Genomic DNA, 72,089 nt, shown 5'->3' with positions numbered 1-72,089 from the left:
AATAGTGTACAGTGCATTAGTTTGGCATACATAAGTTGTGTAGAGTGCATCAGGTTGGCATATACATGTATAGTGTACAGTGCATCAGGTTGGCATACATGAGTTGCGTAGTGTACGTCAGGTTGGTATACGCGAGTTGTATAGAGTGCACCAGGTTGGCTTTCGTGAGTTGTGTAGCATGCATCAGATTGGCATATATGAGTTGTGTAGAATGCATCAGTTTGGTATACGTGAATAGTGTAGAATGCATCAGGTCAGCATACGTGAGTTGTGTAGAGTGCACCAGGTTGGCATACGTGAGTTGTGTAGAGTGGATCAGGTTGGCATACATGAGTTGTGTAGTATATGTCAGATTGGTATACGTGAGTTGTCTAGAGTGCATCAGGTTGGCATATACATGTATAGTGTACAGTGCATCAGGTTGGCATATACATGTATAGTGTACAGTGCATCAGGTTGGCATACGTGAGTTGTGTAGAGTGCATCAGGTTGGCATATACATGTATAGTGTACAGTGCATCAGGTTGGCATATACTTGTATAGTGTACAGTGCATCAGGTTGGCATACGTGAGTTGTGTAGAGTGCATCAGGTTGGCATACATGAGTTGCATAGTCTTATCCCCTGTAAGACACTTGGCACTTCTTTTGCTACCTTACTTTCTTTGTGGTTTAAGGGAACTCATGAGGGAAATGTTGCCCTAGTACAATACGAGCACCTTCAGTTCCGGAAGTAATGGGGCCCGCTACTTCCTGACTTCCAAAGATTGATCACTACCTCCTGGAACTGCAGTTACGTACCGGTCTGTCCTGCACATCATGATAGCACATAAGCATTCTACATTGCCATCTGTATGATGTGCATGGCCAGCTTCTTGTACCACAGCTTAGCTTTTTACATGGCACTGTAGGGCTGGAGGACTTGATCAGAGAGATCCCCCCATGTTCTTGCTGTTCCCCAGCGCACAGACAGGTTTGATGACCTGTGTAGAGGAACCTCGTACAGCGGTGGGGGTGCTGTCATCACCATGTTTGGTGGTCAAGAAAAGGATATCCCTCTTGTCCTTGTACTTGACCACTAGCATGCTGTTGCTATATTGGGCTCTGCTCTCACCCTTTATGAGCAGCAGCCAAATTAGCGTCTTAGGGAGGCTTTTCTGATTTTTGCAGACAGTACCACATGCATAGGCAGATTATAATGAGGGCAATCTGGGCTATCGCCTGGGGCCCGAGGCTAAGGAGGGGCCCGCAGCCAAATTGTCGGCGGCGGTGCATATCTTCGAGCAGGGAGCTGTGCTGCCGGCAATGCTGAGTGGCGGTGCAGTTCCAGGGGAGCTCCTGACGCCTCTGACGCGTGCGTGATGACATCTTCAGGCTCCAGTACCCGGGGCTCAACTTCTTCTTGTGACTGGGACGTACATGCGCGATGACATCATGCTGGTGCCGGACTGACTGCTGGAGGAACAGGAGCGAGGCGAGTATGTTTATTTTCTTTTTTTTATTAATATGTGTATGGGATGTGTGCCTATATATATGGGCTATGTGAAGGCTCATTTTGTATATAGGCAGCTATGTGGGACTCATACTGTATATAAGGGGGCTATATGGGGGTTCATATGGTATACAGGCAGCTATGTGGGGGCTCATATTGCATATAGGCAGCTATATAGGGTCTCATACTGTATTTAGTCAGCTATGTGCGGGCTCATACTGTATATGGGGTGCTGTATGGGGGCTTATATTGTATAAAGGCAGCTATGTGTGGGCTCTTACTGTATACAGTAGGCTATATGGGGGCTCATACTGTATATAGTCAGCTACATGGGGCTCATACTGTATATAGGGGGCTATATGGGGGTTCATACTGTATATAGTCAGCTATGTGCAGGCTCAAACTGTATATAGGGGGCTCATATTGCATATAGGCAGCGATGTGTGGGCTCATATTGTATATAGGAGGCTATATGGGGGCTCATACTGTATATAGGAGGGTATGTGCAGACTCATACTGTATATAGGGGGCTATATGGGGGCTCATACTGTATATAGGAGGGTATATGGGGCCTCATACTGTATATAGTCACCTATATGTGGACTCATACTGTATATAGGAGGCTATGTGGGGGCTCATACAGTATATAGGCAGCTATGTCAGCTACGTGCGGGCTCATACTGTATATAGGAGGCTATATAGGGGCTCATAATGTGTATAGGCAGCTATATGCGGGCTCATACTACATATAGGAGGCTATATGGGTTCTCATACTGTATATATTCAGCTATGTGGGGGCTCATACTGTATATAGGAGGCTATATGGGGGCTCATACTGTATATAGGCAGCTATGTGCGGGATCATACTGTATATAGGAGGCTATTTGCAGGCTCATATTGTATATAGGAGGCTATGTGGGGGTTCATACTGTATATAGGACACTATGTGGCGGGCTCATACTATATATAGGTAGCTATGTGCGGGCTCATACTGTATATAGGAGGTTATATGGGGCTCATACTGTATATAATGATCTATGTGCGGGCTCATACTGTATATAGGAGGCTACAGTGCTGGCCAAAAGTATTGGCACCCCTGCAATTCTGTCAGATAATACTCAGTTTCTTCCTGAAAATTATTGCAATCACAAATTCTTTGGTATTATTCTCTTCATTTAATTTGTCTTCAATGAAAAAAACACAAAAAGAATTGTCCTAAAGCCAAATTGGATATAATTCCACACCAAACCTAAAAAAGGGGGTGGACAAAAGTATTGGCACCCTTTGAAAAATCATGTGATGCTTCTCTAATTCGTGTAATTAACAGCACCTGTAACTTACCTGTGGCACCTAACAGGTGTTGGCAATAACTAAATCACACTTGCAGCCAGTTAACATGGATTAAAGTTGACTCAACCTCTGTCCTGTGTCCTTGTGTGTACCACATTGAGCATGGAGAAAAGAAAGAAGACCAAAGAACTGTCTGAGGACTTGAGAAACCAAATTGTGAGGAAGCATGAGCAATCTCAAGGCTACAAGTCCATCTCCAAAGACCTGAATGTTCCTGTGTCTTCCGTGCGCAGTGTCATCAAGAAGTTTAAAGCCCATGGCACTGTGGCTAACCTCCCTAGATGTGGACGGAAAAGAAAAATTGACGAGAGATTTCAACGTAAGATTGTGCGGATGGTGGATAAAGAACCTCGACTAACATCCAAACAAGTTCAAGCTGCCCTGCAGTCCGAGGGTACAACAGTGTCAAGCCGTACTATCCGTCGACGTCTGAATGAAAAGGGACTATATGGTAGGATACCCAGGAAGACTCCACTTCTTACCCCGAGACATAAAAAAGCCAGGCTGGAGTTTGCCAAAACTTACCTGAGAAAGCCTAAAACGTTTTGGAAGAATGTTCTCTGGTCAGATGAGACAAAAGTAGAGCTTTTTGGGAATAAGCATCAACATAGAGTGTACAGGAAAAAAAAGAGGCATTCAAAGAAAAGAACACGGTCCCTACAGTCAAACATGGCAGAGGTTCCACTTGGAATACTGTGCTCAGTTATGGGCCCCAATATATAGAAAGGATATAAATGAGCTTGAAAAGGTACAAAGGAGGGCAACAAAATTAATAAAGGGAATGGAGGGACTGCAATACCCAGAGAGGTTGGCAAAACTAGAACTATTCAGCCTGGAAAAGAGAAGGTTGAGGGGGGACATAATAAATGTGTACAAATATGTTAGGGGACAGTATAGAGATCTTGCCCGGGATTTGTTCAAAAGGAGGGATATTACGGTAACAAGAGGGCATTCACTAAGACTGGAAGAGAAAAGGTTTCAGCACCAGCATAGGAAGGGGTTCTTTACGGTAAGAGCAGTGAGAATATGGAATTCACTGAGTGAGGAGACGGTAATGTCAGATTCACTACACCAGTTCAAGCGGGGACTGGATGCATTTCTAGATACCAGGCAGATTTCAGCATATACTTAAAAATAAAATAAAATAGTAGGTTGATACAGGGATTTATTCTGGCTGCTGGTTTCAGAGTCGGGAGGGAATTTTTCCTCAGGTGAAGATTGGCCAAATCATTTGGGGTTTTTGCCCTCCTCTGGATCAACTTTAGCAATTACAGAACTAACAGGTCGAACTTGATGGACGCAAGTCTTTATTCAGCCTTACAAACTATGTTACTATGTTACTATGATGTTTTGGGGTTGCTTTGCTGCCTCTGGCACTGGACTGCTTGACCGTGTGCATGGCATTATGAAGTCTGAAGACTACCAACAAATTTTGCAGCATAATGTAGGGCCCAGTGTGAGAAAGCTGGGTCTCGCTCAGAGGTCATTAGTCTTCCAGCAGGACAATGACCCAAAGCACACATCCAAAAGCACTATAAAATGGTTTGAGAGAAAGCACTGGAGACTTCTAAGGTGGCCAGCAATGAGTCCAGACCTGAATCCCATAGAACACCTGTGGAGAGATCTCAAAATGGCAGTTTGGAGAAGGCACCCGTCAAATATCAGGGACCTGGAGCAGTTTGTCAAAGAAGAATGGTCTACAATTCCAGCAGAGCATTGTAAGAAACTCATTGATGGTTACCGGAAGCAGTTGTTCGCAGTTATTTTGGCTAAAGGTTGTGCAACCAAGTATTAGGCTGAGGGTGCCAATACTTTTGTCCGTCCCTTTTTTGGAGTTTTGTGTGAAATGATCAATGATTTGATTTTTGCTTCATTCTCTTTTGTGTTTTTTCCTTGCAAGCAAATTAAATGAAGAGAATAATACCAAAGAATTTGTGATTCCAATCATTTTCAGGAAGAAACTGAGTATTACCTGACAGAATTGCAGGGGTGCCAATACTTTTGGCCAGCACTGTATATGGGGACTCATACTGTATCTAGGAAGCTATGTGCGGGCTAATACTGTATATAAGAGGCTATATGAGGGCTCATACTGTATATAGGAGGCTATATGGGGGCTCATACTGTATATAGGTGGGTATATGGGGGCTCATATTGTATGTAGGGGCTATGTGGGGGCATATTGCCTGGGCCTGTGAGCTGTTATCCTCATTGCAGTATGGCTTATAGTCTCCTTTTCTTGTCCTAATTGAAGGAATTCCCTGATGAATCCCTGAATGACCAAAAGAGGGGGGATATTTGTTATGGTTTACAAGTATAAGGGTCCCATAGGTTGTTGCATGTGGGGCTCATACTGTATATAGGGGGATGTCAGCATATTTATTTCTGCTCAATATTAAGCCATACAATTAATATAAAAAAATAATTATAATGAATATGTTAATATTAATACTGAACAGAATAAAATTCAGCCTATTGGTGCAGACTCCACAACAGTCACAGTCTCTCATATGGCCCCTTGGGAAAATTAATCTCCCAAATCTGCTCTATTATGTATAGCGCTATAGTGTTACTCACATGACCTGTCACATGATCTATGAAAAAGGGATTATGTAACATGTCACGTGATACATCGAATACCTGGGCAATCGGGGAGGGGCTCTGTCTTCTCTTAATCCACCCCTGATCGCAGAGAGAGACTTGAAAACTGGGATGCTGGTATAAAAGTTATCTACGTTGAGGTGATAACCTTGATCCAGCAGTGAGTGCACCAAATTCCACACAATTTTCCCAATCACTCCCATAACAGTGGGGCGTTCATGGGGTTGAATGCGGCTGTCCTTCCCTTCATAAACTCTAAACCTGTGGGTGTATCCAGAGGTATTCTCGCACAGCCTGTAGAGTTCAATTCCATACCTGGCCCTCTTACTGGGCAGTTATTGCCAGAATTTGAGCCTCCCCTTGAAATGTATTAGGGACTCCTCCACGCAGATGTCCCTTTGGGGAGCGTAGACCACAGCAAACTTGTTGCTGATTTGATGAATCACTGCCCAAACTTTGAATAGTCGGTCAAAGTTGGGGTTATCTCAGGGAGGACATTGTGCATTATCATTGTAATGCAAAAATTTGTGGATTTCCTTTTCATTTACGGGTCATAGCCATGTGGAACATCAACACTCCAACATTGCTGAAGTTCTGGCTTCTTCAGTAACCCCATGTGAAGGACAAGGCCCCAAAACATCATCATTTGTACTGCGTCTACAGGGGTCCAGTTAGAAAATTATGAAGGCCGATTTTGTGCAGGGCATAAAAATTTGTTTTAACCACCATGAGGTTTACAAAATCCTCAGAGAAAAAGACTTTGGAAAAAGTCTATTTCTGTGAGGCCGGTGTTATCAAATTTGATTCCTAACTGCACCATAAAATCAGGAATCTGTGGCTCATAATCTTTGGGGGTGAAGTCTATACGGGGTCAGTAACGGTGGGTGCTGGTTCATTTTCTCTCCTGGGGTGTCTGTGTGGCAGTTCAGTATCACTTGTGGAAGAGGAGGAGGAGAAAAAATAAAGGAAGGTGGCATCCTTTCCCTCACTATCAGTGTCGGAGGTAAGGAAGGCGTAAGCCTCCTCCACTAAATACCATGATTGGGACGAGCGGGACATTTTTTCACTTATGTGGTGTTAGTGTGTGTACCAAATTTTATTCAGGTGTGTGTGTGTGTGTGTGTGTGTGTGTGTGTGTGTGTGTGAGTGTTTGGTGTAAATTACTGAGCGCCCGCAACTATCTGACACTAACCCTGACTATATTCAGCAAAAATACTGTAGTGAACGTCGATTACTACAGTATATTTTTACTGTCCCTAATCAAGTCCTACCAACTAATTTATAACAAAGAGAAAAATGGAGCCTTAAATTGCTTAGAATAATTATTCAAATTTTATTGCATATTAAAATTAAAATCAGTTACAGAAAACACCCATATGACATTTATGCACAAAAATGTGATCAACACAGACCTCAGGCTGTGAGTGGCCAGTGGCGTCAATTACAATATGTTTTAATAAATAGTGAATATGCCACAAGGACATTCCTATACACAGTACATGCTGATAGTGTCTAGTGAGTCCAGAAATTATGCCCTGAACCAAAGGAAAAGGTATAATACCTAGTACATCTTAGTAACTATCGATGGGCTAAAGGTAAAATATATATTAAATAGTTGAACTCATAAACATACCCAGCAGTTAAGGATGGACGCCAATGGGACTATCAGCCTAGTGAGAGGATACCCCACGTCCCCTACGCACGTTTCGCTTTATAAGTGACCGCTTCATCATGGAGGAATTCCCCCTCTGTGGGGGTACTCTGCACCCGTCTGTCGGAGTACTCTGCCAAAAAGCATCTGTGTTTGTACTGTGCATGTGTCACTGTGGGAGTACTGTGCCAAAAAGCCAGTGTGTGTACTCTGCACCAGTCTCTGTGGGAGTACTCTGAGAAAAGCCTCTGTGTGTACTCTGCATGCACCTCTGTGGGGGTACTCTGTAAAAAAAGCCTCTGTGTGTACTCTGCACCTGTATCTGTGGGTGTACTCTGCAAAATAGGCTTATTAGAGGTACTCAAAACAGCCTCTTTGTTTTGTTTTTTTTTGTCTCATTTTAATTTGGGGAGGCAAATAGAATGGCAAATAGAAAGAACAAACTGCAGTGGAGTCTAACAATGGCTGGGTGTGGTTGGTATACTTCTCTATTCAGTCAAAGGTACGGACAAGTCCTGTGGGATCCACGCCTGGTTCATTTTAATGAATGTGAGTTTGCCCACGTTGGTAGTGGACAGGTGGATGTGTCTGTGTGTGATCACACCCCCTGCCATGCTAAACACACAGACAGTACACTTGCCACAGGGCAGGACAGCACCTCCAAGGCATAAAGGGCAAGCTCAGACCATGTGTCCAATTGTGGAGACCCAGAAGTTAAATGGGGCAGACCCATCATTCAGGACGTGGAGACATACTCTTCCACAATGTTGTTGCTCATGGATTCAATCCCTTGAGCTTGTGTTCTGTAGTTACTCTCTGTCGGGCCTCAGGACACACACCTTTTCTCTGGGTGTTTGGGTTCTGTTTTCTTCAGCCTGTCTAGCTTAACAGATGTGTTTTCATTCGTCCACCTATCACATTTTGGGTGCAGCTTTATATTTTGTCCCCCAGCGGGTGTTTCCTGCTGGTGATAGATTCATTTAGATGTTGTGACATTCTATTAATGTTTGGAGCCAGTCTGTGAGCTTTCAGTTAAGGATTTTAAACTTGCTGTTTCTTTGCTCTACTCTGCACATCTCTTTTGTTTATCTTTAGTAAGTAGGCAGTGTATTTGTTAACAGTACTTGCTTTATTCTTTGTTTGGTATTTCGTTACTTACTTTACTAACTCTGAGATCTTTCCATTGCTCAGAACACTTCTCCTTATGTAGTTAATTCACACTCTGCTCTGCCCTCTGGTTCATTAGGAGGAACATGAAGCAACTCGACGGCCATTTAGGAAGTTTTGGTCCGAGTTGCCATTTCCTAGTTCTGTGGTTAGAGCTATCTCTGTACCCGCAGGCACCACTAGGGATTGCAGTGTTAGGATATCTAGTCTGTACTGGAACCGGCAGGGTCAGTCACATTTTTTTAGTGTATAACCTATTAATCTCGAGTGAGTTGCTACACAGGCATAACAGAAACGCTGGCTCCTGCTAATACGGTCCGTATCAAAAGGTGGTGCTGGATTTTGTGGCGTGTTGAGGAAGGTTTTCCACATTTCGGCCATGCTAACCCTTCCTTCTGAGGTGGTGCCGTTACCCCAGCTACGTTGGCGACTTCCTCTTCCTACTCTGCCTTGTGCTTCCACAGAGCCTCCGCTGTCAGGTGGGGGTGCTGTCAGTAGTGCGTATACCAGCGTGCGCTAGGATTTCTGCATTTTCCGATTACGCTTCAGTGATGGAAGTAAGGATGGCACGTTGTGCTTGTAGCGGGGATCCAGTAGGGTGACCGCCCAGTAATCAGCACTTGTAACAATCCGGGCAACTCTGCGATTGTTACGCAGGCACAGCAGCATGTATTTGCTCATGTGTGCCAGTCAGCCCAGAGGCAAAGGCAAGCTGTCTTGGGTGGGAGCTATATCGTCTGAGTCCTTGGTATCTCCACAGGCACGCTCCAGTGATGTTCGTGAGCTGCTTTGAGTGCCACCCTGTTGTGAACATGGTTCCTCCTCCAAAACTGTCCCGTGGCTGGACAGTTGTGTACCTGGCCGCTGTTGGTACAGGAACCCACCCTCCGAGGCATGTGTGGATGACTGGCCTGATAATGGTGTGAATAGTCACTTTTCTTCTTCTTCCTGTGCCACCTCATCCATCATCACCTGAAGCGTTTTTTCAAGCAGTCATGGAAGTGGGATAGTAACGCTGATGATGACATCATCAGCGCTGGCCATGTTGGTGGAGCACTCAAAGCAGCGCAATACGGCATCCACATCCCACACGGAGCCCCACTCATTGGTCGTAAAGTGGTGTTGTTCCACAGAGCAACTTGCCTGTGCGTGCTGCAACTGAAACTCCAGTATTGCCTGCTGCTGCTCGCACAGTCTCTCCAGCATATGCAAAGTGGAGTTACACCTTGTGGATTCATTGAATATGAGGCGTCGAGAAAGAAGGCAGCAGCTCTGACCTCCTGCGAAAGAAGGTATAGGTGAAACTAGTAGGGGGAGCTATATGTGTGTTTTTTAGTTTCTTTAGTGGAACTTGTAGGAAGGAAAAATTATATATTAAAAGAGTGCTACATAGATCTATGGACTGCAGCCATGATCTATTAGTGAAAATACATGTATATAGTAAAGCTTAAAGAATTGTAGCTGACACAAGAGGAACTCCAATACTAGGAGACCACCCTACACACTGGAGGAATACAAGTCCACTATAGTAATTTTAAATTGTATTGACCACTTCTTATGGAACAATTAATAAGTTATTTTTTAGCATATCCCTTAAATAGGGTCCTTTTACCCTTTGGGTAATATGTTGTTTAGAATTTTTCGTCCCAAAGGGGTGCTAGCACCTTAATGTGTTATTAGTGAATTTAGTTGAGCCCTGGAAAGCAGAAGTGATGCTGCAGCGCAGACAGGCGAGCAGCAGTGGGGTGAAAACGCCGAAACCGAACACAAGCAGCCCACACTTTCTGCAGCAGCTCTGACATCTTGGGGTAATTTTTCAGGAAGCTCTGCACCACCAAATTCAGCACAATCTTTTAAGCTGTGGGCACTTCCTCAGCCATCACAACCATGTTGAGTATGCCACGTGACCCGGCCTGGATAACTGGGTGGCGCTGCCATTCTGTGACCAACGTAGGGACAGGACGCGGCTCGAGTGAGCGACAGTGTTAGGTTCTGTGGTGGTACTCTGCAAAACAGTCTCTGTGGGGGTAATCTGCAAAACAGCCTCTGTTGGGGTACATGATTCAAACACCCAGTGTAATAATGTGCTGGACACTCGCTCTCTGTATTCAGGCCATGTAAAATTCTGCACTTTTTTGCGGTGTAAAGAATGAGGAGAGTATCAAATAGGGGACGTGACCCTGGCACTGCTAGTGGTGGTGGTGTAGCTGCTGCAGGGAGAGTATGTGGTCGATCCGTGCCTGCATGCAGGCAACAGGACGTTATGCGTAATTTAGGCCGAGTACTGCTGGACGAATGGTGAGGCCAGAACAAATAGATGCGGTTTTAGACTGGTTGGCTGAGAGTGCCTCCAGTTCCTTTGCTTTGTCTTTCACCCGGTCCCCTGCTGAAAGCGCAGAGTTTTCACCTGCGGCCCATGGGCATGTCTTCCACCTTAGCCCCTTGCCAAGCAGCCTGAGCCCCAAGTTTTACAGCAGTCACTTCTGCTTTTTGATTGAGTGCACTGATGCCCAACCACTTGTTCTGTTTGAGGATAAGTACGTAAGAAGGCCTTGAGGTGGACCTCCAGCTCAATACCAAGATCCAACTTAGAGCTTTTTAACTACAGCAGCTTTAGCATACGCTATTGGATCTGGAACTCTTTTGTTATTAGAAAAATACAAAACATTACAATAAAAATTTTAAATATAACTGGAAAAACTAAGTACTAAGGCTGTGTGCCCACGATGCGTTTTTCAAGCGTTTATGCTGCGGAATTTCCGCAGCATAAACGCTTCAAAAACGCTTGGTAATCCGTCCCCCATGGTCCCCAATGACAAGCCGCACTTTCAATGCCTATGCTGCGTTTTTTTCCGCAGCGTTTATGCTGCGCTAAAAAATCCGCAGCATGTCCATTAATTTTGCGGAAGCACGGCGTAATCGCCGCCATTGACTTGCATTCAGACGCATATCATCCGTGTCAGTACATTTGTACTCACGGATTATATGTGTTTCAATGTGCGGATGGTACCCAAGTCTAGAGGAGAGGAGACTCTCATCCAGACCTGGGTACCATAGAAACTGTAAAAGAAAAAGAATTTAAAATAAAAAATAAAGTTTATACTCACCTTCCTATGTCTTCCCGGTGTTTTGTCTGCTCCGTCCAGTGTCTTGCAATGTTCGCGTTGTTGTGAAGGACCTGCCATGACGTCACTGAGTCATGTGACCCATCACATGGCTCAATGACGTCACCGCAGGTCCTTCACACCACCGCAAGCAGTGCAAGACACTGGACGGAGCAGACAAAACACTGGGAAGACATCGGAAGGTGAGTATAAACTTTATTTTTTTTTTTTTTCACCATTCTTATTCTTTTTTTTAACTAACTTGGTCACACTACTATAAATCCTTGCCGGTTGCATGAATTTATATAGTGTGACCAAGTTGTCAAGCACTTTCCAAGTGATGCTAAAATCGCTTGGAAAAGCGCTTGATAACCCGCATGCAGAAATGCATGCAAAGACGCTTCACAAATGCTTCTACCTGGCGGGAAATCCGCACGTAAAAACCGCATGCGTTTTTTCCAGCCAGGGAGAAGCGTAAAAATATGCAGCATTTCTGCATCGTGGGCACATAGCCTAAAACCGTAAACCAAAAGGAAAAAGTCCAGCATTAAAATCCCAGCAAAGCAACCCCAGCAAAAAGCAACTATAAACTGAAAAACGAGACTTCATTCTTTCTTCGTTCTTCCTTTCTCTGTCTGGAAGTTTTGATCTTTCTTGTCTTTCTCTTTATTTCCTCTTGTCTTTTTGCTCTTCTGCCCCCCGATTACCTCATTCCAAGGAGAGAAAAAGCCATCAATAAAGAGCAATGTACTCAAAACTCACCAACACACCACTACACATCACTTCAAATCCCACACTGTTCACACCACACTCTTTACTAACCCTACAAAATATAAAACAAAAATTCAAAAAATTCTGACCTATTTCCCAAAATAAACATGCAGGCTCACTTGGCCATAATATAAACCCTTATCCTAAACACAAGCTATATATTTATATATATATATTTTTTTATGAATTTTTGTGGAATTTTTTCTAATTTTACTTTACACAACAAAACACACCAAAGCAAAAACCCTACACTTCAACTAAACCCACTCTACAAAAATTGTTCTATGGCATGTCCAGCTTTTCATCATGTCCTCTTCTTGGCTTCCTTATCACAATTTCCATTTTAGTGTTCCGAAAAATGTATTTTTGAAACCCTTCTCACCCTCCACCCCTAACTAAACCCACACAATACTTATTATCAGATGAACTAATCTTATACAAAACACATTAACAATTCTTTACAAAACATTTACCCAGACCCAAGTTTAGCGCCTGTAAGCCCTATGTCCGAACTGAGATCTGTAAAACAAAACTCTAGTGAAAAGCAACAGCCCACCACCAGGTAACTGAAGATGATGAGGCTCCTACCTTAATTATCTTAACACTTACCTATCCAACTACCCCTTTCTAATTGACCATCTGTCCCTATTTCACTACCTACCTCACCCTGTCTATCCCTACTGTTATGGTAAATATTTATACTTCGCTTTGATTATTATTTAGACAATTCATATATCTTTGATCATTTTGCATTTTAGTATTAGCTTTATAAGTGTTATTCATAAAAAGCAATAACACAGGGAATTGTCTCTGATATAGAGCTGTCTTTCTGTTAAGCTTTGTTTTGTTAAAAGAATGCATAGGAAAATTCTGGATAGAGCAAGTATTCAAGGACAACCTTGTTATTCCAAATTAAAATACTTTCTTTACTCAATTAAAATATCTGCTCTGTTAGGTAACATAAAGCCTGTAAAGCCACCCCCCTTTTCATATCTATGGGGTTGTAATAAAGATTTCTAACTGAGAGTCAGGCAAGCCCATACACTGACAATGGCTGTGTGCTCTTGTCTCTGATCGATCGACTCCCTGATTTGATCAAAACTGGCAAATGAGTGAAACCTTTTCAGTTTCTCCTAAAACATTCGATATAGGTTTCCACATCACTACCTATCCTTCGTCTATTTATATTATTTATCTAACTCTCCCTAAAATATCCCTATCTATCTTTACTTATCTACCTGACCCTATCTACCTGCCTATCTATCCGTACCCACTTAGCTAAACCTATCTATGCCCTAGGGTACATTAAAAGCGAAACCCCTCCAAAGAAGAGAAGCACTCCTTGCACCCAGTCTCTCAAACTCCAGAGAACGCACCTTCCCCAGGTCACCAAGAATGTTCCTAACCACCTCTTCCAGGGGAAGAACTTTTTGCTGCATAGATACTAGAGACCCTGCATTCCACATGTAAAACCTAGTTACTAAACTAAAAATAAAGTGCCCCGATCTCAGCCACACAGGGACCTGAATGTCCCATAGGCCCACTCCGCTTAGGTCAACCTTCATAAGCGCCCACCTTATTGTAGACCCCTGTACTAAAAGAACTCCAGCATGTTGCCTAACGCCTTGCGGGGACAATCCCAGACCTTAGAGTTCCTGTACTTCAGGTTGTCCGTCACATACAGTTTTCCATGAAAGCAGCATCAAGCCAAGTCCCAAAACTTCAAGGGGATCCATGAAGAATTCAACAACCAAAGCTCCACCACCAGATCCCGGCCGTGGCTATCCTTGAGTGCCAGAGGCTTCTGAAAATGGGTCAACAGGACCCTACTGTCAAGGGATTTCCTCAAAATGGTCCTAATCTCCCACATCCCCAGACTCGATCGGCGGATTTCATTCAGAACCAGGGTAGCGTAAGCCGGAACATGTCCATGTGTTGTCCTAAGGTCCTTCACTTGCCCTCCTGTCTCCCATTCTTGGAGAAAAGGCCAAAACCACCCTGTGCAGGAGAATACCCACTGAGTACCCCTCTCTAACAAGAGGTTGGTGATGTTTGCCTTAACATAGATGCTTAATAGACACACCATTGGGTTGACTATACCCAACCCACCTAGTCTCCTCGTGCAGTACATGACCTCTCTCTTGACTAGGTTTAACCTATTCCCCCATAATAGTTGGAAGAACAGGCTGTAGACCCATGTCCAAAGATGCTCTGGAAACATGCAGACACTGCCAAAGTATATTAACAAAGTAAGCAAGAAACCCTTGACCAGGTTAAGGACTAACCCTTCCATTGACCTCAGGGACAAGGACTAACCTTCCATTGATCCATTTTCTGGGCGGCGATCTTAAGCCTGCCCTCCCAGTTTTGCAGAGGGTAGCCCCCCTGGCCAAATTTGATGCCTAGAATTGTTGCTGAGGCTTGGGGCCGTCGAAGGGTGTCCGGGAGATTAAAACTTGGAACTCCCCCTCCCAGTCAGAGACTCTCACACTTTTCCCAATTGATCATGGACCTGGATGACTCAGAGTAGCGATCAACCTCAGACATGACCCATTCTGCCTCTCCTCTCGAGGACACAAAAAGAGAGACATTATCAGCATATGTTACCACACTCAGAGTGGCTTCTGGTTCCTCCCGGTCCATCCTGACTCCCACCAACGGTTCACGCATCATCCTCCAGGGGATCGATAGCGAAAACATATAAAAGTGGGCTCAAAGGACAGCCCTGGCAGACCCCAGACCCAACCTCAAAAGGATGACTAAGCCAACCGTTCATGAGCGGAAAAGTCTCTGCCCCTGTATACAAAACTTTTAGCCATTTGATGAACCTCCCAGGCAGACCATACCTCAGAAGAACAGACCTTTGCCTGGTCTAAGGACAGCAAGTATCCCCTCCAAAGACCAGCTCCACTCTGCTCCACTGCCTCTCAGACACCAAGCACAGCACTAAACGTACTGCAGCCTGGAACAGACTAATGTTGAGCTCCCGAAAGGAGCCAGGGTGCAAACTTCACTAGTCCATTAAACAGCACCAGAACATTTCTCTGCCAGAATATTTCGGTCCGTATTGAGAAACGCTATGGGACGCCAATTCTCAATACAGGACGAATCTTTACCCTTTGACAGGATAATCAGGGCTGACTGCCTCATTGATCTGGGCAGAGTGTCTGAGGAGACACTTAAACACCTCAGTCAAAAAGGGGACCAAGGAGTTCCTAAAGGTCTTATAAGCCATCTGGACCTGGCGACTTGTTGGGCCGGAGCCCATCAATTGCCAGTCTCCCTTCCTCTTCCCTGATTACTTCTGCCAAAATTTGAAGAAAGGGGTCATCACCTGGCTCAGGAATGGTTTCAGCCACATTCCCATCTGGATTCTTCTTTCCCGAGAGATGCGAGTAGAAAAAACTTACCATATGCAGGATCCCTGATTTGGATCTGTTCAGGGAACCCGTCCTGTCAGTCAGTTCTGTAACCACTTTACAACTCACTGACATCCTACAGTTTCTGTAAGGGTCGTGCGGGCAGTACCTCCGGAAATCTCTCTCAAAAACCAAGGATGTGTGAGTATCATACTGACACCTCTTGAGCAAAGAGTTCACCCTGGAGATCTCCCAGTTAAGACAAGCTGTTCGAGTTTCCTCCTTAGATCGTGATACAAGTGGTACTTGTTCAGCCCTCTAATGCTCGAGAGCTGACAGAAGAAACTTGCCACCACTTTGACTTACTGCTACAGAGATCCAAAAGTGGTACCTGGTTCTGAAGAAACTCCTCAATAGATTGTCTTACTACTGCTTCTTCCAGAAGGGATGAATTCAGCTTCCATAGGCCTTTTCCCATCCGGGGGGTCTCTGCAACATTTAAGAAAAGTAAAATTAAACAGTGGTCGAGGAACTCCGCCTCACCGACAGACACTGACAAAGATAAGGGACTTTATTCCTCTGTTTTTCCTCGAAGGGGCCACTGCCAGCCATGATGACACTCCTTCTGGCCTTCAATCTCTCATTTACCCCCCCCCTCCTCGGCCTTTTCACCACAGCGGAAACCTCAGGTCTCCTGGTGTGGGAGGCTCTGTCCACCTTCATCCTTGCCATCCGCAACTTCTGGAGTCTCTTCAGTTGTGAGTTAGGGTACTTGTGTTTTTTTACATGCGTTTTTCACGCTGCGGTTTTGTCTTTTTGATATGTCATGTTTTAAATAAAGATGCTTTGTTTTTAATACTTCATGATACTTGGTTTTGACAACTTTATTAAGGATTACATATGTTTTTAGTATGTTTCCGCAGTGGAAATGCACTTAAACCTCACATGCATTTTTAACCTGTGGATTTTCTGCATCTCATGTAATTCTAAAAAAAAGCACAGTGGGCATGAGATTACCATAAATCCCATTCACTTTTCTGGAACTGTAAGATGTTGTGTTTTTGATGCAGGGAAAATACGCAACTTCAAAACTCATTGTGTGCACACAGCCTTATACAGCAAAAGCCATGGTTCATAACTCAGTAAAGGGATCTCATTATTGAAAGTTATCAATCAGGAAAAGGATGCAAAATTATTTTCAATGCATTAGATATACCATGTAACACTGTGAAGACAGTAATCAAGAAGTGGCTTGAATTTGACACAACAGTGATATTTCATAGAACTGGACGTCCCTGAAAAATTTCTGAAAAAACAATAGAAAAATTGGTCCAGAGTGCTGCCAAGATGCCTACAGCAATATTAAAGGAGCTGCAGGAATTTCAGGCAAGTATTGGATGTGTACTGCATGTGACAACTATCTCCCGGTTTCATGAAAAATGCCCATAGGAAAAATGCCCATAGCAAAAATGCCCACAGGAAAATTACCCACAATGAAAGTTGCCCACATGGACAAAATAACAAGTTTATTAACCCCTTCACCACATCTGCCGTACATGTATGGCGCATGTCGGAATAGAGTTTATGGAGCGGGCTCCCGCAGCGAGTCTGCCCCACACCCGGCAGGTGATGGCTGTGTATTATAGCCAGGACCTGCAGCTAGCAATCGCGGGTGGAGCAGTGCTCAGCCGGCAAATGTTAGGGTACGTGCACACGATCAGTAATTGCTGCTGATTGCATGAAGTGCACTTGCGTTGTGTGCAATCCGCAGCGGCCAGATGTTACAGCATAGGGGATGGGATTTGTAGAAATCCCATGCCCACTATGCGTCTCCATGCACCTGCGGCTCACCCGCGGACACGGACATGCACGTGTCTTTACAGACCACAGCATGACAATTTCTCTTGCGGAGTTGCTAGTCTTCGCAAGAGAAATTCTATCAGTGTAATTTTCTTCCCATTTTCCAGTACACTACAGGGTAAAATATATGATGCCCTTCAAAAGTAAACTTTTCCTGCAAAAAAAACAAGCCCTCATATGTCAATGTGGACAGAAAAATAAACGATTTATGACTCTGGGAAGAAAAAACTGAAAGGCAAAAACGCACATGCCAGTACAGCCGTGATTACACTGTACACAGGCTCCAGAGCGATATAACATACTACAAGTCGGGGAGGGGTGTGATAATAATGTTATATCGGTACAGCTGTGATTACACTGTACACAGGCTCCAGAGCGATATAACATACTACAAGTCGGGGAGGGGTGTGATAATAATGTTATATCGGTACAACTGTGATTACACTGTACACAGGCTCCAGAGCGATATAACATACTACAAGTCGGGGAGGGGTGTGATAATAATGTTATATCGGTACAGCTGTGATTACACTGTACACAGGCTCCAGAGCGATATAACATACTACAAGTCGGGGAGGGGTGTGATAATAATGTTATATCGGTACAGCTGTGATTACACTGTACACAGGCTCCAGAGCGATATAACATACTACAAGTCGGGGAGGGGTGTGATAATAATGTTATATCGGTACAGCTGTGATTACACTGTACACAGGCTCCAGAGCGATATAACATACTACAAGTCGGGGAGGGGTGTGATAATAATGTTATATCGGTACAGCTGTGATTACACTGTACACAGGCTCCAGAGCGATATAACATACTACAAGTCGGGGAGGGGTGTGATAATAATGTTATATCGGTACAGCTGTGATTACACTGTACACAGGCTCCAGAGCGATATAACATACTACAAGTCGGGGAGGGGTGTGATAATAATGTTATATCGGTACAGCTGTGATTACACTGTACACAGGCTCCAGAGCGATATAACATACTACAAGTCGGGGAGGGGTGTGATAATAATGTTATATCGGTACAGCTGTGATTACACTGTACACAGGCTCCAGAGCGATATAACATACTACAAGTCGGGGAGGGGTGTGATAATAATGTTATATCGGTACAGCTGTGATTACACTGTACACAGGCTCCAGAGCGATATAACATATTACAAGTCGGGGGGGTGATAATAATGTTATATCGGTACAGCCGGGGTCACACTGTACACAGGATCCAGAGAGATATAACATATTACAAGTCGGGGAGGGGTGTGATAATAATGTTATATCGGTACAGCTGTGATTACACTGTACACAGGCTCCAGAGCGATATAACATACTACAAGTCGGGGAGGGGTGTGATAATAATGTTATATCGGTACAGCTGTGATTACACTGTACACAGGCTCCAGAGCGATATAACATATTACAAGTCGGGGGGGTGATAATAATGTTATATTGGTACAGCCGGGGTCACACTGTACACAGGATCCAGAGAGATATAACATATTACAAGTCTGGGAGGGGTGTGATAATAATGTTATATCGGTACAGCTGTGATTACACTGTACACAGGCTCCAGAGCGATATAACATACTACAAGTCGGGGAGGGGTGTGATAATAATGTTATATTGGTACAGCCGGGGTCACACTGTACACAGGCTCCAGAGCGATATAACATATTACAAGTCGGGGAGGGGTGTGATAATAATGTTATATCGGTACAGCTGTGATTACACTGTACACAGGTTCCAGAGCGATATAACATATTACAAGTCGGGGAAGGGTGTGATAATAATGTTATATCGGTACAGTCGTGATGTGTGTGATAATAATGTTATATCGGTACAGCTGTGATTACACTGTACACAGGCGCCAGAGCGATATAACATATTACAAGTCGGAAGGGGGGGTGTGTGTGATAATGTTATATCAGTACAGCCGTGATTACACTGTACACAGGCTCCAGAGCGATATAACATATTACAAGTCGGGGGGGGGTGTGATAATAATGTTATATTGGTACAGCCGGGGTCACACTGTACACAGGATCCAGAGCGATATAACATATTACAAGTCGGGGAGGGGTGTGATAATGTTATATCGGTACAGCTGTGATTACACTGTACACAGGTTCCAGAGCGATATAACATATTACAAGTCGGGTAAGGGTGTGATAATAATGTTATATCGGTACAGCTGTGATTACACTGTACACAGGCGCCAGAGCGATATAACATATTACAAGTTGGAGGGGGGGGTGTGTGTGATAATGTTATATCAGTACAGCCATGATTACACTGTACACAGGCTCCAGAGCGATATAGCATATTACAAGCCGGGGGGAGGGGGTGGTGATAATGTTATAATGGTACAGCCGGGGTCACGCTATATACAGGCTCCAAAGCGATATAACATATTACAAGTCGGGGGGGGGGGGGGGTGATAATAATTTTATATCGGTACAGCCGGGTTCACATCGTACACAGGCTCCAGAGCTATATAACATATTACAAGTCGGGGGGGGGGGGGATGTGATAATAATGTTATATCGGTACAGCCGGGGTCACACTGTACACAGGATCCAGAGCGATATAACGTATTACAAGTCGGAGGGGGGGGTGATAATAATGTTATATCGGTACAGCCGGGGTCACACTGTACACAGGCTCCGGAGCGATATAACATATTACAGGTTGGGGGCGTAGAGGTGATAAATGTTATTTTGTCCATGTGGGTAATTTCCTGTGTGGGCATTCATGGTTGTGGGCTTTTTTCTGCTCACCCTATCTCCCATATTCTTCATACACTATGTCTGACCTGTTGGGTAGGATGGCAAGATGGAAGCCTTTTCTTGTAAAGAAAAACATTCAAGCCCAGCTATGTTTTGTCAAAACCTACATCACGTTTGCCAAAAGCATGTGACCAAGGTTGAACTTTTTTGGGCACAATTCCAAAAAGTATGTTTGGTGCAAAGCCAACACTGGCCATCACAAAAAGAACACCATACCCGGAGTGAAGGAATGTGAAGGCAGCATTATGCTTTCGGGCTGTTTTTCGGCAGCTGGAGTTTGGGCTTTAGTCGAGGTGCAAGTAATTATGAACAGTTCCAAATATGAGTCAATTTTGCAACAAAACCTTCAGGCTTCTGCTAAAAAGATGACGATGAATTTCACCTTTCAGAACGACAACAACCATAAGCATACCTCCACAGTTGCGGTCACAAAAAGGTGCCGCGGGGGCCCAGGGGAGAGCTGAAGACTCATTGTCAAGTGACTGTCGGGAGACATAGTGCCAACATCACAGGAGCAGATCCGGTCCTGGAGGTAAGTGTATGTTTTTATTTTTTTTATTTTATTTCGGACACTTTAGCTGTTTCAGAAGGAGTGGCCTAGCGGTGGACAACCCCTGTAATATAAGTACTGATCGCTGCTTTCTCCTTGAAGTTACGTTCTCAATGCAATGCTATGACAGTCGCTATGTGAGTCTCATATACTTACAATAAGAAAGCGACTTGTGTTATGGTGATGGTGATCATTTGGTGTAGAAGAGAACCTGCATGATGCTAATAATGGGATAAATATATAATGTAAAACTCGGCACTCAAGGTGAATTTTCAACGTTTTTATAAGCCAGTCAATCAAGAGTGTTATACAGCAACGTTTCGGTCAGATAGACCTTCATCAGTACACTCTATAATAATGAAATCAAAAGAAAAATTAACATTTCAGTCATGTATTTTTTTAACACAGCAGAAATTGATATATCTGAAAAATAGGATACATAAAGTACATTGAAAGTACAATTCATATAGATCATATTAACAAAGCTGTGATGAGCACCCATATATATGCTTTTTGTAGCTGAAGGAAAAAGGAGTAATAAGATACAGGAGACATAGAAGTAAGAGGAGCGTACCTGTATGGCTGAGTGATAGAGGAAAAGTGTGGAACTCAGTGCCTCACATATGTGGAGTTATTTCTGCAAAACAATATACAGTTAGGTCCATATATACAGTTATATGAAAAAGTTTGGGCACCCCTATAAATATTAAGCTTAATGTTTTATAAAAATTGGTGTTTTTGCAACAGCTATTTCAGTTTGATATATGTAATAACTGTTGGACACAGTAATGTTTCTGCCTTGAAATGAGGTTTATTGTACTAACAGAAAATTTGCAATCTGCATTCAAACAAAATTTGACAGGTGCATAAGTATGGGCACCCTTATCATTTTCTTGTTTTAAATACTCCTACCTACTTTTTACTGACTTACTAAAGCACTTTTTTTGGTTTTGTAACCTCATTGAGCTTTGAACTTCATAGCCAGGTGTATGCAATCATGAGAAAAGCTACTTCAAGTGGCCACTTGCAAGTTGTTCTCCTGTTTGAATCTCCTCTGAAGAGTGGCATCATGGGCTCCTCAGAACAACTGTCAAATGATCTTAAAACAAAGATTATTCAACATAGTTGTTCAGGGGAAGGATACAAAAAGCTGTCTCAGAGATTTAACCTGTCAGTTTCCACTGAGAGGAACATAGTAAGGAAATGGAAGAACACAGGGACAGTTCTTGTTAAGGCCAGAAGTGGCAGGCCAAGAAAAACATCAGAAAGGCAGAGAAGAAGAATGGTGAGATCAGTCAAGGACAATCCTCAGACCACCTCCAGAGAGCTGCAGCATCAACTTGCTGCAGATGGTGTCACTGTGCATCGGTCAACTATACAACGCACTTTGCACAAGGAGAAGCTGTATGGGAGAGTGATGCGAAAGAAGCCGTTTCTGCAAGCACGCCACAAACAGAGTCGGCTGAGGTATGCAAAAGCACATTTGGGGAAGCCAATTTCTTTTTGGAAGAAGGTCCTGTGGACTGATGAAACCAATATTGAGTTGTTTGGTCATACAAAAAGGTGTTATGCATGGCGGCAAAAAAACACAGCATTCCAAGAAAAACACTTGCTACCCACAGTAAAATTTGGTGGAGGTTCCATCATGCTTTGGGGCTGTGTGGCCAATGCCGGCACCGGGAATCTTGTTAAAGTTGAGGGACGCATGGATTCCACTCAGTATCAGCAGATTCTTGACAATAATGTTCAAGAATCAGTGATAAAGTTGAAGTTACGCAGGGGATGGATCTTTCAGCAAGACAATGATCCAAAACACCGCTCCAAATCTACTCAGGCATTCATGCAGAGGAACAATTACAATGTTCTGGAATGGCCATCCCAGTCCCCAGACCTGAATATCATTGAACATCTGTGGGATCATTTGAAGAAGGCTGTCCATGCTCGGCAACCATCAAACTTAACTGAACTGGAATTGTTTTGTAAAGAGGAATGGTCAAAAATACCTTCATCCAGGAACTCATTAAAAGCTACAGGAAGCGACTAGAGGCTGTTATTTTTGCAAAAGGAGGATCTACTAAATATTAATGTCACTTTTCTGGTGAGGTGCCCATACTTATGCACCTGTCAAATTTTGTTTGAATACAGATTGCACATTTTCTGTTAGTACAATAAACCTCATTTCAAGGCAGAAACATTACTGTGTCCAACAGTTATTACATATATCAAACTGAAATAGCTGTTGCAAAAACACCAATTTTTATAAAACATTAAGCTTAAAATTAATAGGGGTGCCCAAACTTTTTCATATAACTGTATTTGGACATAGACAACATTTTTCTAATTTTGGTTCTAGACATTACCACAATGAGTTTTAAACAAAACAATTCAGATGCAGTTGAAGCATAGACTTTCAGCTTTCATTTGAGGGTATCCACATTAAAATTGGATGAAGGGTTTAGGAGTTTCAGCTCCTTAACATGTGCCACCCTGTTTTTAAAGGGACCAAAAGTAATTGGACAGATTAAATAATTGTAAATAAAATATTCATTTCTAGTACTTGGTTGAAAACCCTTTGTTGGCAATGACTGCCTGAAGTCTTGAACTCATGGACATCACCAAACGCTGTGTTTCCTCCTTTTTGATGCTCTGCCAGGCCTTCACTGCGGTGGTTTTCAGTTGCTGTTTGTTTGTGGGCCTTTCTGTCTGAAGTTTAGTCTTTAACAAGTGAAATGCATGCTCAATTGGGTTGAGATCAGGTGACTGACTTGGCCATTCAAGAATATTCCACTTCTTTGCTTTAATAAACTCCTGGGTTGCTTTGGCTTTATGTTTTGGGTCATTGTCCATCTGTAGTATGAAACGACGACCAATCAGTTTGGCTGCATTTGGCTGGATCTGAGCACACAGGATGGCTCTGAATACATCAGATTTCATTCGGCTGCTTCTGTCCTGTGTCACATCATCAATAAACACTAGTGACCCAGTGCCACTGGCAGCCGTGCATGCCCAAGCCATCACACTGCCTCCGCTGTGTTTTACAGATGATGTGGTATGCTTTGGATCATGAGCTGTACCACGCCTTCGCCATACTTTTCTCTTTCCATCATTCTGGTAGAGGTTGATCTTGGTTTCATCTGTCCAAAGAATGTTCTTCCAGAACTGTGCTGTTTTTTTTAGATGCTTTTTAGCAAAGTCCAGTGTAGCCTTTTTATTCTTGATGCTTATGAGTGGCTTGCACCGTGCAGTGAACCCACTGTATTTACTTTCATGCAGTCTTCTTTTAATGGTAGATTTGGATATTGATACGCCTACCTCCTGTAGAGTGTTGTTCACTTGGTTGGCTGTTGTGAAGGGGTTTCTCTTCACCATGGAGATTATTCTGTGATCATCCACCACTGTTGTCTTCCGTGGGCGCCCAGGTCTTTTTGCATTGATGAGTTCACCAGTGCTTTCTTTCTTTCTCAGGATGTACCAAACTGTAGATTTTGCCACTCCTAATATTGTAGCAATTTCTCGGTTGGGTTTTTTCTGTTTTTGCAGCTTAAGGATGGCTTGTTTCACCTGCATGGAGAGCTCCTTTGACCGCATGTTTACTTCACAGCAAAAGCTTCCAAATGCAAGCACCACACCTCAAATCAACTCCAGGCCTTTTATCTGCTTAATTGAGAATGACAAAACGAAGGGATTGCCCACACCTGTCCATGAAATAGCCTTGGAGTCAATTGTCCAATTACTTTTGGTCCCTTTAAAAACAGGGTGGCACATGTTAAGGAGCTGAAACTCCTAAACCCTTCATCCAATTTTAATGTGGATACCCTCAAATGAAAGCTGAAAGTCTGAACTTCAACTGCATCTGAATTGTTTTGTTTAAAATTCATTGTGGTAATGTCTAGAAACAAAATTAGAAAAATGTTGTCTCTGTTCAAATATATATGGACCTAACTGTAGTGGCAGGTAAGTATCCCAAAGTGTTATTAGCAGCCCCGGGGAGGTGAAGGTAAACACCTACCAGAATATTCAAGTTGCGATGCTTGTTTGGTGTCCGGCGTCCTAACGCGGTATCCACCGCTTGTTAGCATGCGGCGCCATCAGTGAAAAGCACCCAGAAATCATAAATACAGGTCAGAGAGTGGGCGTGCGCCAACCGCGACCAACAGCAAAAATCAGCGCCCGCAATACAAGTGACGCAGTTAGTTGCTAGGTAGATTTAATCATGTGATCTCTGTATGCGTTCCATACAAGCGGAAATGTGCGCTCCAAGGTGGTATGCGTACCACCTATGCCCGTACTTGCGTTCCAAAGCTGTATAAAGTTAGAGAGGTGAGTATGGATGAATATAAAAGGCAAAGTGAGGTGAAATAGGAGTTCCTTATCTTTAGAATAAACAGGAAAGATATATGATGATCCCCAGAAGTGAATTGAGATGGACAACAATAGGGTATTAATTCTGGGTCTATAAAAGAAAGAAGGACATGTCATTATTTTAGATAAATACATAATATGCCATTAATGCATACAAAGTATATTACATTGCAGATAAAGATAATATTCAAAGATGTCACAAATACAGCAGTAAGGTCAAACAATAGACCCCCCCCAAATCAAACAAATGATAGTAGATCATATTCCCTATTTAGGCCTTTTGGAGCCAGAGTCTGTAACTCATGGATCCAAAAGGCCTCCCTATACTTCAAAAAACTGACCCGATCCCCTCCCCTTCTCAGCTGGGGGACATGCTCTATCACCTGAAATTTCAGTTGTGACACATTATGGGCTGAAGAGACAAAATGGTACGGGACTGGTAGTAGGGTATTCTTACATCTAATTGTAGATTTATGTTTTGAAATCCTTTCCTTTAGCAGTGAAGGATTTACTTGAACATTCCCAGATTGACCCTAAGGTTAGAGATCTCTGTATTGAGCTCCTGACAGTGATTCTTACAAAAAATTACTTTGTTTCAAGACTCATTCTGCCTTCAGTACAGGGGTACTGCCATGGGCTCGAATGTGGCCCCCCATATGCTAATTGTTTCATGGCTTCCTTTGAAGAACTGGTGGTATATCCAAATGCGCTTTTTCAGGAAAATGCCATCCTGTGGAAGTGTTATATAGATTATGTTTTTTGCATATGGGGGGGCACATTGGAGTCCTTAAAAATGTTCTTTTCTACCCTTGACTCCACTTGGCCCGAGTTACGGTTTGTTATGTCACATGACAACCAGCGGATGGATTTTCTAGATACTGTGGTAATTAAAGATACCTGGGGTCATTTATCCACAGACCTTTTATTCAAAACCTACTGACCGTAATGGTCTTCTACATTACACAAGCCTTCATCCACCTGCGATGACCAGGTCTATTCCCAGATCACAATTTAAGAGGGTACAACGGATCGTCAGAGATCCGGACCTGTGTACAATCAGACTTAAGGAGATGCAGTCCAAATTTAGGAGAAGAGGGTATCCTGATAGGATACTAAAAGAATCACTAAGACCGGCCATCTCTACACGTCCTCCTGTGACGGACAGGCTTCCGGTTGTACACACATACCATCCTTTTGCCTATATTATACATCGCTCTATCCGTAAACATTGGAGGATTCTGAACACTGCATTTCCTCACATTAAGGAGTTCTCACATCCTTTTCTCCCATGTTTTAAAAGGGCTCCTAATCTTAGGGACAATCTGGTGCACACGGATTTTGGCACCATACAGAGCAGGGGACAGAGGATCCTACAGACACAAAAGACGGGAACCTTTCCATGTCTACAATGTAGACAGTGTAACAACGTACAAAGGGGCAACCAGAGCTGTCATCCCCACACGGGCAAAAAGTATTTGATTTGGGACTTTGCTACATGCGATACGTCCTACGTAGTATATCTTATTAAATGCCCATGTGGCCTCCTGTACGTAGGAGAAACCACGCTACCTGTAAAGCAAAGGATTTCAAAACATAAATCTACAATTAGATGTAAGAATACCCTACTACCAGTCCCGTACCATTTTGTCTCTTCAGCCCATAATGTGTCACAACTGAAATTTCAGGTGATAGAGCATGTCCCCCAGCTGAGAAGGGGAGGGGATCGGGTCAGTTTTTTGAAGTATAGGGAGGCCTTTTGGATCCATGAGTTACAGACTCTGGCTCCAAAAGGCCTAAATAGGGAATATGATCTACTATCATTTGTTTGATTTGGGGGGGGTCTGTTGTTTGACCTTACTGCGGTATTTGTGACATCTTTGAATATTATCTTTATCTGCAATGTAATATACTTTGTATGCATTAATGGCATATTATGTATTTATCTAAAATAATGACATGTCCTTCTTTCTTTTATAGACCCAGAATTAATACCCTATTGTTGTCCACCTCAATTCTCTTCTGGGGATCATCATATATCTTTCCTGTTTATTCTAAAGATAAGGAACTCCTATTTCACCTCACTTTGCCTCTTATATTCATCCATACTCACCTCTCTAACTTTATACAGCTTTGGAACGCAAGTACGGGCATAGGTGGTACGCATACCACCTTGGAGCGCACATTTCCGCTTGTGTGGAACGCATACAGAGATCACATGACTAAATTAAATCTACCTAGTAACTAACCGCGTCACTTGTATTGCGGGCGCTGATTTTTGCTATTGGTTGCAGTTGGCGCACGCCCACTCTCTGACCTGTATTTATGATTTCTGGGTGCTTTTCACTGACGGCGCCGCATGCTAACAAGCGGTGGATACCGCGTTAGGACGCCAGACACCAAACAAGCACCACAACTTGAATATTCTGGTAGGTGTTTACTTTCACCTCCCCGGGGCTGCTAATAACACTTTGGGATACTTACCTGCCGCTATATTGTTTTGCAGCAATAACTCCACATATGTGAGGCACTGAGTTCCACACTTTTCCTCTATCACTCAGCCATACAGGTACGCTCCTCTTACTTCTATGTCTCCTGTATCTTATTACTCCTTTTTCCTTCAGCTACAAAAGCATATATATGGGAGCTCATCACAGATTTGTTAATATGATCTATATGAATTGTACTTTCAATGTATTTTATGTATCCTATTTTTCAGATATATCAATTTCTGCTGTGTTAAAAAATACATGACTGAAATGTTAATTCTTATACGTATTTATTTGTGTTTCTTTTGATTTCATTATTATAGAGTGTACTGATGAAGGTCTATCTGACCGAAACGTTGCTGTATAACACTCTTGATTGACTGGCTTATAAAAACGTTGAAAATTCACCTTGAGTGCCGAGTTTTACATTATATACCTACTGGCGTTGGACCCTGCTCGTGCACCACGCATAGGAAGTGCAGTGATTTATTACTTTAATAAGGCGGCAATCGGTGCACTGGATGACATGCACTGTGCATACAACAAAGATTTCAATGGGGCTAAAAGATCATTTTTTTTGCGGAACTGCTTCTTTAATAAAAGTGAAACAACCCCAAAAAGATGCCACTGAAATACAGTGGGTACGGAAAGTATTCAGACCCCTTTACATTTTTCACTCTTTGTTTCATTGCAGCCATTTGGTAAATTCTAAAAAGTTCATTTTTTTCTCATTAAAGTACACTCTGCACCCCATCTTGACTGAAAAAAAACAGAAATGTAGAAATTTTTGCAAATTTATTAAAAAAGAAAAACTGAAATATCGCATGGTTATAAGTATTCAGGCTCTTTGCTCAGACACTCATATTTAAGTCGCATGCTGTCCATTTCCTTGTGATCCTCCTTGAGATGGTTCTACTCCTTCATTGGAGTCCAGCTGTGTTTAATTAAACTGATAGGACTTGATTTGGAAAGACACACCTGTCTATATAAGACCTCACAGCTCACAGTGCATGTCAGACCAAATGAGAATCATGAGCTCAAAAGGAACTGCCAAAGGAGCTCAGAGACAGAACTGCGGCAAGACACAGATCTGGCCAAGGTTACAAAAGAATTTCTGCATTACTCAAGGTTCCTAAGAGCACAGTGGCCTCCATAATCCTTAAATGAAAAAATTTTGGGACCACCAGAAGTCTTTCTAGACCTGGCCGTCCAGCCAAACTGAGCAATCGTGGGAGAAGAGCCTTGGTGAGAGAGGTAAAGAAGAACCCCAAGATCACTGTGGCTGAGCTCCAGAGATGCAGTAGGGAGATGGGAGAAAGTTCCACAAAGTCAACTATTACTGCAGCCCTCCACCAGTTGGGCCTCTATGGCAGAGTGGCCCGAGGGAAGCCTCTCCTCAGTGCAAGACATATGAAAGCCCTCATAGAGTTTGCTGAAAAACACATAAAGGACTCCCAGACTATGAGAAATAAGATTCTCTGGTCTGATGAGACGAAGATAGAACTTTTTCGTGATAATTCTAAGCGGTATGTGTGGAGAAAACCAGCTCATCACCTGCCCAATACAATCCCAACAGTGAAACATGGTGGTGGCACCATCATGCTATGGGGGTGTTTTTCAGCTGCAGGGACAGGACGACTGGTTGCAATTGAAGGAGACATGAATGCGGCCATACAAAGAAAATGATAAAGTCGGCTCACCTATAAACTCCTTCCTGGTGTTTCCTCCTTTCTGCTCGAATAGCAGCAGGCTGCTGCATTGAACACAACTTCAAACCAAAATCCAGCGAGTGAGGAGACTCCAGCGATGTGGTGTAAGTAAAATTTCCATTTATTTGAAGGATGATATTTCCATAAAAAATGCACTTACAAAGAGAGCCAATTCACACCGTATGGGCAAACAGAGTAAAAAAAACGCTACGCGTTTCGGCTTAGAAAAGTCTTAATCATGGTACATGAATGCGGCCAAGTACAGAGATATCCTGGATGAAAACCTCTTCCAGAGTGCTCTGGACCTCAGACTTGGCCGAAGGTTCACCTTCCAAGAAGACAATGACCCTAAGCACACAGCTAAAATAACAAAGGAGTGGCTTCAGAACAACTCTGTGACCATTCTTGACTGGCCCAGCCAAAGCCCTGACCTAAGCCCAATTGAGCATCTCTGGAGAGACCTGAAAATGGCTGTCCACCAACGTTCACCATCCAACCTGACGGAACTGTAGAGGATCTGCAAGGAAGAATGGCAGAAGATCCCCAAATCCAGGTGTGAAAAACTTGTTGCATCATTCCCATGAAGGATCATGGCTTTACTAGCTCAAAAGGGTGCTTCTACTCAATAATGAGCAAAGGGTCTGAATACTTATGACCATGTGATATGTCAGTTTTTTTTTAATAAATTTGCAAACATTTCTACATTTCTGTTTTTTTTCAGTCAAGATGGGATGCAGAGTGTACTTTAATGAGAAAAAAATGAACTTTTTTTAGAATTTACCAAATGGCTGCAATGAAACAAAGAGTGAAAAATTTAAAGGGGTCTGAATACTTTCCGTACCTACTGTATATCACTCACCCTGGTCCCCAAGGGGTAATCCAGCTTATCCAGCAATGGGAGCCACTGACTGGCTGCAGAGGTCATATGCCATCAGCATGTAAACGGGGACCTGAGTACCCCTGGAAGGTCAGTGCTGGATCACGGGGATGAGTAGTGTTACCTTTATTACTTTTATAACAATGAAAACATTTCAAAAAATTAGACTAGATAATCCCTTTAAGGATATATTTGCATGAGACATTTTTTATTGCCGATTTAATGTATATATGAGAGATATATGAGATATATGTAGTGCTCACTGAATACAAGAACAATTTTCAAAATATTTGTATGACCTACATGATTTTTAAGGACAGCATCACTTTTTCTAGGCATGAAATGAACAAGTTGTATCTGCATCCTGGATGGTCATCCTGGATGCAGATACAGGGGAAAGCAATGATGGAACAGGAGCTCCCTCCTCCATCATTCTCCATGTGTTCTGACGTCTCAGCGCAGTGTGTGCGATGACGTTACTACATCGCACCTGTGTATCGAGCAGTGCAGAGCATCAGACCACAGAGACTGGGGAAGTGGGGGAACGGGGAGAGGTATTTTTTTAAAAAATCAATGAGGACTATGTGGGGTCTATCATACTATTTAGATGACTATGTGGGAGCCATTATATTATATGGAGGTCTACGTGGGGGCCATCATACTATTTAGATGACTATGTGGGAGCCATTATATTATATGGAGGTCTATGTGGGGGCCATCATACTATTTAGAGGTCTATGTGGGGGCCATCATACTATTTAGAGGTCTATGTGGGGGCCATCATACTTTTTAGAGGTCTATGTGGGGGCCATCATACTTTTTAGAGGTCTATGTGGGGGCCATCATACTTTTTAGAGGTCTATGTGGGGGCCATCATACTTTTTAGAGGTCTATGTGGGGGCCATCATACTTATTAGAGGTCTATGTGGGGGCCATCATACTTTTTAGATGACTATGTAGAAGCCATTATATTATATGGAGGTGTATGTGGGGGCCATCATACTATTTAGAGGTCTATGTGGGGGCCATTTATACTGTGTGGAGGGTTGTATGGGGTCATTACACTGGAGGGCTGTTGGGGGGGGCATTATAATTTTTCTAGGGCTAGTGGGGGCCATCATACTATTTAGAGGTCTATGTAGGGGCGATCCTACTATTTAAAGGTCTATGTGGGGGCCATCCTACTATTTAGAGGTCTATGTGGGGGCCATCCTACTATTTAGAGGTCTATGTGGAGCCATTATATTATATGGAGGTCTGCGTGGGGGCCATTATACTGTTTAGAGGGCTGTGTGGGGGCCATTTATGCTGTGTGGAGGGCTGTATGGGGCCATTACACTGTTTGGAGGGCTGTTGGGGTGCATGATACTTTTTCTAGGGCTAGTGGGGGCCATCATACTATTTAGATGACTATGTGGGAGCCATTATATTATATGGAGGTCTATGTGGGGCCATTATACTATTTAGGAGGTCTATGTGTGGGCCATCATACTATTTTTATGACTATGTGGGAGCATTATATTATATGGAGGACTGTGTGGGCCATTACACTGTTTAGAGGTCTATGTTGGAGCCATTATATTATATGGAGGTCTGTGTGGGCCATCATACTATTTAGACGACTATGTGAGAGCCATTATATTATATGGAGGACTGTTTGGGCCATTATACTGTTTAGAGGGCTGTGTGGTGGCCATTTATACAGTGGGGAGGGCTGTATGTGTTAGAACCCTCCTGTTAGTTTTTTCTATCTTGTGTTTTGCGGTCACGTGACCATCTGCCTATATATTCCAGCTCCGGCTTTGCTGGACTTCAGTGTTGTTTGACTGTTTCTCTAGCCTGGTGCTTCGGTGCCTTTCTCTGTCAGTTTGCTTGTTCCTCTGGGACCTCTAGTACTTTTTGTCAGTTTGTCTTTTTGCTCTACAACAATTTCTGTTTAGGAGGTGTCACATTTTTGTCCCAGTCCTTAGTTCTTTTAGGGACACCTCCCTTTATGCTATAGGTCTCCGTTCAGACTAGCCGAGGACTAAGGTGGATCTGTTTGCTAGGAACAGGCAGCCCGCTACATCGTAGGGATTCAGCTTAGTCTAACTGTAGGGACAGCTTTCTTTCCCCTATCTTTCCTTAGCTCTTGTTGCAGATCATAACAGTAGGGGGGGGGGGGGGGGGGGCATTATACTTTTTCTAGGGCTAGTGGGTACCAATATACCGTATGTGGGCCATTATACATTGTGGAGAGTTGTGTGGGGTCCATTATACTGTGTGGAGGGCTCTGCGGGGGCCATTATGCTCTGTTGATGGTGGGGTGTGGGGGACATCATTCTGCGTGGAGTTTTGTGAGAGTCACTATACTGTATGGAGAGCCATCAAACTGTATATAGGGCAGTGTGCGGGCCATCATATTGTGTGAAGGGCTGTGTGGGGGTCATCATACTATCTGTGGGGGACTATGGGTGCCATCAAATTGTGTTCACTGTGGGGGTATCATACTTTGCGGGTGAGGTACTGTAGGGTCCTCATACTGTGCACGTAGAGGGTAATGTGGAGAAATTCACTTTGAGGGTATCTTACTATGTTTCGGGGGCACATTTGTTGGCATCAAACCTCATGGGGACCATGACGGATATCATGGTGCATGGGAACACGAAGTAGCTTTACTAGGGGCAAAATTACTTTGTAAGGGCTGCAAAGTTGTGAGATATGCTCTTCTGTGACCACAAAAGACTGAAGTGTCAGTGATCCTGTTTACATTAACCCCTTAAGGACCCTGGGATTTTCCATTTTTGTTTTTTGCTCCCCTTGTTCCCAGACCCATAGCGTTTTTATTTTTTGGTCAATATGGCCGTGTGAGGGCTTATTTTTTGCGGGACGAGTTGTACTTTTCAACGCCATTACTAGTTTTACCATATCCTGTACGGGAAAACGGGAAAAAAATTCCAAGTGCGGTGAAATTGCAAAAAAAGTGCAATACCACAGTTGTTTTTTTTTTTTTTTTTTTTTACCACGTTCACTGGATGCTAAAACTGACCTGCCATTCTTATTCTCCAGGTCATTACGAGTTCGTAGACACCAAACATAGTTTACATGGATTTATATAGTGTGAATAAGTTGTCAAGCACTTTTCCAAGTGATGCTAAAATCCCTTGGAAAGCACTTGACAACCCGCATGCAGAAATGCATGTGAAGAACGCTTGACAAACGCTTCTACCTGGAAGGAAAAACGCATGTAAAATCCACATGCGTTTTTCCTGACAGGGAGAAGCGGAAAAAATATGCAGCATTTCTGCATCGTGGGCACATAGCCTTAAGGAGCCCTCTTTGATGCCAGTTTCATCCTCTTGCAGCTGCTCTCGGTGCAGTCACATCACGGCCCCGCACTGCACCGGATATTTATTATAAGAAACCATCTTCAGCATCGGGTATCAAACTTTATTTCATCAGTGTTTGCTTCTGGGGCGCAGATTCCCCCCATATCTCACATCTCACCATGACACAGCAGGATCCAGCAATGACGCAAAGCGCAGAAACACCTCCTGCTCCCGCCCTGACAGCTTGTGGAACTGTCTCCTCCCATGCTCTTCTCAGGCCACACTGGCCCCGCCCACTCCTGCTCATTACAATACGTACACCGGGAAGCTTCCCTACTGTGGCCCCGCCCACTCCTGCTCATTACAATACGTACACCGGGAAGCTTCCCTACTGTGGCCCCGCCCACTTCTACTCATTACAATACACACTATGCGAAGCTTCCCTACTGTGACCACGCCCACTTCTACTCATTACAATACACACTATGGGAAGCTTCCCTTGTGTGGGCGGGGTATCTCTTGGGCACGCCTCTCACACGGATAGCACCGCCCTTACTCTGCTATCCGTCCTGCAGGCTCCTCCCTCCGCAGTCAGAGCCTTCTGTCCGGTGAGGAGCAGCACCTAGCACGGCCGTGTGATGCCAGGACTTCAGGAGGGCGACCCTGTGATGGCCGAGCAGCTGGAGGAGCGGTGAGTGCCCGCAGCGGGCGGCACAGGACTGTAATGGAGGCCGCAGCTCAGTACAGTGCACAGGCCGGATGGCCGGGCCTGCATTGTGTACGCAGCTACAGGTGGTTGATGCCTGACTGCTGGCAAACTACAACTCCCAGCATGCACAGGGGAGCATTCTAGCTTATCCCTGTGTATTCCCGGCTCGGGTCACTCCATATCATTGCTATAATCCTATTATTACTCCGGGCATGTCACCTGGCTCCAGGGCTCCTCAGCCAGGTATAGCAGCCGGCAGGCAGGAGGGGGTTAAAGGGAGCGACCCATCACCTGAATGTTACTGATACCCAGGATAAGCTGTCTACAGAAGAACTGCCCATCAGGGTCTCAAGGGGTAGACAAGCCCTTTCCCAGCCCCGTGGTGCCCTATTACCCAGCACTTCAGGCGGGCAGTGTGCCCCTAACCCTGTAGTGATGATCTCAGTGCCCCATTGGAAAAGTATGAATGTCCCCCAACACTATTAACCTGCAGATGTAGGGCCGATGTGCAGACTGATAGTGTTACAGTGCAGTCTGGCCGCTAACAGAAAATGAATTGTGTACCACCTTGTGAGCTGTCAGTCAGTGTCAGTGATTGCTTACAGACACTGTGTGCTGCGCTAAGCCGCCTCTGACTGAAAGCCGCCGCATCCAGGGAGGACTACAGTTAGTTTTCTCCCGCTAGCCGCATTGTCAGTAATGTGGCCGGACAGCATTGTAACACTGTTAACCCTATTTGGAGACATAACAGGTTCACTTTAAAAAATAATGATGTGCTATGAGTGATTACTCCCACAGAAAAATAAAGATTATACTCTTCTAATCCGAGCAACCGAATCCTCTTCTCCCTACTGCAGGCTGTCACATGGCACATTGCAGTGATGGCTCTGTGCCCCCTGTGTCAGGACCCTGGCGTCTTGTGTGCCCACGGCCTATAAGATGGCGCTATTCCTCATTGTTAGTCCACGGCATTCTCTGTATGAGCCTGAAACAGTCTTGTATAAATCTGGCAGAGAACACAGGGGGTTAATTTCCTGCTGGTGGCTGGCCCTTTAGTTACAAGTGGGTGGGGCTTAGCCATCTTTTCCTTACTGCTCTCAGGGAAGGGCAGTGGGGATTCTGCTGCTGCCAGTTGTCTTACAGCCACACGCAAGACAGTAATGCACCTCTATACTCCTGGATAAAGAGAAGACTTTAATTTTTTTAGAGGTTTTCTGGTAAGAACAAATCTTAGAAATCCTCAGTGACCGCCGCTCCATTTGTGAGGACGAATGTGTGTGTTTCTGCTGCTCAATTAATTTTCTATGGGACTACTGGCGATTATTGCTCAATAGAGAGATTGGCATGGCGGGCAGTGCGGGTGCCCCACCCAAAGCTCACAGATCCCCATTCTGATGAGGGCTCCCAAATATCTAGTAGTTATCATCTCTCCAGTGAATAGGTAGTTTATTTTATTCATTATGCTTTGCTTATTTAGCGCGATTATTTCCGCAGTGCTTTTACATACATTATAATCACTGTTCCCATTGGGGCTCACAATCTACATTCCCTATCAGTATGTCTTTGGAGTGTGAGAGGAAACCGGAGGAAACCCACGCAAACACGGGGAGAACATACAAACTCCTTGCAGATGTTGTCTTTGGTGGGATTTGTACCCCAGCTCTGCAGAGCAACAGTGCTGCCCACTGAGCTACCGTGCCTATTTAACTGTAATAAAAGACAAATTAGGCTAAAAGCAAAGGAGATTAAGAAAGAAAGTGCCAGGAACTTCTTTTTCATTGTCTTGTGTTGCTGATGTGTTTAGTTGCCACAATAACGCACTGGCTCCATCCTGTTCCCTACCTATAATAACTAGTTACCTGGTGTAGAATGGGCCGGCTCACAGTGTGCTCGGAGTCACCCGGTCACCTGCTGAGTCACCCCCTACTATAATGACAGGCCTGTGCCGGCTCCCTCCTGACACCAGTACAGGTGACTTCTGCTCCACAGCTCGTACTAATTCTGCAATTCCTCCTGTGTTTTGCTTGGTTTACTTCTGTATTCCTTTGTGTTACAAGTTGTGATCCAAGTAGTCAGGTTTTTTTTTTTTTTAATCTGTATTTGTTCTGATTTTGGTTAGAGGGACAGCGTTGGCTGATTCATGCTGCACGATGGCAGTCAGGTATATTTCCCTGAAACGCTCGTCCGTTTATCTGGGGAAAGATTATATTTTCTGTTTTATTTCTAAATCATGTTTTCATACTGTTCCCTCAGTGGCGCCGTCATTGCCGATGGGCCGGGTATCTGTTAGATCTGTATTACTGCCATGTCTTTACTTTAGATTCCAGTTTCGTGCTGACGTCCTCTTTGTTAGGTCCGTACATATACAGTGCAAACATTGAGCCATACATTATAAATATGGCATTAAACATTGACATTTCTTGTAGTTGGTCGCACTCATCGATACTCCCCAAAATCCAAATTTAATCCAAAAAGACCCAGGTATTACATAGTTACTCTATTAAGGCCTATCCAGGAGGTAGGGGCGTTTGTATGGCTTGATAACATGCATGGAGATGAGTATTTGTAACCCCCATCCCAATGAATAAGTCAGTCCTAGAAATCTCCTCCACAAATCTGCAGTGTGTGTGAATTCACCTTTCCACCACATAAAGAAGTAGATTTATTCCAGATGTTACTTGCTTGGTACACTAAAGGAGGCATACGCACCATGGCCCCTTCAGGGTTTTCCCTCCACATTGCCACTGATGAGGTGGGCACTGTCCGTGCATGGGGGGATAGGTAAGGGGATCACTTTCACTGTTTCATTACTTTTCTCTTCCTCTCCTTTTCTTTCAGGTGCCTTTGACTAGTTTCATGGCATCAATCTTATTCTCTCATTTCCTGAATATCTGTGTGCAGTTGGGCTGGGTAAAGCAAGGTACTTACTAGTAGGATCAAAGAAACTGAGATGAGAGGCGGCGTTGGTCTTGGTCTTTGGGATCAAACACCCTGTCTACAACTTTGTGTGACTGAGTAAAGGTGCCCCCAGGGCTGTGGAGTCGGTATAAAATGGACCGACTCCTAAAATATATAATAAATTGGGTACAGAATGTGCTGTAAATTTTTTCATAAGAATTTGGGAAAGTTATGAAATGTCCTATAAATGTCTGTTCTGTTCCTGATCTAAGGATCTCGGCTTTTAGTTGAGATGAATCTGTGCTGCACTTTATGTACATGCTGAGTAGCGAGGCAGTGCTGTGAAGTTGGAGGTTTGCCATACCGACTCCATAGCCCTGTGGCCGCATACATTAGATAAATGCTGTCTGTTGAGGGAAAGTGGGGTCAGTCCTTTTTTATTCCTACGTGCCTATTCCTTTTTTTCTCATGGGAGATAATTTGCGGAAATAGGTGTCTTTCAGCAGCCTATTCCCCTCTCCTCGATGAGAACACAAGCATGCTCGGCTGAGATGAGCACTCGTGAGGTTTGGAAGAATAGTTGTTGGCCAAATCAACTGATAATATGGCCACACACATTAGACAGCTAAGTGAGCGGAAAGGTAAATTGGTAGTAAACTTGCTGCAGGCGAATTATTTTCCTCCAGCAAAATGGCTCTTGAGCAGTAGCATCTATCGCTTGCCGAGAGATGCTACTACGCAAGCACCACTAGCCATTTTGATGGAAGAAAAAGAAATTTGCCTGCAGCAATATGGCGCCGCCAGTCGTGCTTGTGCAGTAGCATCTCTTGGCAAACGATAGATGCTACTGCGCATGCGCGGGTGGCGGGAACTTTTTGCTGCATGTAAATTTCAGGATTTGTAACACAATTACACAGGTAGTATTTAAAATGGGAGGCAGAGATAGGAATACATAAGCAAAGCACCAGATAGAGCGCCCCCCCACAGGCTGTCTCGGAGCAGGAGCATATCATTATCTCCAAACTGAAAGTAAAGATTACATAAGAACCACCGGACGGATTTCATCAACCAAGGTATCATTTTAATCAGTGTAATGTCGCCCACCTGACAGTGTATGTAGTTTACCGAGCACAATCCTGCTGACAAGTGCGCTTAAAAGATGGTACTGAAGAAGAAGGGCTAAAATACTATCAATATATGATATATGTGCATTAATACAAAGCACTGTGGACACTAATATGGACATGAACAGATAGGAGCAGGGCTGTGGAGTCGGTAAGCCAAACCTCCGACTCCTCAATTTTCATGACACCGACTCCAACTCCGACTTCCTCATGTTTAAGTGATAAATTTACAGTAGCACAGATTCATCTCAGCTAAAAGTCTAGACCCTTAGATCAGGAATAGGACAGACATTTATAGGACATTTCGTAACTTTCCAAAATTTTTATGAAAAAAATATTCCCCATTTTATACCAACTCCACCAAAATGGAAATAGACTCCGGCTCCACAGCCTTGGATAGGAGGATTGCTTGTATCCTCCTTTTTCAAAAATTGCACCTATAATCTACTGTCTGCAATGTGTACAACAGAAATAAGATGTAAAGGAAATATATTGATTGATCTGCGTCAGTGAAACCAATTTTTTAACAACTTCTATCTGTCTTATTTTCATTTTTTTGCCACAGGTCTCAGAGTTGGTTGACTGGCTGGATCCCATCTTGGTGCCCCACCTCCATGTCTCAGTTAAAGGCTGTCGAGTCCAGGATTCTTCAGTGTAAGGAGCGAATATCCGTAGAACTAATTCCCTTTTAACACTTTGTAATTTGATTGTAATGCAGCTCAAAACACAGTCCAATAAGTGATACATCCCTTGAATCAGGGTCTCTGCTCCTACATTATGGTCTCTCAGGTTACATAGCAGAAACCTGGTAACAGATTCCCTTTCAAAACTGATAAGCTCATACAGTGAAAACTCTCCAAAAGACAGACCATCTTTGTTAATATGACCACCCTCTTAGCCAGACCAGATTTCCTGTTTGAGACTTTCAGTTCCATCTTTATAATGGACATATTGGCCATCTTCATGGTGAAGATTTTTTTTAATGCAATTTTGGGTGGTTGTCATACAGCATAAGTTTATTGGGTAATGATGACCCTCACCTATGAAAACTCTTGTTCCAGTTTGCATGAAATATCATGTTCTGAATGTCATGGCATCTTGACTGCAAGGGCCCCCAGGATCCTGAAATTGAATGGGCCATAGAGCTGATCTACCACCACCTTCTCAGTCTTTTTGCAATGGGAAAAATTATTTAGGAGTGTGATTTCCTTGATCTTCTTTTTTTCTTTTTAATTCCCTATTCATATGCTTATTCTCACTTACTTAGGTATCCGGAACAGATTTTCTGCTCGCTATGTCTCTCTACCGGATCAGAATAAGATATGGACACTGACAGTGAGCCCTGAGCTTCGTGATAAGACTCCACTGGTGATGGTTCATGGATTTGGTGGAGGAGTAGGACTCTGGATTCAGAACATAGACCATCTGAGTACTGGACGAACCCTTCATGCTTTTGATCTGTTGGGATTTGGACGCAGCTCCCGACCAAGCTTTCCTGGTGATCCAGTGGGAGCAGAAGAGCAATTTGTTTCCTCCATTGAGCAATGGCGACAGGAAATGGGGATCAATGACATGATTCTTCTGGGTCACAGTTTAGGGGGATTCTTAGCTACATCTTATTCCATGAGATTCCCTCAGAGGTGAGAAACCTATTAGTCATTGTTCAATATGTTAAAATATACTCTGTGTTAATGACCAGAAGAGAAATTGGTCAGAGGATCCATTTTATAGATTAAATTAAGGACCTTTATCCTAAAGCTTTGAGTTCTTATGGTACTATAGAGTAATGGTTCTATGAGATCTAGTATAAAGTGGTGATTGCGGCGCTGCTGCTGTGTCCACTGGTTCCCGTGATTTCCAGGAGATATCTCTTGTGACCAAGCTGCTGGGTCCAAAGGTGTTCATACACATTAGATAAAAGTATTTTCATGATTGAACAACCATCGAGCAAACAATCGCTTCGTGGACACAGTCTTACACACCTAAATCCATATTGGCTGTTGTCTACCTGGCCATATATGAGCAGACACAAAGGATAATGATTTTATTGAAGGATTGTTCATGGAAGATAGATCTTTTGGGTGAAAAATTGAGACACCGTTGACTTTGCAGGTGATTTATGGTCTGTGATGCAGTAATGAAGACCGTTTTTGCCACATTGTCTTAAGACTGTTAGAAAAAATATTCCAGAATGTTTCCTCATAGAAAGTGAAGAATGGATCTCCCATGGTGATATCAGTACCATAGATTGGGTCTGATGGGCAGACGTCCCATTAGTTATATGCCTTTATCCTCTGCTTTCCCCTGTTGTAATTTTTTGCTTTTATGGCCTTCTATACTTGTTATCTTTATGGACACATCATTTTATATAAGTAGTTTGAAAGCGATTTCCCTTGGAAAATGATCTTAAACAAGCCTAAAATATTACATTGTATTACTTAAGGATATGACTTGGTTATCAAGGGTGCTTTTAATTTAGAGAGAATCACTCTTTCCTCGGGTTCGGCAGCCCCACTGTTGGCTTGCAATTGGCACTGGATGGTGATTACTGTGTCGGCACGTGACCAGTATTATGTTTGAAAGGGACTGGCTTATTTCAGTAGCTTATCTAGCCCCTTTATCTATTCACCGGCTGAGACCAAAAAGAGGTTGAGTTAAAGTGGAAATAGGACTTCCAGGACCAGATAGATCTGTGCACCTTTGATTAAAAAAAAGGTGCTAAATTGATGGGGTTGTCCGGTACTTTAGTATTGATTACCTATCCTCTAGGACAGGTCAATAATACCAAATTGATGGGGGTGCGACACCTGGATCGCCATTGATCAGCTGTTCCCAGTGCTGGCTGGATGTGATCAGTTGCAGAGATGCTCGGCACATCTGTGCCAGCCGCATAGTGGCCGCAGTGGGGTACTGCAGATCCACCTTTAGTCATTGTAATTTGAGAAGATGCACAGTATCCATCCATGGCTACTGTACAGTTGATGGAGCTGTGCCATGCAGCTCTGCAACTTATTTCATCCAGGCGGCATCTGAAATAGCCGATCGGCAGGATTGTTGGGTGTCTCCCCCCCCCCCCTTATGATCTGATACTGAGAACCTATCCTAAGGATAGTCCATTGGTATTACAGTACTGGAGAACCCCTTTTAAGTCTTCCTGAACATGTATATTTTGGTTAATTGATATTTCGTTCTACCTGTTGCAGAGATGTTTTGTATTGTTCAGTACAATAGTATTTTTATAGATAATATTCATCCATGGCTGCGATCATCTTTCTTCCCATTGTTCTAATGCATTTTGTTTTTATCTTTAGAGTGAAGCATCTGATTCTTGTAGATCCCTGGGGCTTCCCTGATCTACCTACAGACCCCAATGAAGTGCGTTCTCCCCCAGCCTGGGTGAAGGCTCTGGCCGCCGTGCTTGGGCGATCCAATCCTTTGGCAGTTGTCAGAGCAGCAGGACCTTGGGGTAAGGGCACATTGTGCTGTCATCTTCCAGATAGATAAAATAGGTGTTTAGAATAAAAAAAATAAAAGCTTTTGTTACAAAACAAGACCCCTTAGTATGTGCTAACAAAACAGCCAAGACACTGCTTTTACTGATAACTTGAGTTAGGTTTTAGGGTTGGGAACTGAAATCAACTTAGTATGAGTACCTATATGAGGCGCTAGAGGGATTAGTTATTCCTTCTGGAGGGGAGCTATTTTGCCTATCACTTTGGAGCATTGCACTAAGGGAGTATAGACACCTTTTGACATAGAAACACATGATTTAGGGATGCGAGGTCTGTGGGTAGTTACAGTGCCATGTGAAAGTATTTGGCCCCCTTGAACTTTTCTACCTTTTGCCACATTTCTGGCTTCAAAAATAAAGGTATAAAATTCTAATTTTTTGGGGGAAGAATCAACAACCAGTGGGACACAATCGTGAAGTGGAATGAAATTTATTGGATATTTTAAACTTTTAAAAAAAATTAAACTGAAAACTGGGGCGTGCAATGTTATTCTGCCCCCTTGAGTTAATACTTTGTAGTGCCACCTTTTGCTGCAATTACAGCTGCAAGTCGCTTGGGGTCTCTATCAGTTTTGCACATCGAGAGGCTGAAATTCTTGCTCATTCTTCCTTGCAAAACAGCTCGAGCTCATTGAGGTTGGATGGAGAGCGTTTGTGAACAGCAGTTTTCAGCTCTTTCCACAGATTCTCGATTGGATTCAGGTCTGGACTTTGACTTGGCCATTCTAACACCTGGATACATTTATTTTTGAACCATTCCATAGTAGATTTTGCTTTATGTTTGGGATCATTGTCTTGTTGGAAGATAAATCTCCTTCCCAGTTTCAGGTCTTTTGCAGACTCCAACAGGTTTTCTTCCAGAATGGTCCTGTATTTGGCTCCATCCATCTTCCCATCAATTTTAACCATCTTCCCTGTCCCTGCTGAAGAAAAGCAGGCCCAAGCCATGATGCGGACACCACCATGTTTGACAGTGGGGATGGTGTTTTGAGGGTGATGAGCTGTGTTGCTTTTACGCCAAACATATCGTTTTACATTGTGGCCAAAAAGTTTGATTTTGGTTTCATTTGACCAGAGCACCTTATTCCACATGTTTGGTGTGTCTCCCAGGTGGCTTGTGGCAAATTCAAACAAGACTTTTTATGGATATCTTTGAGAAATGGCTTTCTTCTTGCCACTCTTCCATAAAGGCCAGATTTGTGCAGTGTACGACTGATTGTTGTCCTATGAACAGACTCTCCCACCTCAGCTGTAGATCTCTGCAGTTTATCCAGAGTGATCATGGGCCTTTTGGCTGCATCTCTGATCAGTCTTCTTCTTCGAGATGAAAGTTTAGAGTGACTGCCAGGTCTTGGTAGATTTGCAGTGGTCTGATACTCCTTCCATTTCAATATGATCGCTTGCACAGTGCTCCTTGAGATGTTTAAAACTTGGGAAATCTTTTTGTATCCAAATCCGGCTTTAAACTTCGCCACAACAGTATCTCGGACCTGCCTGGTGTGTTCCTTGATCTTCATGATGCTCTCTGCAATTGAAACAGAACTCTGAGACTATCACAGAGCAGGTGCATTTATACGGAGACTTGATTACACACAGGTGGATTCTATTTATCATTACCAGTCATTTAGGACAACATTGGATCATTCAGAGATCCTCACTCAACTTCTGGAGTGAGTTTGCTGCACTGAAAGTAAAGGGGCCGAATAATATTGCATGCCCCACTTTTCAGCTTTTAATTTTTTAAAAATGTTTAAAATATCCAATAAATTTCATTCCACTTCACGATTGCGTCCCACTTGTTGATTCTTCCCCCAAAAATTGGAATTTTATATCTTTGTTTGAAGCCAGAAATGTGGCAAAAGGTAGAAAAGTTCAAGGGGGCCAAATACTTTCACAAGGCACTGTATTTCCAATTCTACAGCTCCTGAAGAATAATCAGCATTAGTGTCTGTCTACAGCCTGAGTGGGCTTTCCTACCTAAGAACTTAAAGGCTGTAGACACCTTTGCACATAATTTTTTTTACTGTTCATTTGCTTCCTAATTGCAAATTTGAAAAACTTTCTAAATTGTCTTAAACAAAAATGTTCTACCATTTGCTGCTACAGTGTCTCTGTAAGACCTTTTGTCTCTGTAAGACCTTTATCTAATTTAGTGCATTTGCAAAAAATGTTATGTCCATCAGAGCTTCTGCTCCTTGTTCTTTCTGACTGTTCTTTCAGTGTTAGGCATATCAGCAGGTAGGGAGAAGGGATTGGATTGTACATGGATCTCAAGAGTGGACTGAAGAGGAAGTATTTACAGTCTCAGGGAGGGGAGAGAAAACAGACTAGAGATATGGAGAAAAGGACATGAAGAGTTAATAAATTTCAAAATTGAAGCTGTGCTGATACATGGAAGAGAAGAGATCAACATCCTGGATACACACAGAGCTCACATCTAGCCTATATTACAGAGAGAGACGCTCTCCAAAGAGACGCGTTATGCTTGGGTTAGGCTGCAATCTGCCTTTCAGAAGGTTTAGAATGAATGATGAAGATTTTCCATAGCCTTTCTCTCTCCCTGAAAGAAGGGAAGGAGATCAGAGAGCAAGAGTTGTCACAACCAGGACAACAGGACTCTGCCGAGTGTGTTTTAAGGAAGACTGTAAAAATTTGTTTAATTTTGCATTTAGGAAGCAAACTAACAACAAAAGAAACTCAGTGCAAAATATATACATAGCTTTTAATCCCTTCATGACATACGATGAACATATACATCATATATCGTGTCCCTGCCTTTGATGAATGCTCGCTTTCCGAACCTGCGTATTTACCGCCACATAACAGCGGCGCTCCACCCACGGCTGCTAACATATTAAATGCTGCTGTCAGTCTGACAGCAGCATTTAACACGTGCTGGCAGGCGAGCGCATCACTCCATGTACCCATGAGATGCATTGCTATGTATGGTACGAGAGATCGGATGATCGCAGCTTCAAGTGCCCTAAGGGGTCTATTAGATACTGTAGAAAGTAAAAATAAAAAAATAAAAAATACAAAGTTCAAATCACCCCACCTTTTGCCCCATTAAAATTAAAACTCAATAAAAAAATACAAATTTGGTATCACCGCGTTCAGCAAAGTTGGGCCTATCAAAATATGAAATAAATTAATCTGATCGGTAAATGGCGTAACAAATTCAAAACACCAAAATTACAAAACATTACAGTGGGTATGGAAAGTATTCAGACCCCTTTAAATGTTTCACTTTTTGTTTCATTGCAGCCATTTGGTAAATTCTAAAGTTCATTTTTTTTCTCATTAATGAACACTCTGCACCCCATCTTGACTGAAAAAAGAAACAGAAATGTAGAAATTTTTGCAAATTTATTAAAAAAGAAAAACTGAAATATCGCATGGTCATAAGTATTCAGACCCTTTGCTCAGTATTGAGTAGAAGCACCCTTTTGAGCTAGTACAGCCATGAGTCTTCTTGGGAATGATACAAGTTTTTCACACCTGGATTTGGGGATCCTCTGCCATTCTTCCTTGCAGATCCTCTCCAGTTCCGTCAGGTTGGATGGTGAATATCCCTGTATATCTACTCCAAAATGTTATCCGTAAAAACGTCAGCTCGGGGTGCAAAAAATAAGCCCTCATGTGGCCACATACCCTGAAAATTTAAAATGTTACCAGTCTTGGAAATTAGCGACAAAAGCAAAAATATTTTGCTTTACAAATTTCCGAATTTTTTTTCACCATGGTTTGATTTTTTTCCCTGTGTGGATTGGATGGGTTGTTACCGACTTATTGTGAGAATTTCATGTCAATAGCACCTTTCCAAATATATTTATTTATAAAATTGGTGATGTGTTTAATACTTAGTTCACTCTCTGTACATACATGGTTGTGCACATGTTACATGCATTTTTACAAACTACAGGGTTTGTGCAGGTATTTTCAGAGTTTTAAAGATGGACTGTGATGTAGGGAATAATAAGGGGCATTCTCCTTATTTTCTGTTCTGTTCCAGTGAGATGATTCATTTAAGGGTACAAGTTCTGCAATAAGTTCTGTATAAGAAAGAGTATCCAAAGCGACCACCTCCGGTTACCAGCTCTGTGAGAGCTTCCTTCTAGTGATCATTAGCCATGGGGCTACCTTGCATTTGTCCTGGATGCCCTATATTGCATTTCGGGCCCTTCTAACTTCATGTCTTAACCAAGGAGTTTCTGTTTCTTCAATCTCTACTTTTTCTGAAACTGCAATAACTCAGATGCTATAAAACTGTGTTCCGCCAGGTCCCAGATTGGTGCAGAGATTTCGTCCAGATCTCAAGAGGAAATTTGAAGAGTTTTTTGATGATGACACCATCATGGAATATATTTACCATTGCAATGCCCAAACTCCGAGGTATGGTGATTGCCATTTGTGTGCAGTAATTTATCTTGATAATTTGTTTTGCTCAACGCATCTCTTTATATTTCTGATAGTGGTGAAAGTGCCTTTAAAACCATGATGGAAAGGTTTGGCTGGGCCAAGCGCCCAATGATGTCCCGCCTCAATTTAATTCCAAAGGACCTTCCAATCACATTTATCTATGGAGCGGAGACCTGGATTGATCAAAATACAGGTGAAAAGGCCAAAATGCTCCGACCGGACTCCTACGTGAACACTTTGGTAAGACTTACATGAAACTGATGACTTCTCCACCTGTGTTTGGAGATACTTTTCTAAGGTGAATATTCACCATTAAAGGTCCAATAATAAAACATATTTTTATTAGTATATAAATATCTTAAAAAACTGCATATTGGCAGAAGAGATAAAAATACATAGTGAGGGGACCAGCTCCAATACAGGGAAAGAACGTATAGGAAGTGGGTCTAATAAATTATGTAAATAAATAAATATATATATATAATATATTAGTACAGACAAAAAGTTTGGACACACCTTCTCATTTAAAGATTTTTCTGTATTTTCATGACTATGAAAATTGTATATTCACACTGAAGGCATCAAAACTATGAATTAACACGTGGAATTATATACTTAACAAAAAAGTGTGAAACAACTGAAAATATATCTTATATTCTAGGTTCTTCAAAGTAGCCACCTTTTGCTTTGATGACTGCTTTGCACACTCTTGGCATTCTCTTGATGAGCTTCAAGAGGTAGTCACCGGAAATGGTCTTCCAACAATCTTGAAGGAGTTCCCAGAGATGCTTAGCACTTGTTGGCACTTTTGCCTTCACTCTGCGGTCCAGCTCACCCCAAACCATCTCGATTGGGTTCAGGTCTGGTGACTGTGGAGGCCAGGTCATCTGGCGTAGCACCCCATCACTCTCCATCTTGGTCAAATAGCCCTTACACAGCCTGGAGGTGTGTTTGGGGTCATTGTCCTGTTGAAAAATAAATGATGATCCAGCTAAGCGCAAACCAGATGGAATAGCATGCCTCTGCAAAATGCTGTGGCAGCCATGCTGGTTCAGTATGCCTTCAATTTTGAATAAATCCCCAACAGTGTCACCAGCAAAGCACCCCCATACCATCACACCTCCTCCTCCATTCTTCACGGTTGGAACCAGGCATGTAGAGTCCATCCGTTCACCTTTTCTGCGTCGCACAAAGACACAGTGGTTTGAACCAAAGATCTCAAATTTGGACTCATCAGACCAAAGCTCAGATTTCCACTGGTCTAATGTCCATTCCTTGTGTTTTTTAGCCCAAACAAGTGTCTTCTGCTTGTTGCCTGTTCTTAGCAGTGGTTTCCTAGCAGCTATTTTACCATGAAGGCCTGCTGCACAAAGTCTCCTCTTAACAGTTGTTGAAGAGATGTCTGCTGCTAGAACTCTGTGTGGCATTGACCTGGTCTCTAATCTGAGCTGCTGTTAACCTGCGATTTCTGAGGCTGGTGACTCGGATAAACTTATCCTCAGAAGCAGAGGTGACTCTTGGTCTTCCTTTCCTGGGGCGGTCCTCATGTGAGCCAGTTTCTTTGTAGCGCTTGATGGTTTTTGCAACTGCACTTGGGGACACTTTCAAAGTTTGCCCAATTTTTCGCACTGACTGACCTTCACTTCTTAAATTAACGATGGCCACATCTTTTTTCTTTACTTAGCTGCTTTTTTCTTGCCATAATACAAATTCTAACAGTCTATTCAGTAGGAATATCAGCTGTGTATCCACCTGACTTCTGCACAACACAACTGATGGTCCCAACCTCATTTATAAGGCAAGAAATCCCACTCATTAAACCTGACAGGGCACACCTGTGAAGTGAAAACCATTTCCAGTGACTACCTCTTGAAGCTCATCAAGAGAATGCCAAGAGTGTGCAAAGCAGTCATCAAAGCAAAAGGTGGCTACTTTGAAGAACCTAGAATATAAGACATATTTTCAGTTGTTTCACACTTTTTTGTTAAGTATATAATTCCACATGTGTTAATTCATAGTTTTGATGCCTTCAGTGTGAATGTACAATTTTCATAGTCAGAAAAATCTTTAAATGAGAAGGTGTGTCCAAACTTTTGGTCTGTACTGTATGTATTATAATATATATGTATAGCAGCAGGGTTATGAACAAATATTATATTGTAGTATAGATTCAAGTGATAAAATAATTATGTAAACACCCCAGCAAATATATCACCGTACATATAAATAAACAGGGAAAATTTTACCAAGTATGGATACCCAGAAGCTGCAACATATGTTTCGCCGGGTGGCTTTCTCAAGGAGTATTAGGAAAGGTGAAATAAGGGAGTGTATATAGGTCAACCCAGTCAATGGCAGAAAATTGCCAAAATGAGGCTTGACAATATATATATTTACTCCCTTATTACACACTCTGTGTATTTTAAAGGTCTGCAGCTGTATCATTCCAAACTCATAGTAATATTCCATAACCCTATTGAATAATGGCAATCTGTTTGGTTTGTGGATATGCTGGGTTACAATTTCTTAGTAAAAAGTGATAGAAATACATGTCTGTTAGTTCTTTATTCCAAGTTGAATTCTTCCTTTCTAACTCTCCTGTAATTCTGTGTTCTCCTCAGGCCATCAGAGGCGCCTCTCACCATGTATATGCCGACCAGCCGGGAGTCTTCAATTCCATGGTTGAGGAGATTTGTGATGCGGTGGATTGAGATTCCTCTATGCTGAAAGAAATGTCTTCTAGTGCGGACAGAATGATGTACCATGTAGGCCGACCGTATGCTGACCTGTCTGCCTGTGACTGACAGAACGGATAGATCCTTCTTACAGTTCCACAGTGATGTCCCCCTAAGCATCAGCACCCGTTATTGGTGACATTCACCAACCTCTATACTTCTTGTCAGCTCTGTGTCTTAAGAGTGGGGTGGGCTGCTCTTTTTGGAAATTTCTTACTAAATGGAAATCTAATCTGCACTACTGATGTAAGGCAGGAAAAAATAATAAAAAATATATAGTGCTATCAGTATTTGGCAGTATTGCACTTGAAGCACTAAATTGAATAAATGGTTTTAAAGCTGCTGATTTTTCGCAGATAGTCCTTCTAGTTTTGACCAAGTTACTAAAAGAAGCACAAATAATGGTTCTTGAATGAAGGATTTGTACTGTAGGTAAAGTCTGACCCCGCCATGAATGTTGATAGAACTACCTCTTTTAAGGTATCGGTGATTGTACAAATCAATGTTAAAGATGGATATTGTGCCATTTATCGTCAGTTTGCCAAGTATATTTTGTGTGTTTTTGTGAGTTCATTATGCCAGGTTTTACCATGTGTAATCCTGCTTTGTCTTTAGCTTTGAAGTTCACCGGCTAAAATCAAACCCCTTCCATCACCCTCCAGCTGCAGATGGGGCAATGACCGATTTTAGCTATACATCTTATAGCACCACTTAAGTGTTTATTTTCAATGCTGGAGTGGTGCCACTAATGTAAGGCCCCTGACCCTAGTATTCTACTTACCGACCGCTGTCCTCAGCTCTTCCCGGCACCACTCCGGTCCCGCACCGCCATCTTGTGATCACAACTTCTGACTGATAGTAGGTCAGAGGTAACGGTCACAAACTAAGTCTATAACGCTCTCATAGACTTACACTGAGATGTGACTTCCGCCTCGCCCAGCAAACACTGGAGTGATCCAGCAGATCACAACCTGCAGAAAACTGACCGGAGTGGCGCTGATAACAGATGAAGACAGCAGCTCGAAAGTGTAATACTAGGGGCAGGGAACATTTAGATTAGTGACACCACTCCAGCAGTAAAATAAAGCACCACTCCAGCTTTTTTTTTTTTTTTTTAAGACACAAGCTTGAGTCATTTCCATTAATATAATCTTTTTGACCACAAGTAGTGACCTCTAATGTGTATTACTGCATCAATAGAGACCATATTTGAGCTTAAATGTATAGCTATACTGATCATTTAATAACATTTAGTCCCACAAGGGTGTCTATTGAGTTTTCCCCGTAGCCATAGCACTTGGACTACCTACCTCTGTAATGTAGCAATCTTCTGCCCATGCTGTCTCACCATCTCAGGGCATTGCATTACTCCAGAGTGCCTTGAATATCACAAACGCTAAGTGCTGTTGCTACTTCTGCACAAATACTTTGCTATGAGACTTTCCTCTGACTTGTATGGTTTCTTAGCTGCCAGAATGTGCCAGTAACCTTGTTCCATTTGATGAAGGATAAAGGCATGGAGCGTGCACTACTTTCACACTAGCTGCAGACCTCTTATAATATGCCATGGATATGTCACAGATTTGCAGGCAAGTCTGTGGTTGAAATTCTGGAACCTACTCCAAGTCCAATTTCGCACATCTGTGTTTCGCAGTCCGTGTACAGACCGTAATACAAGGACTGGACACGGGTCTCCCGACCTGAGCTCGACAACCTCATATCAGTCATATAGGAAGCTGTCGAGTTTGGGTCAGGAGACCTGCATCCAATCCGTGCATCATAGTCCATATTTGTACTGCGAAACACAGATGTGCGAAACCGGCCTAAGATCTGTTTCCAGCAAAACCTGCATATTTCGGCCAACTTGCTCATCCTCGTGGTAGTTATTAGCCAATTGCAATTGGGTTGATTCTTGTCCCCAAAAATCTTGGCAGTTTTTCTTCATAATTTGTGCCTGGTTGCGACATTGATAACCACTAAGATATAGAATATGTAAGAAATTAATTGTTAACGTTTAAAGTTGAAATAAGCACTTAATAGATTTTAATAATAAGTTATATTCCTTAGATATTTTAATAGATACTGCAGTTTTTGGTAAAATGCGGTACAAAGCCAGTGGTAAAATGATCTTTTACTCATGATATACAATCTACATGTGCTATTGGTATTGCTTACTTGTGATAACAATACAATTCTCATGGTGCATTGTACAGTTTTGTTAACTTTCTATTAATATGTATTCTAATAAAGTACTTGTAATTGTATGTAATCCGTTTGTATATTTATAATGAATGACGCAACAGGATGGTGTTTTTTTTTTTTTTGCACATGTATTCACATAAGAAGCTGAATTTGATTTGTTCCCTACTCCCGAATGCACAGCGTTTCTTTCCTATTACCCAAGGGTAAAGTAGTCCCAGTTTTTTATAGATAGATATACACTACCATTCAAAAGTTTGGGGTCACCCAGACAATTTTGTGTTTTCCATGAAAACTCATACTTTTATTTATCAAATGAGTTGCAAAATGAATAGAAAATATAGTCCAGACATTGACAAGGTTAGAAATAATGATTTTTATTAGAAAGAATAATATTCTCCTTCAATCTTTGCTTTTGTCACAGAATGCTCCCTTTGCAGCAATTACAGCATTGCAGACCTTTGGCATTCTAGCTGTTAATTTTCTGAGGTAATCTTGAGAAATTTCCCCCCATGCTTCCTGAAGCCCCTCCCACAAGTTGGATTGGCTTGAAGGGCACTTTTTGCGTACCATACGGTCAAGCTGCTCCCACAACAGCTCAATGGGATTGAGATCTGGTGACTGCGCTGGCCACTCCATTACAGATAGAATACCAGCTGCCTGCTTCTTCCCTAAATAGTTCATGCATAATTTGGAGGTGTGCTTTGTGTCATTGTCCTGTTGTAGGATGAAATTGGCTCCAATCAAGCGCTGTCCACAGGGTTTGGCATGGCGTTTCAAAATGGAGTGATAGCCTTCCTTAATCAAAATCCCATTTACCTTGTACAAATCTCCCACTTTACCAGCACCAAAGCAACCCCAGACCATCACATTACCTCCACCATGCTTAACAGATGGCGTCAAGCACTCTTCCAGCATCTTTTCAGTTGTTCTGCGTCTCACAAATGTTCTTCTGTGTGATCCAAACACCTCAAACTTTGATTAGTCTGTCCATAAAACTTGTTTCCAATCTTCCTCTGTCCAATGTCTGTGTTCTTTTGCCCATATTAATCTTTTCCTTTTATTAGCCAGTCTCAGATATGGCTTTTTCTTTTCCACTTTGCCCTGAAGGCCAGCATCCCGGAGTCGCCTCTTCACTGTAGATGTTGACACTGGCGTTTTGCGTGTACTATTTAATGAAGCTGCCAGTTGAGGAGCTGTGAGGCAGCGATTTCTCAAACTAGAGACTCTAATGTACTTGTCTTGTTGCTCAGTTGTACAGCGGGGCCTCCCACTTCTCTTTCTACTCTGGTTAGAGCCTGTTTGTGCTCTCCTCTGAAGGGAGTAGTACACACCGTTGTAGGAAATCTTCAGTTTCTTGGCAATTTCTCACATGGAATAGCCTTCATTTCTAAGAACAAGAATAGACTGTCAAGGTTCACATGAAAGTTCTCTTTTTCTGGCCATTTTGAGAGTTTCATAGAACAAACAAATGTAATGCTCCAGATTCTCAACTAGCTCAAAGGAAGGTCAATTTTATATCTTCTCAAATCAGCCAATCTGTTTTCAGCTGGGCTAACATACTTGTGCAAGGGTTTTCTAAACATACATTAGCCTTCTTACACAGTTAGCAAACACAATGTACCATTAAAACACTGTAGTGGTGGTTGTTGGAAATGGGCCTCTATACACCTATGTAGATATTGCAATAAAAACAAGACGTTTTCAGCTAGAATAGTCATTTACCACATTAACAATGTATAGAGTGTATTTCTGATTCATTTAATGTTAGCTTCATTGAAAAAAAAATGTGCTTTTCTTTCATAAATAATGAAATTTCTAAATGACCCCAAACTTTTGAACGGTAGTGTATGTGTGTATATATATATATATATATATATATATATATATATATATATATATATATATATATATATATATATATATATATATATTTTAGAATTCATTATTTCACTAGTATACATACAATTCAATTAGTATTTCCTCATTTACCTGTTCCTTGCTTTCCAAAAATGAATGGTCTCTCATGGTTACCCATTGAGAATTTCATGGCTTTGTTCTCTGAATGTGTGTCAACTTTTCAGTCAACAGAACTTCCTGTATGATGAACGTGCATGGACTCTGCCATTGACCTTCTCTTCAGTTGAAGGGGGAGGGGGGGGCAGAAAATTCTATCACACTTAATGTTGATGATTGCACAGCTCCTGTCACAAAGTGATAATTAAAGAAGTTACTGTTTATGCTTTTGGCTGCATACTTATTATCCTCTCCTCTTTTTATTTTCCTAAATAAGCTAATAGATAAGTGTTCCCACAGAAGGCATAAAATCCTACTTGAAGGAACAGCACACCACAAGGTTTGGTTATGCTTTGTGATATTATAGTTGTAAGCAGTGTGCACTATCTGTATAAATCAATGTTTTGGGTACAATATCCTTAATCTGTGTACAAAAAAAAAACTGTACAAACAAGTAATTATATAGTCTATAGTTATCTTTTGCCTATGTACAGGCTACACTAAAGTTACACAAACCGGTAAATATAACAACCACTAAACCACTCTATTTTGTGTTTACCTCTATAGGACATACAGTGGGTACGGAAAGTATTCAGACCCTTTTAAATTTTTCACTCTTGTTTCATTGCAGTCATTTGGTAAATTCTAAAAAGTTTATATTTTTTTTCTCATTAAAGTACACTCTGCACCCCATCTTGACTGAAAAAACAGTATTGTACAGATTTTTGCAAATGTATTAAAAAAGAAAAACTGAAATATCGCATGGTCATAAGTATTCAGACCCTTTGCTCAGTATTGAGTAGAAGCACCCTTTTGAGCTAGTACAGCCATGAGTCTTCTTGGGAATGATGCAACAAGTTTTTCACACCTGGATTTGGGGATCCTCTGCCATTCTTCCTTGCAGATCCTCTCCAGTTCCGTCAGGTTGAATGGTGAACGTTGGTGGACAGCCATTTTCAGGTTTCTCCAGAGATGCACAATTGGGTTTAGGTCAGGTCTCTGGCTGGGCCAGTCAAGAATGGTCACAGAGTTGTTCTCAAGCCCCTCCTTTGTTATTTTATCTGTGTGCTTAGGGTCATTGTCTTGTTGGAAGGTGAACCTTCGGCCAAGTCTGAGGTCCAGAGCACTCTGGAAGAGGTTTTCATCCAGGATATCTCTGTACTTGACCATATTCATGTTTCCTTCAATTGCAATCACTCGTCCTGTCCCTGCAGGTGAAAAACACCCTGATAGCATGATGCTGCCACCACCATGTTTCACTGTTGGGATTGTATTGGGCAGGTGATGAGCAGTGCCTCAGTGCCTGGTTTTCTCCACACATACCGCTTAGAATTATCACCAAAAAGTTCTATCTTCGTCTCATCAGACCAGAGAATCTTACTTCTCATAGTCTGGGAGTCCTTCATGTGTTTTTGAGCAAACTCTATGCGGGCTTTCATATGTCTTGCACTGAGGAGAGGCTTCCGTCGGACCACTGCCGTAGAGGCCCGACTGGTGGAGGGCTGCAGTGATAGTTGACTTTGTTGAACTTTCTCCCATCTCCCTACTGTATCTCTGGAGCTCAGCCACAGTGATCTTGGGGTTCTTCTTTACCTCTCTCACCAAGGCTCTTCTCCCACGATTGCTCAGTTTGGCTGGACGGCCAGGTCTAGAAAGACTTCTGGTGGTCCCAAACTTCTTTCATTTAAGGATTATGGAGGCCACTGTGCTCTTAGGAACCTTGAGTAATGCAGAAATTCTTTTGTAACCTTCGCCAGATCTGTGCCTTGCCACAATTCTGTCTCTGAGCTCCTTGCGCAGTTCCTTTTGTAGCTCATGATTCTCATTTGGTCTGACATGCACTGTGAGCTGTGAGTTCTTATATAGACAGGTGTGTGCCTTTCCAAATCAAGTCCTATCAGTTTAATTAAACACAGCTGGACTCCAGTGAAGGAGTAGAACCATCTCAAGGAGGATCACAAGGAAATGGATAGCATGTGACTTAAATATGAGTGTCTGAGCAAATGGTCTGAATACTTATAACCATGTGATATTTCAGTTTTCCTTTTTTACTAAAATTGCAAAAATTTCTACATTTCTGTTTTTTTTTCAGTTGAGATGGGGTGCAGAGTGTACTTTAATGAGAAAAAAAATTAACTTTTTAGAATTTACCAAATGGCTGCAATGAAACCGAGTGAAAAACTTAAAGGGGTCTGAATACTTTCCGTAACCACTTTATTCTGCTAGATAGGAGAAAAATGTGAAAACACAGAGCCCTTGTTCGTTCTAAACATGTTCTCCATTAGCTTACACCCTATCTGTATATTGTTTTTTTTCAATTGTGTTTTGATCTTGTTGTCTTCACTATTGTGATATACTCCGATGAGTACTTTTAGAGATGAGCACAATATAGAGCGGCTTTCCTGTTCTTATGCCATAACCGCACATGAGCCCAAGGATCACGAGTGCCGACACCGCTGAAATGGCTCCAGCACGGGAGAGAAGTATAAGCTTTTTTTTATTTGACCAGGGCCAAACATTTAGATCAAGAAGGGGTTGTCCTAGTAGCGGACAACTCCTTTAAAGAATGTTCAGTCCCTATCACACAATGATTCTTTACTGTTAGAGCAGTGAGATTAAGTAACTCTGCCACGTGATATGATTGATTCGCTAAAAAAAAAAAAAAGAGCCTGGATGCTTTTCTTCAAAAATATAATATTACTGGTTATTGATACTATAGGTCGTTGATCCAGGGAACTTGTCTGACTGCCCTATGTGGAGTTGGGAAGGCCTTTTCCCCTAATATTGGTCAAATAGCATCTGTTTTGTTTTTGTGTTTTTTGTTTTTTCTTTGCCTTCCTCTTGATCAACATGTTAGGTTTTAGGCTGATCGAGTTGGAGTTGTGTCTACATTCAACCTTAAAAACGATTAAACCTGGAGCGGCTTTGTACTAGCCTCATCTCTCTCTTTATAGCTGGATCTTTAAAGTATCTAGTGTTTCAGAGAATTATATACCTGGCTGCAATCATGCAGCCAGGCACTGACACGCTGTCCAACCCTGGCAGGTTTTCTTAATCACTTCACGACAGCCAACGGTAAATAAACTGCGCTTACTGAGCTTTGTGCAGCGCTGATGCTTCTCTACGGACTGTGGTCTTGCAGTGCTTAGGAGCCCCAGAGTCTTGCAAGCGGTGGGATTCTGGTACAGAGCGATAGCTCTGACCGGCGACATCATGGGGACCTGATTGGCTCAGGTCCCGATTCTTATTACCCTGTGTTATCTTCCAAATGCCATGATCAATAGCGATTGTGGCATTTAGAAGTTTGAGAGGGAGAGGCCTCGTTCTCTGACCCCTCTGGTGCATCCCCGTGACATGGTCATGGGGGAACCGAGGGTTGTATTGGCAGCCGGAGGTCAATTGATGTCCTTTGGGTCCGCCAGCTGCAGTGGCCTGTAAGGCCGGGGTCACATTAGCATATAGGATCTGATGCAAAAGCATCGGATGCGATATGCTAACACTCGGCTCAAACGCTGCTGGGATGGGGGAGCAGAGTGTCTGTGCTCCAATCCTCTCGCATGTGAAAATCGCAACACAGGTGCGGAGGAGAACAAGAAGGCAATTTCTCCATTGCCTGTCTCTGCGTATATTGGACTGCACTGGGATGACATCCGAGTGCAGTTCGATGTTTCACATGCACCCATAGACTTGTATGGGTGACTGTGATCCAACTCTCTGATGTAATCGCAGCATGCTGTGATTGTTCTCTCATGCTGAATCGTCATGAGAAAATAATCGCAAACATGAACTGCCCCACAGAATAACACTGGTCTGAGTGCTATGCATGGCAACGTTTCGGCTTCACAGAACCTTTCTCAAGCAAGGTACAAGTGTTACTGGTGTGTTATCTATAGTTGAAAAACATTCATGTGATTATATCTCCTTAAATTCATTCACAATTTTCCATATTTTACAATCATAATACACATATATATATAGAATATCAAATAGTGTAAATACATTACATGCATTTATATAAGTATATATTTAATTTCATAGTTTAACCATTTCGTAAATAAAGTGACAAGTGCATATAACAATCATAACTAGACTCATGTGTATTTTATAATTAAGGAGGGGCGACTCACCCAGCAATACCAGCAATATACACATTCATGACACACAGTGTGGGTGCGCCGTGTTGTCTTCGGCGTTCTGTGTAGTCCATTGCGCATGACACACACGCAGCCAATACCAGAAACCAATCTGGAGACTTTCCTTCCTGGCCATATGACCGCGCCTGCGCACTCTGCTCCTTTGTGCTGCGGTTTACACCAGAACCGCACGTGTGCACTAAATTCTCTGCTGTTGCCGTCGGCATTTTGGAATATGCAGAGTTTTTTTCCAAAACGCAAGTACACAATCTCTTTCTCACATTAACAATGTCCTTTTACAGATAATACCACATCATGGCAGTCCTTCCCTGTACCATAGAGTTGGGGAATTCTTATTTATTTTATTTCAAAAGGACCACAGCATGAATCCATAGGTTTCCCCATCGCTGGGTACGTCCATGAACTTAAGGAATCAGAGCAAAATTGCAAAATTGTGAATGAATTTAAAGAGATATAATCACATGAATCATGTTTTTCAAATACACTGTGTTCCAAATTATTATGCAAATAATATTTTCTCAGATTTTCCCAAATTACCTATATGAATTGCAGTCATTGTAATTTTCCAGTCAAATAACTATTAGAGTACAATTGAAAGGTTTTTGTACAAACTGCCTATGATAACAGTATATTTTTAAAAAAAATAAAAAACTCAAACTGCACTCAGAATGCATGTTCCAAATTATTATGCACAGCAGAGTTTTCAACCTTTTCATTTTAATAAAGAACAAAAAAATGGTCATTTTTGAAATTACAAGCATTAGCAGGTTATTACAAACTGAAATCAAACAGTTTTCAACTCAAAACTTTATTCTAGGTGATGTTACATTTGCACATAGGACCGCTTGTTCGAAAGGAGCTTCTGAACTCTCTCGTCCATTGAATTTGTCAGGATTTGGATGGTTTCTGCTTCAATTGTTTTGCATGAGGACAGAATACCCTCCCAGAGCTGTTGCTTAGATGTGAACTGCCTCCCTCCATCATAGACACTCCTTTTGATGATGCTCCAGAGGTTCTCAATGGGGTTGAGGTCAGGGGAGCATGGGTGCCACACCATAAGTTTGTCCCCTTTTATGCCCATAGTAGCCAGAGATGCAGATGTGTTATGTGCAGCATGAGACGGGGCATTATCATGCATGAAATGATCTTGCTGTGGAATGCACGGTTCTTCTTCTTGAACCATGGAAGGAAGTGCTGTTTGAGAAACTCAACATACATTATGGAGTTCATCTGTACCCCTTCAGGGATCCTAAAAGGGCCGACAATCTCTCTCCCCATGATTCCAGCCCAAAACATTACTCCACCTCCTCCTTGTTAGCGCCTTAGCCGTGTTTGCATGGGGTGTCCATCAACCAGCCATCCTCCACTCCATCCATCTGGACCATCGAGATCATTTCATGCATGATAATGCCCCGTCTCATGCTGCACATAACACAACTGCATCTCTGGCTGCTATGGGCATAAAAGGGGACAAACTTATGGTGTGGTCCCCATGCTCCCCTGATCTCAACCCCATTGAGAACCTCTGGAGCATCATCAAAAGGAGTGTCTATGATGGCGGGAGGCAGTTCACATCTAAGCAACAGCTCTGGGAGGGTATTCTGTCCTCATGCAAAACAGTTAAAGCAGAAACCATCCAAAACCTGACAAATTCAATGGACGAGAGAGTTCAGAAGATCCTTTCAAACAAGGGGTCTTATGTGCAAATGTAACATCACCTAGAATAAAGTTTTGAGTTGTAAACTGTTTGATTTCAGTTTGTAATAACCTGCTAATGCTTATATTTTCAAAAATGACCATTTTTTTGTTCTTTATTAAAATGAAAAGGTTGAAAACTCTGCTGTGCATAATAATTTGGAACATGCATTTTTTGAGTGCAGTTTGAGTTTTTTATTTTTTTTAAAATATACTGTTATCATAGGCAGTTTTTACAAAAGCCTTTCAATTGTACTCTAATAGTTATTTGACTGGAAAATTACTATGACTGCAATTCATATAGGTAATTTGGGAAAATCTGAGAAAATATTTGCATAATAATTTGGAACACAGTGTATATGTGACATGCAGGAGTAGTGCTGTTGCTTCCAAAACATCCAGCAATTGTTACAAATAACACAAGCACAGGAGACGGGAAGTGTTGTGCTTCAGAAGCATCCAGCAACTAGAGGGGTTAACACAGTCACAGGAGACAGGGAGTGTTTTAGCAGAGCCCCAGGGGGATTGTGGGGAACTTGTTATTGTAATCTGGCTGAAGCCAAAGAGAAAGGTGGTGGTGTGTTATCTGGATCTGACAGAAGGCAACTGAACAGGATTCAGATCAGGAGAGAAACTAAACGCAGGTGAGATAAACTCCCTGAACTAACAGTGCAGAGTATTATCAGGTAAGAAGATAAAGACTGGAAGGAATTGTCACATGGATCATCTCCCTCATAAAACCCTACCCCTCCTCCATCTCCATGCAGGATAACGAATGCTGTGTACTATTGTGTTCTTGGGAAGGAAAAACCTGTGGTTGTGAATGCATAGAAGTGTGCTGCTAAGAATTATGCTACTGAAGAGACTAATACTGTGCCTTGTGAAGAAACTACTGTATTGTTACTGGAGCCGGTTGCTCAAGAAACTCAGACTGTACTGTAATGAAGATTGTTGCTGTAATATCCCTGAATTGCACTGGCCGTGCTTCAGATTAAATTGCACTGTTAAACTGTTGAAAGACTCTTGTCAGATGTGTCTGGTCAGCAATTGAATATATCTCGTGTCTGAGAGAAACTGCAGCCATATAGTTGCCCTGAGTAACGGTTCCTCCAGGATTCCAAAGAATTCATGAAACCCGTCTCACCCTATCTGAACCTAGCGGCATGCGTGTAACATTGGTGGCCCGCAGGGGGAATCCTGAGCAGGAATTAGCGTGTAGAGGGAGAAGAGGAAAAGTGGTTGTTTTTCCAACTGAGGGCCATGAAAAACCGCAACATTATTGAGCTTTTGGTATCTTTTCTCAAGACCAGTGATCAGAACGTGGCAGAGGATCCTATCCTGGGTTATAATGCAATCAGTGAGGTCATCACGAAACACAAGACATGGGCGTTGGTGGTGGATGCAATTGCCACATCACTTGCCATACCCAACACCGTGGTGGAAAATGTGATTCATAGAGTAAAGAAAGCACAGAATACAATGAACCTAAAAGAAGTCAAGGTAGGCTTGCGCCCAACTATCATAACTGCAAACCAAATGGTGGGGGTGAGGTGTGGAGTCCAGGTCGAACTGGGAAGAAAAGCCCAGAAAAGACTGTTCGTACCAAAAGACTCCTCAGAACTTCCGGAAGGCCTAGTTCAAGGTGAGACTGGCTTATGATTCCTACTGATGGGTTTGCTCGAGTGACAGTAACGGTGATGAATACTACGAAACACGAAATTAGGCTGGATCCAAAGTCTGTGTTAGGTCACATTGAAACCGCTAAAACGGTATATCCAGCCAGTGTGGTACCCGCCCAGGGGTCTACCATGAATTCAGTCTCCCCACCAAGGTACAGGAGTTGCCAAGGGGAGGAAATTTCACGACCCACCTCAGGATCCTGGGATCCCCCAGTATCCCTGAAACACTTGTGTGCTGAAGATATAGCGATAGCAAAACCGATGCTGAGTGTTATGCTCGTGCCCGGACTGACTGGCTTGAACATGATTAGTGATCCCACTGTACCATGAACCAAGGAGTGCCTGGAGGGGCGTAACTAAGTATCAACCCGATCCGACCAAGGTCACACGGCGGCTTAGTCGACTCCGTGAACCAAGGAGGAACTGAGCAGAGGGACCAGGTGCTACTCCAGGTCAGACCCTGGTCACAGTTGTTGACCCACACCGGGGAATGCAGGAACAGGCAGGTTAGACTGACATACAGGCAGGTGGGTATTGGCAGGCACGGCTGGTATGCAGACAGGTGGATACTGGTAAGCACGGCTGGTATGCAGACAGGTGGGTACAGGCAAGTACGGCTGGTATGCAGACAGGTGGGTACAAGCAAGTACGGCTGGTATGCAGACAGGTGGGCACTGGCAAGCACGGCTGGTATGTAGACAGGTGGGCACTGGCAAGCACGGCTGGTATACAGACAGGTGGGCACTGGCAAGCACGGCTGGAGTGCAGACAGGGAGGTACTAGCAGGTTGGAGCGTAGGCTGGATAGGGTCCAATACAGACTGGGAGACAGGTACAGAGCCGCAGATGCGGTAGGCAAGCAGAGTAAAGCGAAACCGTCGGAGCGGAGGACAAGGCAGAGCAGAGAGGAACTGCTGGTGCGGTAAGCAAGCAGAGCAGAGCAAAAACCGCAGGTGCGGTGGGCAAGGCAGATCAGAGCGGAACCGACGGAGCGGTGGACAAGGCAGAGCAGAGAGGAACCGCCAGAGCGGTGGACAAGGCAGAGCGGAGAGGAACCGCCGGAGCGGTGGACAAGGCAGAGCAGAGAGGAACCGCAGGTGCGGTGGACAAGGCAGAGCAGAGCGAAACCACAGGTGCGGTGGACAAGGCAGAGCAGAGCGAAACCGCAGGTGCAGTGGACAAGGCAGAACAGAGCGGAACCACCGGAGCGGTGGGTAAGGCAGAGCAGAGAGAAACCGCTGGCGTGGTGAGCAAGCAGAGCCGAACAGGGCTGAAGGTGCAGGCAGAGAGGACAGGGCTCTGTTCACATGGAACAGACTGGAAAATACAAGAAGATGGCTAGAACACAGGAGGAAGATACGGAGGAAGGGAAAAGGGACATGCAGAACCAGATACACACAAGGTACTTACTATGAAGTAGCGAGTGGACACAAAACTCACAAACAGAAGTACAGAGATAACGAGTTGGAGTTAGGTGCAGGTTCAGATACTGCAGGAAAAGGGAAGGTACGAACATAGAGGCAAACAGGTAACAGGCTAGGATACAGTTCAGACAGGAACTGCTACTGCAATGAGATACAAGAACGAGCCTGGGTATACAGCCCCCAGAGTGGCGGAAACAGACTAGAAGTCAGAAATAACAGGCCTGGGTATGCAGCCCACAGGGTGGCAGAAACAGACAAGATAACAGGCCTGGGAATGCAGCCCCCAGGGTGGCAGCAACAGACAAGATGCAAGACAAGACCTGGCAACTCAGAGGCAAGAAGCACACTGAAAGTTTGTGTTGCTCAGGCACCTCCTTCTGGGTGGAGGGGGGTTAAATATCCAGTGACTCACAGCTGGAGATTCATTAGGGGTGCGCCCACAGCAGCTATAAGAATCAGGAAGTAACCGGGCCGCCGCCCTAAGCAGTCAGTCAAGAGACATGCACACAGCATGAGCTGGAGCAAGGTTTGCAGGCTGGACTGACAGGTAAGATTGCGGTCTTGCATAGTGGGAGGTGGTGCACTATGCAAGCACGCCACCAGGGATGTTACAGTACCCCCCCCTTACGCCCCCTCTTCTTCAAGCCTGCAAGGGTCTTCTGCAGAGAATTTGGAGGCCAATCCTTCTCTTCAAGAGGATTACCTCTTCTGTCCATTAGAGGAAACGAAACTGATCTCATCATCTTGGTGACTAGGATGCTTCCTCCTATCAAGCCATCCTCAGCAACAGATGAAGTGGGTGAAGTACCAGGAACAGCACACAGGAAAGTCTCTCTCCATTTGTTATCAGCTAGCATCCTGGTGGATTCAGGAGACAACTGGAGGTCCTCCGCCTGGTTGGAGGGGTGCAGAGACTCGGGGTTAACCACCGCCTTGACGTACACTATACCAAGCTTACTGGATGCAGTGGGCGGCGTACCAGGTACCGGGTGTAGGAAAGTCTCTCTCCGTTTATCAGGTAGCACCCCGGGAAATTCAGGCGACAACTGGAGGTCCTCCGCCTGGTTGGAGGGGTGCAGAGACTCGGGGGTAATCACTGCTTCGAAGTACATTTTGCCAAGCTTACTGGATGAAGTTGGCGGCGTACCAGGTACCGGGTGTAGGAAAGTCTCCCTCCGTTTAACAGGTAGCACCCCGGGGAATTCAGGAGATAACTGGAGGTCCTCTGCCTGGTTGGAGGGGTGCAGAGACTCAGGGGTAATCACTGCTTTGATATACACTTTGCCAAGCTTACTGGATGAAATGGGCGAAGTACCAGGTACAGGGTGTAGGAAAGTCTCTCTCCCTTTGTTATCAGGTAGCACCCCGGAGGATTCAGGAGACAACTGGAGGTCCTCCGCCTGGTTGGAGGGGTGCAGAGACTCGGGGGTAAACACCGCCTTGATGGACGTAGGACCAGATTTATTAGAGACGGAGGGTACTTGCTTTAGGACCATCTTCAGACTGGTTTCAGAGATGACATGTCTGTAAGGTGGGACGGTACCTGAAACCAGATCATTGGTACAATCGTCGAGACTGTGTGGGGACATCGCCTCCGCTTCTCTTCCTTCGGAGAGTTCAGCGCACAGCGAGTCAGCAACTAGCAGATCTGGTGAAGAAGAAGAAGAAACTGCTGACTGTCCTGAAGATGTGGGGACTGGACACCCCTTATACCTTAGCAGTCCCCCAGGATACACCATGCAGGATCTCCAGACCTGAGCGGGCACTAGATCTCTCAGCTCTGGACGACCTGTGGGTAAGCCAGTCAGCACCTGGAATGTGAACTTCTTCATGTGTAATGCTCCAATCTGGAGCTTAATTTGTACAGACATATTTTGACTGTTTCTGAGTAGGGCTCGTCCTTCTGCTGACAATGCCCAAACCGGCTTCTGGAGTTGTCGGACGAGAATCAGACACCGACTTTTCAAGGCTTTAAGCCCGAAACTTCCGGTTAATCCGAGGCCTTCACTTGCCACGGAGACAGTCATGGTCATCTGTGGAGAGGAAACACTAACGCCAAGGGCTGCCTCTCCTACAGGCCTAATGTCTTGGGATTCTCCAACCTTCGCTGGACAAAGACGGTCAGGGGGTCCCAAACCACCGCAGCGGGACCGCAATCCGATTTTGTGACTGAGTTCTGGCTTCTGCTTTGCCTGATGAACATAGTCATCCCTCATGGATTCTGTGCGGAAAGCTGCCTCTACAGGCTGGGGAACAGGAGGTCTTTGGGAGGACAGAACCTGGCGTGACTGTTTACCTCTACGCCTTCCACGTCTGGACTGCCTCTTGAGGTTGGGAAGAGAAGTATTCTGCGGAGCATAGTCATCCTGTGTGGATTCTGGGTGGCAGCAGTCTCTTCGGGCTGGAGGACTGGTAGGCTACCTACACACATTACCCATCGGGGCTGCTCTGGGATATTGGGAAGGGAAGCTTTAGCAGAGGCTTCAGGATTAGGGTGATCGAAGACCATTAAAAAGGCCACCAGGAAGGCCTGCAGGTCAAAGACGATAGGATCCCATGATTCCAACTGGGGGGTGATCCATTTTAAGGCGTCACCCACTAGGTAGAACATCATAAATGCCACTTTAACCCGATCGGTAGGAAAATAGTGAGCATAGAACTTGAAATGCAGCATGCATTGCTCCACAAATGCACGGCTTCGTTTTGGATCCCCATAGTACTGTGGTGGATCCGCAGGAACGAGTGCTGATAGATCCATTTGGGCTGGTGCGTAAATCGCCTGTGCCATAGCTTGAGAAAAAAAAAATTTTTTCTTGGTGCACGTATTCGCCAGACAAGGATTCAAAATGTCTCTGAGAGCGAAAGGCCGTGGGGCTCAACGGGAAACATGGCCTGAGCAAACTGTTACGCTCGCGCCCGGACTGACTGGCGTGAGCGTGATTAGTGATCCCACTGTACCATGAACCAAGGAGTGCCTGGAGGGGCGTAACTAAGTATCAACCTGATCCGACCAAGGTCGCGCGGCGGCTTAGTCGACTCCGTGAACCAAGGAAGAACTGAGCAGAGGGACCAGGTGCTACTCCAGGTCAGACCCCGGTCACAGTTGTTGACCCACACCTGGGAATGCAGGAACAGCCAGGTTAGACTGGCATACAGGCAGGTGGGTATTGGCAGGCATGGCTGGTATGCAGACAGGTGGATACTGGTAAGCACGGCCGGTATGCAGACAGGTGGGTACTGGCAAGTACGGCTGGTATGCAGACAGGTGGGTACAAGCAAGTACGGCTGGTATGCAGACAGGTGGGCACTGGCAAGCACGGCTGGTATGCAGACAGGTGGGCACTGGCAAGCACGGCTGGAGTGCAGACAGGGAGGTACTAGCAGGTTCGAGCGCAGGCTGGATAGGGTCCAGTACAGACTGGGAGACAGGTACAGAGCCGCAGATGTGGTAGACAAGCAAAGTAAAGCGAAACCGCCGGAGCGGAAGATAAGGCAGAGCAGAGAGGAACTGCTGGTGTGGTGAGCAAGCAGAGCGGAGCGAAAACCGCAGGTGCGGTGGGCAAGGCAGAGCAGAGCGAAACCGCCGGAGCGGTGGACAAGGCAGAGCAGAGAGGAACCGCCGGAGCGGTGGACGAGGCAGAGCAGAGCGAAACCGCAGGTGCGGTGGACGAGGCAGAGCAGAGCGAAACCGCAGATGCGGTGGACGAGGCAGAGCAGAGCGAAACCGCAGGTGTGGTGGACGAGTCAGAGCAGAGCGAAACCGCAGATGCGGTGGACAAGGCAGAGCAGAGCGAAACAGCAGGTGCGGTGGACAAGGCTGAGCAGAGTGGAACCACCGGAGTGGTGGGCAAGCCAGAGCAGAGAGAAGCCGCCGGAGCGGTGGGTAAGGCAGAGCAGAGGGAAGCCGCCGGAGGGGTGGGCAAGTCAGAGTAGAGAGAAACCGCTGGCGCAGTGAGCAAGCAGAGCCGAACAGGGCTGAAGGTGCAGGCAGAGAGGACAGGGATCTGTTCACATGGAACAGACTGGAAAATACAGGAAGATGGCTAGAACACAGGAGGAAGATACGGAGGAAGGGAAAAGGGACAAGCAGAACCAGATACACACAAGGTACTTACTATGAAGTAGGGAGTGGACACAAAACTCACAAACAGAAGTACAGAGACAACGAGTTGGAGTTAGGTGCAGGTTCAGATACTGCAGGAAAAGGGAAGGTATGGACATAGAGGCAAACAGGTAACCGGCTAGGATACAGTTCAGACAGGAACTGCTACTGCAATGAGATACAAGAACGAGCCTGGGTATACAGCCCCCAGATTGGCGGAAACAGACTAGAATTCAGAGATAACAGGACTGGGTATACAGCCCCCAGAGTGGAGGAAACAGACTAGAAGTCAGAGATAACAGGCCTGGGTATGCAGCCCCCAGGGTGGCAGAAACAGACAAGATACAAGACAAGACCTGGCAACTCAGAGGCAAGGAGCACACTGAAAGTTAGGGTTGCTCAGGCACCTCCTTCTGGGTGGCGGGGGTTTAAATATCCAGTGACTCACAGCAATAGGCTGGAGACGCATTAGGGGTGCGCCCACAGCAGGTATAAGAATCAGGAAGTAACCGGGCCGCCGCCCTAAGCAGTCAGTCAAGAGACATGCACACAGCATGAGCTGGAGCAAGGTTTGCAGGCTGGACTGACAGGTAAGATTGCGGTCTTGCATAGTGAGAGGTGGTGCACTATGCAAGCACGCCACCAGGGATGTTACACTGAGAGAAGTGTGTCATGCATTCTCTAAAGATGACTGTGATACAGGCTGTATCCCGTTGTTGCTGTTGAAAATCAATTTGAAAGACACGACCCCAGTAACCAGAAGTTACATGTCTGTGCCGAAACCATTACACCGTGAAGTGAAAGAGTATTTACAAGATCTAATCTACAGAGGTTGGGTCCAAAAGTCAAAGTTGTCTTATTCCTCTCCTATTGTTTATGTTAGGAAGAAGGACGGTACGTTGAGACTCTGCTGTGATTACCGGGAACTAAACCGAGAGTCAGTACTTGATCGGTACCCGATACCAAAGATTCAAGATATGCTGGATAGCCAATCAGGAAGTACCTGGTTCTCTGTCCTCGATCAGGGTAAAGCATACCATCAAGGGTTTGTTGAAGAGTCCAGTAGACCCTTGACACCATTCATCACACCGTGGGGGTTGTATGAGTGGATCCGCATACCGTTTGGGCTCAGTTCAGTTCCAGCAGAATTTCAGAGGAGCTTGGAGACCTGTTTGGAAGGATTGAGGGACGATATCAGCCAGCCGTATTTGGATGACAATGTGGTACACAGCAAAACCTTCCGGGAGCATGTTGAACACGTGAGGACCGTATTACAGCAGTATCAATAAGACGGAGCTAAGTTGACCCCAAAGAAGTGTGAACTGTTCAAAAGGTAAGTCCGGTTTCTAGGTAAAATTGTGTCCGGAGAAGGATATATTATGGACCCAGCAGAAATTGCTCCAGTACTGGCCTTAAAAGACAAGCGGCCCTCTATTGTCAGGGAGTTGAGGCAGATCTTAGGATTCCTCTCCTACTATCGTACTTACGTTCGGAACTTCTCCAGGATTGCCACCCCGCTATACCTCCTCTTGGGGGCACGACAGAGTCAACAACATCCACGGAGAAAAACAAGAATGCGTTTAGGACCGGGCTTAAAAGAAACAACACCGTTTTGTCCTAACAGCCCATTCTCTGGACAGCAGACCACCAGGAGGTATTGGAAGAACTAGTAGACTACCTGGTAAAACCACCCATCTTGGGATATCCATCAAGATGGAAAATTGAGAGCCATCGGTTACGGTTCTAGAACATTGACAGACGCCGAGAAGAATTACCATCTACATTCTGGAAAATTGGAGTTTCCTGGCATTGAAATGGGCTATCTGTGAACGATTTAGACATTATCTCTACTACAGCAAAGAGTTTGAGGTATACACTGACAACAACCCTTTGACCTATGTCGTCACTACAGCCAAACTGAATGTAAAGGGCCAGAGATGGGTCGCTGAACTAGCTGACTTCAATTTCAGCATCAAGTACAGGCCAGGAAAATGCAATGCGGAAGCTGACGGATAGTTGAGAGTGCCACTAGATCCTGAGGAGTTCATGCAAGAATGCTTGGAGGAAGTCAGTCTGGAATCAATTGAGAGCACTACGCAAGCAATGCAAGCTTATAAAGAGAAAGACACACCATTGTGGTGTCCGTTGACTGTGGAAACCACCACAAGAGCGAGAGAACAAGATCACCCCCTGTCTATTCAACAACTACCAAAAGGGAAAATCTATAGAGCACAACGGGATGATGAGATAATTGGAAGAATACTACTTTATGTGGACCAAAATCGGTTTCCAAGTAAACGGGAGAGAGATAATGAGTCACCAGCAGTATCTGCTTTAGTTAAAGAATGGACGAAGCTCTACCTCAGTGAAGACGGTATCCTGTATCGTAAAGGAGGACAAAACCGGCAGTTGGTACTACCCAGAGTATTCCGTAGATTGGTCTTCAAAGAACTCCATGAAAATATGGGACACCTGGGAGTGGAAAGGATAACCAACTTGATCCATGAATGTTTCTTCTGGCCGTACATGCAGAGAGATATTGAGAGGTATGTGACCAGGGAGTGTGGGTGTCTGAAAGATAAACCTCCCAACACATCATCCCGGGCACCTATGGGCAACATCCAAACTATGTATCCGTTTGAGATGGTCTCAATAGACTTTCTACATCTTGAGACGTGCAAGGGTGGTTACGAATGCATATTGGTGGTGATGGACCATTTTACTCGATATGCCCAAGCTTATGCTACCACCAATAAAGCTGGTCGAACAGCGGCAGAGATGATCTTCAATGATTTTGCTTTGAGGTTTGGGTTCCCTATGAGGTTACACCACGACCAAGGAAGAGAATTTGAGAACCAGCTCTTTGCCAAGCTAGGAAATTACTGTAGAATTCAGAGATCCCACACAAAGCCCTTTCACCCAGAGGATAATGGAAAAGTGGAACGTTTTAACCAGACATTATTGTCGATGTTGCGCACTTTAACAAGTGACGAGAAGAAAGACTGGAAGAGCTCTCTGTCAAAAGTGGTACATGCCTATAACTGTACAAAGAGCGATGCAACGGGTTACTCACCCTTCTTCCTATTATATGGACGATCGCCAAGACTGCCAATCGACATTATGTTCGATACTCCGTGTCAGAGACTTACAGAACATATCTGGAGTACGTTTGGAAATGGAAGGAACGGATGGCAGAGGCATACAACATAGCGTCCAAAGTGGTTACGCAAGGACAGAGCAAGAGTAAGGAGTACTATGATCGAAAATGTTATGGAGCAGAATTGGCATCGGGAAGCCGGGTGCTAGTCAAGAACGTACGTGAGAAAGGTGGTCCAGGAAAACTTTGTTCGTACTGGGAAAACAAGGTGTGTGGTCTTAAAAAGGAAAGCCGATGACAGTCCAGTGTATGAAATCCAATTGGAAAGAGGGGACAAGGAAACCAGAATAGTCAATCAGAATTTATTACTACCCTGTGATTATCTCCCACCACAACAAGACTTTCCAGAAGTAGACCAACATCGACCGAGATCGACTAAGGGACCACCGCAGACTGATGCTCCGGAGGTGGATAGTGATCTTAAAAATTTCAATGAGGAAGAGCACACTGTTGTATTTCTCTGACCGGCAAGGAGAGGGATGTACCATCCTCAACAGAGTGAACTAAGTCCCGAGGCTCCAGAGTTTGTACCAAGGAGTACAGATGAAGTCCAATTCAGATCTGATGATCGAACACCGGTCACTGAAGAGACCGATCGATACTTAGGAGTAGCAGAATTACCAGACCAGGTGAAAACGGACCATTCAAGAGAAGTACAGGAACTTACAGAGGCAGTTCCAAGATCATCTGAGGAAGTATGAGAAATGAGTGCGGCAGAAGAAACTCCTGTAACCAAAGAACCCGTGATATCTGAGGAACAACCCACCAGGAGGATGTTGACTCGAGAAGTGAGGAGGCCCATAATGCTGACGTACGAGACACTTGGAGAACCCAGTCAAGTGCCAAGGACTGTCAACTAGAAACAGGTATCTCTGCCTGTGGACTAGGAAAGCCCACTTGAGTGGTATTCACCACTGAGAGACAGTATGGACAATGTTACCTGGTGGAAAGAGTTGTTTTGGCCTAGTGAGAGAGAGAGCTGGTTGACAACGTATGAAAAGCTCCAGCGGAAGAGATGCTGATTGTTTTAATTGTGTTTATTGTTTATTTCTTACAGGAGTCCTACAAGAAAAAGGTCGTAAGAATAGTTTGTTATCAATGTTTATAAATGTTATACCAATTTGACAATGACAAATTTATATATATAGTTACTAAGCTTTCACCACTGTCTCAGATTTGGTCAGATTGACCAATTAAGACAAATGTCGAGGACGACATTTAAAAAGGAGGGAAGAGTGTGACATGCAGAAGTAGTGCTGTTGCTTTTAAAGCATCCAGCAACTGTTACAAATAACACAAGCACAGGAGACAGGAAGTGTTGTGCTTCAGAAGCATCCATCAATTAGAGGGGTTAGCACAGTCACAGGAGACAGGACGTGTTTTAGCAGAGCCCCAGGGTGATTGTGGGGAACTTGTTATTGTAATCTGGCTGAAGCCGAAGAGAAAGGTGGTGGTGTGTTATCTGGATCTGACAAAAGGCAACTGAACAGGATTCAGATCAGGAGAGAAACTAAACACAAGTCAGATAAACTCCCTGAACTAACAGTGCTGAGTATTATCAGGTAAGAAGATAAGGACTGTAATGAATTGTGTCACAGGCATCATCTCCCCCATCAAACCCTCCCCCTCCATCTCCATGCAGGAAAAAGAATGCTGTGTGCTATTGTGTCTTTGTGAAGGAAAAAACCTGTGGTTGTGAATGCATAGTAGTGTGCTGCTAAGAGATCTAATCTATGCTGAATTATGCTACTGAAGAGACTGTAATTCTGTGCCTTGTGAAAAAATAAAGTATTTTTACTGGAGCATCAAGAAACTCAGACTGTACTGTAATGAAGATTGTTGCTGTAATAGCCCTGAATTGCACTGGCCGTGCTTCAGATTAAATTCCACTGTTAAACTGTTGAAAGAGACTCTAGTCAGATGTGTCTGGTCAGCAACTGAATATATCATGTGCCTGAGAGAAGCTGCAGCCTATGGTCACCCTGAGTAATGGTTCCCTCAGGATTCAAAAGAATTCATGAAACCCGTCTTGCCCTATTTGAACCTAGCGGCATGCGTGTAACATATACAGGGTGGGCCATTTATATGGATACACCTAAATTAAATGGGAATGGTTGGTGATATCAACTTCCTGTTTGTGGCACATTAGTATATGGGAGGGGGAAAACTTTTCCAGATGGGTGGTGACCATGGCGGCCATTTTGAAGTTTGCCATTTTGGATCCAACTTTATTTTTTTCAATGGGAAGAGGGTTATGTGACACAAACTTATTGAGAATTTCATAAGAAAAACAATGGTGTGCTTGGTTTTAACGTAACTTTATTCTTTCATGAGTTTTTTACAAGTTTATGACCACTTATAAAATGTGTTCAAAGTGCTGCCCATTGTGTTGGATTGTCAATGCAACCCTCTTCTCCCACTCTTGACACACTGATAGCAACACCGCAGAAGAAATGCTAGCACAGGCTTCCAGAATCCGTTGTTTCAGATGCTGCACATCTCGTATCTTCACAGCATAGACAATTGCCTTCAGATGACCCCAAAGATAAAAGTCTAAGGGGGTCAGATCGGGAGACCTTGGTGGCCATTCAACTGGCCCACAACGACCAATCCTCTTTCCAGGAAACTGTTCATGTAGGAATGCTCGGACCTGACACCCATAATGTGGTGGTGCACCGTCTTGTTGGGAAAACTCAGGGAACATGCCATCTTCAGTGCATAAAGAGGGCAACACATCATCTTGTAGCAATTTCAGATATGCAGTGGCATTGAGATTTCCATTGATGAAGAATGGCCCCACTATCTTTGTACCCCATATACCACACC

The 72,089-nt window shown here is 43.7% G+C and overlaps 1 protein-coding gene across 1 annotated transcript; it reads left to right on the top strand.

Annotated features, from left to right (window-relative positions):
• The first annotated feature begins 33,980 nt into the window (after positions 1 to 33,980).
• On the top strand, positions 33,981 to 51,102 carry ABHD4 (abhydrolase domain containing 4, N-acyl phospholipase B). The gene is made up of 7 exons (XM_073671124.1): positions 33,981 to 34,133; positions 38,739 to 38,827; positions 39,441 to 39,813; positions 41,485 to 41,639; positions 45,965 to 46,076; positions 46,157 to 46,343; positions 48,725 to 51,102. The coding sequence occupies exons 1-7, from the start codon at positions 34,081 to 34,083 to the stop codon at positions 48,812 to 48,814; spliced, it is 1,059 nt and encodes a 352-aa protein (XP_073527225.1). The 5' UTR covers positions 33,981 to 34,080; the 3' UTR covers positions 48,815 to 51,102.
• The last annotated feature ends 20,987 nt before the right edge of the window (positions 51,103 to 72,089 follow it).

Source organism: Phyllobates terribilis, unplaced genomic scaffold (genome assembly GCF_046119375.1).
Source record: "Phyllobates terribilis strain yellow unplaced genomic scaffold, ASM4611937v1 Scaffold_1__5_contigs__length_1240528914, whole genome shotgun sequence".
In the NCBI taxonomy this organism is placed as follows: Eukaryota; Metazoa; Chordata; class Amphibia; order Anura; family Dendrobatidae; genus Phyllobates; species Phyllobates terribilis.
This window is presented reverse-complemented; position numbering and strand designations above follow the sequence as displayed.

What these genes read in the sequence shown, in the direction of transcription:
- ABHD4 (XM_073671124.1), top strand. Translation starts at nt 34,081, where the DNA reads ATGCCAGGACTTCAGGAGGGCGACCCTGTGATGGCCGAGCAGCTGGAG. An exon ending in GCCGAGCAGCTGGAGGAGCG is followed by an intron (nt 34,134 to 38,738) that starts GTGAGTGCCCGC and finishes TTTTTGCCACAG; the next exon opens with GTCTCAGAGTTGGTTGACTG. An exon ending in TCCATGAGATTCCCTCAGAG is followed by an intron (nt 39,814 to 41,484) that starts GTGAGAAACCTA and finishes TTTTATCTTTAG; the next exon opens with AGTGAAGCATCTGATTCTTG.